Source organism: Tenrec ecaudatus, chromosome 1 (assembly GCF_050624435.1).
Source record: "Tenrec ecaudatus isolate mTenEca1 chromosome 1, mTenEca1.hap1, whole genome shotgun sequence".
NCBI classification, from domain to species: domain Eukaryota; kingdom Metazoa; phylum Chordata; class Mammalia; order Afrosoricida; family Tenrecidae; genus Tenrec; species Tenrec ecaudatus.
In genome coordinates, this window is record NC_134530.1 from 67,819,405 (window position 1) to 67,891,493 (window position 72,089).

Sequence of the window (72,089 nt, forward strand, 5' to 3'; positions counted from 1 at the left end):
CCCCTTTTGAAATTATGCCAGCATTATCACAGACAAATGTTTAATGTGCACACGTGTTATTTTACAGGGTGAAGAAATTTAGGGTGAAAACAACATAAGGATTGGGTAGATTATGCAACAATATGATTTTGCATGACTATCTGATATGCACTTATAAGCATTATCTAGCATTGCTCTTCACATTAATCTATAAAATCTGAGCTAGAATTTTTAAACATCTATGTAACAATATGGCTAATAATTGATCTAGTCTGGGCTCAGTTTATGACACTGCTTCTTATTTGCTTTTGTATTTTAAACTTCAATTTTATATTGAGAAAAATATGTAGGGATGACTGTTTATATCTTATAAGTCTAGATGCACATGTGTTTGTATGTGTACCCGAGATAAAGTGGAAGAGAGTGAAGCAAGAAATGCCCACACGTATTTCATCTCCCCCACATAAAAATAACTTCTTGTTAATATTTTAACCTATTTGGTTTGTTCCTTTTCTCTTTTTTTAAAAGATTAAATAATTAGAGATAAAATTGAAGTGTCCTTTGAATGCTATTCCCCTGATACAGCCACTATCATTAAATTGAAGTCAATTTATTCAGGCTATTTTTAAACTTTTACTTGCACATAACTATATCTAAAATTCACTGTGACCAGAGAGAACCTCCCCAGGCAATACCACTGGGTGCACTAACTCACAGCGAGTTGCTCGATCTGTTGTGAATTTGAGACTTTTAAGAGTGAAGTGGTGTTTAGCCTGTCAATCAGGTCGCAGCTTGATGACCTCATTTGGAGGTGCTAAGGAGATAAATAGCTCACTGGAGGCAGCACACATTCTCACATGCTGCGAGACATTCCTGTTGACAAGATACATGGAGCTACACTAGAGCCCTGGAGCTGGAGGAGCCACATGGAGACCCCTGCCAGTGCTGAGATGCCTCCACTGCCACCAGATCCACAAGATTTTCCACCCCTTGACCTGTGATCTTCCTGCATTCGGCATCATTGTATGTGTTGCGTGAGTCTGAAGGGCAATTTATAGATTGGTATCCGACATATGGGCTAATATCGGACTGATGGGCTCGATCTGGACTGGGCTGGGATGTTTCTCAATATACAATTGCTCTTTTATATAAAGCTCTTTCTTATACACATGGGTGTCTGTGAATTTGTATCTCTAGTCAGCCTGGACAAACACAGGGGGGTACCCCTGTATGTCCTTTGATTTCTTGACTGCTGCTTTGAGCATTGACTGTGGATCCAAGCAAGGTAAAGTCTTTGACAATTTTGATTTATCATTGTTGTTAGGTGCCTTCAAGTTGGTTCTGACTTGTAGTGATCCTACGTGAAGCAGAAGGAACCATTACCCGATCCTGTTATGTTTGAGCCCCCCTGTTGCAGCTACTGTATTAATGATCCATCTCCTTCCAGGTCTTCTTTTTATTCACTGCCCTTCCATGTTACCAAACACAATGTCCTTTTCCAAGGACCAGTCATACTTGACAACACGCCCGAAGTGCATGAGACAAAGTCTCAGCATACACACTTCCAAGAAGCCCTCTGGCTGTGCTTCTAACACACCTCTGTTTTCTTCTGAAAGTACACGGTATTTTCAATATTCTTTTGCAGTGTCATAATGCAAATGTATCAATTCTCCTGCGATCTTTCTTATTTGCTGCTCAATTTTCACATGCATATGAAGAAATTGAAAATACCTTTAATCCTCAAAATGACATCCTTGCTCTTCAACACTTTAAAGAGGATTTACCTAATGCAATATATCCTATGATTTCTTGACTACTACTTTCATAAGCATTGACTGTGGATCCAAGCAAGATAAAATCTTTGACTACCTTAATCTTTCGTGGTGTCTGGCAGTGAGATAGAAGAGTGTCTGGGATCTTAATGACATCTAAAAATAAGCATCCATCAAAGTGAGGTGTCAGCTAAGTCCACATGGAAGAAGCACACCAGCCTGTGTGATCCAAGGATTGTAAATAATAAAATCCAAGACCATAGGAGGGATATGCATTAGAGCTTAAATTTTGAGCAGCTAGTTTGCAGAAGGCTATGGATGACACTGAAAGCCCAAAACCCATTTGCAGGATCCCCTGGAAAATCTCCTCTGACCATTGACTGGGGATGTTAGTAGCCTGACCATCAGACAGAGTGCCTTGGAAATCACATTAATGCAGATGTAGTTAGGTTAAAATTTAACATAGTATAATCTGTTATCCCTTTTGACCCATTTAAAGTTTGTTCTGGTTCTTATTATCTTCTGTTTTATTTTGGAGTAAGCTTTTCTTTGTTTCATTTTATTAGTTGTGGGGTTTTGGGGAGGAGGAGGGGTGTGTTTAGTATGTTTTCTGTAGATGAAATCCAGGATAGGCAAATATATAGAGACAATCACTGGATTGATAATTCCTTAGGGTTACGACAGGGAAGGTTGGGGGAGATGAGGAGCTAATAAATATAAGTACAAGAATGAAGAAGATTGTTTCAAAATTGACCGTGGTGATGACTACATCACTTTTAAATATGTTTGAACCATTGAACTGTATGGTATGTGAATTATATGTCAATAAAACTGTTATAATAGAAGAAAACTAGTAATATGATAAGCTTTAAAAAAAAAACCTCAATCTTTTCTGTTTATCTATTTGTCCAGTTGCGAGGATTTTGGTTTTCTTTATACGTAATTGTTGCCCAATACTGAAGGCTAACGACCTCGAGCTCTGTCAGTAAGTTCTTCAAGTCTGCTCAGCTTTCAGCGAGCAAGGCTGTGCCATCCCCCTGCATATCACAGGAGATTAATGAGCCTGCTTTAATCCTCATGTCACACTCTCCCCCATATAGTCCAGCTTATTTGGTTGTTTCTTATAGTTCAAAGGGTTCATTAGTCCTTTGGACTAATCTTCTTCCCCCCCCCCCTATCTTCATTCTTTTTTTTAACTGTTTTATCTACATGTCTTACAATTCCATAATTCAATTATATCAATAATAGTTGTACAATTGTCATCATATTTGATTCTAGAACATTCTTTCTTCTCTTGTAGTCATTATTATTCATGTAATTATTCTTTTTCTAATTGTGGCAAAAATATACACAATAGGACAGTCCCCAAATCCCCAGCTTCTACTTGTACAATTCTGTGTCACTGGTTATGCTCTTCGTGTTACACAGCCATTATTGATGTTTTTCCAAATTATTCCACCACCATTGACACAGACTCAATGTCCCCTAAGCAACGACTCTTTCCCCTTTATCTGTGGTAACCAGTGGTCAAGTTATTTTTCTTGGTTTTCTTGATATTTTATTTACATATGATATACTTCCATGGTTGAATCCCTTTTAACATGCGTTGTGTATAGCAGGCGGACACTGAAGCAGCATAAAGAAGAATTTGTGATGTGGACAATGCTTACAATGAAATACTGACTGGAAAATACAGATACAAAATAGCATACATATTAAGATCTCAGTTGTCTCAATAACATATATACATAGAAAAAGATGGGAAAATACATTAAACACTTAAAATGTTTATCTGAATTATGAGATTGAAAGTTTTTCCTTTCTTCAAAAAATGTTTGAATTCACATTTTCTACAAAGGGAATATACCACCTTTCCAATGTGTTAAATGATTGAATATAAAAAGATTTGTTATTTTTTAAAATGCATTGTGTAATCACAATCAGGTACTACCTCCCCACCTCCCACAATCATTGTTTGTGCCCCAGATCCTCTCGCCCTCCCACCCTCACCCCCAAATCCCCTATCAACCATTGCCTCTGTTATTATCTCTCTGCATCGGCTTCTGAGCCTCACACTGGGAAACCCAACAGAAACCAAGAAAAACAAAATAAAGTGGAAAAATAATAATAATATAAAAATAATGAGTAAGAAAGAAAAGACCACCCTCAATATTTAAAAAAGCAGGGAAGAAATTGTTTTCATGGACCAAGTAAGAAATACTTGAGCCTAGAACAAATCCAGGTTGGGTCAAGATGAAGGTAAATTGACCAAGTATCAAATTCTATCCAGCAGAATCAAGTTTACAATGATATCTGTCTGATAATTAAGCTGTGGCCCTTGCCTTTGACTAGAGGGGATCTGCCAGCAGCTTAATCTGACTAGATACTCTGCAGATGGGTTTTGGGTTTCCACTGTCCTTCATAGTCTTCTACAAATTGGTGTTCACAATTTCAGCTCTGATACTTTTCCCTTTGTCATATTTGGATTTTGTCGTTGCCATCTTTGGATCACACAAGCTGGTGTGCTTCTTCCATGTGCAATGAGTTAACTCCTCCCTGACATGGCTGTTTGTCTGAATACAAGTCTCTAAGACCACGCACTCTTCTGATGGATAACCGGGCACCATCTTGCTTTCTTCACCACTTTTTTTTAAAGTTTAGACCAGCTTTTTGGCTTGTCTGCCACCATACAACTTTATGAAGTGTGGTAAAAGAATACAGTCCTATACACACCTTTCCTGATTTTAAACATTCAGAGTTCCTTTGCTACGTTCTAACAACTGGCCCTTGGTTCTTACACAGGTTCCACATGAGCACAATGAAAGGTTCTGGAATGCCCATTCTTCTTAAGGCTATCCATGATGTGTTGTGATGCACACAGCCAAATGCTTTTGCATAGTCAATGAACCACAAATAAATGTCTGTCACATCCTCTGCTTTCAGACAACATTCACCAGGAGCAATGATATCCCTTGTGCAAGTCCTCTTCTGAATTCACCTTGAACTTCCAGCAGCTCCTTGTCCATGTACTGCCGCAGCCATTGTTGAATGATCGTCAGCCAAGTTTATTTACATGCTATATTAATGAGATTGTTCGGCTGAGCAGCCTTTCTTTGGAATGGGCACAAATCCAGAGTTCTTCTGGTCAGTAGGACCCATAGCTGTCTTCCCAGTGTTTGGTATAGGAAAGTGAGGGCTCCAGTGCTCCATCAGCCTATTGAAATCTTTCCATTGGGATTCTGTCAAGTCCTGGAACCTTGTTTTTCCTCATGCTTTCAATGCAACTTGGATACCTTCCCTCAATACCATAGGTTCTTAGTCACATATCTCTTCAAATGGGTGAAGGTTGACCAGTTCTTTCTGCTCCAGTGACTTCATCTTCTTTTTTTTTCTTTTAATCATTTTATTATGGGCTCATACAACTCTTATCACAGTCCATACCTACATCAATTGTGTAAAGCACATTTGTGAATTCATTGCCCTCATCATTCACAAGACATTTGCTCTCCATGTAAGGACCTGGCATCAGCTCCTCATTTTTCCCCTCCCTCCTCTCTCGCCCCTCCCTCATGAACCCTTGATAATTTATAAATTATTATGTCATATCTTGCACTGCCCAACGTCTCCCTTCACTCACTTTTCTGTCGTCCATCCCCCAGGGAGGAGGTCACATGTAGATCCTTGTAATCAGTTCCTACTTTTGAGCCCATCCTCCCTCCACCCTCCTGGTATCCCCACTTACACCACTTGTCCTGAAGGGATCATCCACCCTGGATTCTCTGTGTTTCCAGTTCCTATCTGTACCAGTGTACTTCCTCTGGTCTAGCCAGATTTTTAAAGTAGAATTGGGATCATGATGTGGGGCGGGGTGGGGAAGTACCCAGAAACTAGAGGAAAGTTGTTTCATCATTGCTACATTGCACCCTGAGTGGCTCATCTCCTCCCAGAGACCCTTCTGTAAGTGGATGTCCAGTGGCCTAAAAATGGGCTTTGGCTCTCCATTCCACACTCCCCACCCCTCATTCACAATGATATGATTTTTTGTTCTGATGATACCTTATACCTGATCCCTTTGACACCTTGTGATCGCACAAGCTGGTGTGCTTCTTCCACATGGGCTTTGTTGCTTCTGAGCTACATGGCTACTTATTTACCTTCAAGCCTTTAAAACCCCAGATGCTATATCTTTTGATAGCCAGACACCATCAGCTTTCTTTGCCACATTTGCTTATGCACCCATTCGTCTTCAGCGATCATATCAGGGAGGCAAGCACACGATGACATGATTTTTCGTTCTTTGATGCCTGATAACTGACCCCCTTCGGCACCTCGTGATCACACAGACTGGTGAGCTTCTTCCATGTGGGCTTTGTTGCTTCTGAGCTAGATGGCCACTTGTTTACCTTCAATCCATTAAGACCTCAGACACTATGTCTTTTGATAGCCAGGCATCATCAGGTTTCTTCACCACATTTGCTTATGCATCTGCTTTGTCTTCAGTGATTGTGTCGGGAAGGTGAGCATCATAGAATGCTAGTTTAATAAAACAAAGTATTCTTGCATTGAGGGAGCACTTGAGTGGAGACTCAATGTCCATCTGCTACCTTAATACTAAACCTATACATATATACACATAGATCTACTTCCCCATCCTCATATATAAATATATTTACATATGTACATGCATTTATTTAGACCTTTATAATGCCCTTTGCCTCCTAGCTCTTTCCTCTATTTCCTTTGATTTTCCTCTTGTCCCACTATCATGCTCAGTCTCGCTTTGGGTTTCAGTAATTCCTCTTGGTTACATTACCCTTGATCATGCCCTACCAGGCCTCCTACACCCTCCTCACCACCGATTTGGATCACTTGTCCCTGGGTTTGTTAATACCACTTCCTTTCTCCCTATCTCCCCCTCTCCGGTGTCCCACCCCCCCCCCCCGAACTCTCGGTCCTGTTGTTTTCTCCTCCAGATTGTTGACTTCATCTCCTTTTGATGTTTTATTCATTGTCTAACATGACAACTCAAAGCTTGGGTTTTTCTTCAGTCCTTTCAGCTTGAGATACGGAGAACATGCTCTTCCTTTTTGCTAAGTTCAGGCCTTTGCATATTTCATTATAGCGCTTTACTTTGCCTTCCTACGCTCCCCTTTTCCTGCTCAGCCCTTTCACCTCTTCTTCTGTTTGTTTTTTTATGATTTATTAAGACAAAGTTTCAGAGTCTCATCTGGCATTCATTTTTTATGTTTTCTTTCATATATATGTTACTGGGGGCTCTTTATATCTCTTATCACAATCCATACATTCCTCCAATGTGTCAAGCACATTTACACACATCCCGTCATCATAATTTTCAAAGCATTCTCTTACCACTTGAGCCCATGACAGCAGCCCCCCATTTCTTTCCCCTCCCTCCCCCGCCCACCTTTCCTTACAAACCCTTGGCAAGTTATAGATTGTGTTTCCATATCTTACATCATCCTCCATCGCCCCTCACCCACTTTTCCATTATTCATCCCCCTGGGAGGGGGTTCTAGTTTGATCCTTGTGATGATTTCCCCTTTCTCCTCCCACCCTTCCCTAATCTTCATGATATCTCTACTCTTCTTGTTGGTCCTGAGGGGTTTATCTATCCTGGATTCCCTGTGTTGTGGGATCTTATCTGTAGCAGTGTACATGCTCTGGTCTAATCAAGACCCAGAATAAAACTATACCCAATGTGAATGAAGGGGGGCATGGAGTTGAAACCCAATTGGACAATTGGACATGCCCTCACAGAGTGGTCACAGGGAAGAGATGAACCAGTCAGGATGAAATATAGCACCAATGAAACACACAACTTTCCTCTAGCTTTTTGGTGCTTCCTTCACCCCACTATCATGACCTCAATTCTATCTCTCCTATATTTTCAATGAGCTTTTGTCTTCTACGTGTATGATGCTCTCTTTTTTACTTTTCCTGGTGAATTGGGCAAAGGTTTACCAAGCAGATCACCAGTTTACATTCAACAATTCATGAGCACTTTGTTTTATCACACTAATTGTCATTCCTTAATGTACCATCCCGTATCCCACTTCCTCCGAGTGTTTCCTGTTTCCATCCCTCCTTCCTTCCTAACTTGTCTGAACTTTGTCCTTGGTAAGTGATTGTCCTATAGTGCATCAATTCTTCTGTCACAGCTTGTCAAGTCTTCTGTCATGAGTCTTCAAATCTATTCTTGAGATCTTATCAAAATCGGGTAGTGTATCCATCAAGCTCAACCGGAAAACAACAACAACAAACAATAACAAGAAAAGCCTGTAAATAGTTCAAGGTCTGTTTCTTGACCTTTAGGAGTGTTTTCCGGTGATAAGAGTTGTATGAGCCCCCAATAAAATGATTTTCTTAATAAAAGATTTGCTACCAAGGCATAGATAGAAATGGTTATTAAACAAAAATATTTTTAAATCAGATAATGCATACTTAAGTTCATATTTGGATCATATGGATTTGTGTCAATTTTCTTCAGTTTCACCCTAAATTATATATGAGCAATTGATAGTTTGTTTCCCAGTCAGCCGTTGGCCTGATGTTGATTGCTCACCTTGAGCTTCTCCACTGTCTTTTCCTATAGATGTAGTCAACCTGATTCTTGCATATTCCATCTGGTGAAGTCCATGTGTACAGTTGCTGTTTATGTCGTTGAAAAACAACAACTCTTCTGTGTGTTGGTCATATTGCAATCAATGGTTTCCGTGTTGTCATGTGGAAGGTATGTCACCAGTATTTCAAATACCAGCAGCATTCCCCAAGGGGAAAGGGTTTCAGCAGAGCTTCCAGACTAAGACTAGACTACAAAGAATCAGCTGCACACTTCTGAGTGAATAGCCACTGAAGACCTGATGGATAGAACTGAAACGTGGTCAGGTATATTTAAGATTGTATGCATAGCAATGTAACACTGTCAGAGATGGTGTCAGAAGATGAGCCCTTCAGGTAGGCGGGCCCTCAAAATATGACGAGGAAGAGCTGCCTTCTCAAAGTAGAGCTGACCACAGTGACATGGCGGAGTAAAGCCCTCGGGACCTTCCTGGAAGCATGGCTCCAAATGAGAGAAAAGCAAGCAGCTGCAAACATCTATTAATAATCTGAACATGGAATAGACAAAGTACAGATGTAGGAAAACTGGAAGTTGTCAAAAATGAAATGAAGTACAGAAAGATTAATATCCTAGGCCTTAATGAGCTGAAATGGCGTGGTAGTGCTCATTCTGAATCAGCTCATCATATAGTTTACTGTGCTGAGAATGAAACCCTCAAGAGGAATAACACAGCATTCATCGTCAAAAACAGTATCTCAAGATCTACTTCGGATGACAGCGATAGGAGAATATCTCTCTGCACACAGCGAAATCCAGTTCATAAAACTATTATTCAGATGTGCATGCCAACAACTAAAGCCCGTGATAAAGAAATTGAAGAATTCTACCAACAGCGTCACTGGGAAGTTGATCCGATGTGCAGTCACGACGGGGTGATCATTACTGGTGATCTGTAATGTGAAAGTTGGAAACCAAAAAAACGGGACAGTATTTGGAAAATATGGCCTTGGAGATAGATATGAAGCATTTTGCAAAGCCAACAATTTCTTCATCCCCTATTCTTCCACACACCCTCCCCAACAAAGTAAGCAGCAACCCTAAAGCTTAGTGCCTTAAGACAGCAAACATTTATCATCACACAGTTACTGTGAGTCAGGAACCCTGGTGTGGGGGAGGTCAGATGCTGACAGGCATCCTTCCTGGGGGAGATCAGTGGCCAGACTGCAGTGGGCCCTGCTCCTTGCTGTTAAGGACAACGGACAGGCCTGCAGTCATTGATTTGGCTCCTGTAGATGGAGTTCACACCCTACTGATGATGGTTCCTATGGAGATCCAGAGAACAGGTCAAAGTTAAGCTGCCATCCTAATCTAGGATCCGCCCATCTTGTCACATGTATACCCTCAATCCCTCCTCTTCCTATTGCGTGTATGTCCCTAAACCACCCCCTCTCATTGCTGTGTAACCTGTAGTGCAACCCCTTCCTGTGAAGTATGACTTTATCTGTAATTAGTGGGCTTGGACATCCCAAAAGGTATATAGGCCTGGGTTAGCAATAGAAGTCTCTCTCTCTCGGCTCCTCCCCTCTCCTTGGTTCCATCTCCTCCCCGGTTCCCTTTCCCCTTGCCCTCTGTCCCTTCCCCCTCTCTCCATGTGGACCATCAAGCGGGGCTGAGGTGAGCATGCTACCATGAAATGTGTCTGACTCCATTATTGCAGTATCTCTTTTATCTCTCATGCTCTCGATGACTTTAATATAATATTTACATATCTCAACCATACAATTGTGCTTACTGAACTCGTGATTAGTGATGGGGGGCTGGCCCTCCCCAACTCAAACCACACCCTGGCACAAGTTAGTTGTGTCTTCTGGCTCCAGGTTTCTCACACTGCCACAATCAAAGTACCCAACAGGACCGTGGTCATCTCAAGATTCAACTAGAGAATAATTTGCTGCCAGTCTCGCTGTGTGATTCGTGGGCTGTTTGAGGATCTCACCTCCTTGTCTCTTGGTTAGAAGATGTTCCCAGTTCCTGTCAAAAGGCAGCTCAGCATATGACAGCTTGCTTTATCAGAGAAAGTAAGTAAGGAGAGCCAGAGTGTGTTGAAAGAAAACAAACTCGCCATCTTTTAAAACCTAATCGCAGAAGGGATATCTCATTACTTTTTCCTTATTCATTGCATGTGAAATGGCATGTCCAGTGTAGAGGGTGAGGATTACACAAAGGTGTGAATTATACAAAGGGATCATTGGGGACCTGCCTTAGAATGCCATACCACAGAGAAGGAAACTGAATGGCGATCAGAGAGGAAATGGTGAGCCGGTATTCATCGATGTATGTAGGCAATAGGTGAAACCATATAATCTGATGAAATTTCCCAACGAAAGCACACTCCCATCGGTCTCCACATTCATTATCTTGTAACTCAAAAACACACTGTATGGGAGCTTAAATTACCTTCTTTTTATAAATGAGACCCAGAGAGCTAAACCGACTTGTTCCACACCCAGAAATAGCAAAACAAGACACAGACTTGAGTGTCTAACTTCAACGTTTGTGTTTCATCCTCTGTACGGTGATGTCCTTATAAAACACCCTAGCTTTAGCCCTTCTGCACTACCACGTTCCTATGACAACCCCAATCCTCTCCTCTTCCAAAGCTTGATTTATTTTCTAGAACTAGTGGCAAGATCTTTCGCTGCATTGTCAGTTTCTTCATGTGTAAAACATAGACGAAGTTGTGCGCGTTCGAGAGAAAATAAATGTTAAAGGCACATTGTGGATATTCAATTGCTGTTGGTTCTACCACGTCAGACCTCCTATGGGGACAAGAACTATTTTATTTCAAGGTTTTCCAAGGCATTCCTGATTTAAGGTAATTTTATTTTGGGTAAATTTGTATTTCATTCTCCAGACAAGAGTTTAAAAGACTCTCGGAAAGACTTCAAGAGGTTTAGAAGATTTTGCCTGATTCCCCACTTTGAAAATCTGATCTCCTCTGGCTTCGTGGGGATGCAAACATTTCTGTTAGTAAACATGGTTTGATTTGTCGACCTGCTTTACTTTTAGTTCAGGCATTGAATGGATTACTTTGAGTAGATAAACATAAATATAAACTTAAATATGCATGTTGCTCTACATGACCTAGCGTCCAAACACTTAGAGTGTTTCGTTTGTCCTCCTTTTCCCTTCCCCACACTCCTTTGTTTCCTGTCTCTCTCTCTGCCCATCGCTTCTTATTAAAAGTCTCAGATTGCTTTTGTTCAAGGAAGTAATTACTAGGCTTTGCTGGGACATGTCCTTCCACAAAACGTTTTCTTTTTCTTTTTTTAAATCATTTTATTGAGGGCTCCCCGTACAACTCTTATCACATTCCATACATCGGTCCATTGTGTCCAAGCACAGTTCCCCAATACTTTTCAAAACCATTTCAACTCTATAAAATTAACCTGTCAGAATATGAATGTAAATGCATTTAACATCTTTAATATATATCTTATTAAATGCACTTTGGAATGAATTTAATTGGTATACTTTTGCAAAATGGTTCTTATTTTATTTATTTGTTCACACTGTTCTGTCTTCCAAAAAGGAGCTGAGGCGGTTGTTGTTCTGTTTTGTTTTTTTCATATAGGAAAATGTGCTGATCAGGAAAAATGGAAAATTCTCTGTCAAACCATTATCTGGGTTTACGGTTACTTAAGGCAATTATGCTTAAGACTTTTATGGGGATTTGGAAAGGTGCAGCCCTTGGAGAGCAAGTTGCAAGAGTGGTCTGGGAATGGGAAATGGACCACTGCCAAGAGCCAGCGCCTCACCCGAGGGTCACTGATCAGCTCTGGGGAGCTATCAAGGGCTACAGAGCGTGGAACCCCATGGCCTAGTCAAGCCTGTTCCCTCTACATCCCACCCTCCCCGGGGTGCTTTGCCCGATACAGAGCTTCTCTCGAGCTCTGTTCACCTTGGACTTCTTTCCTCCTCCAAACTTACCACTTATGTATTCCTCTTCTAAGTCAACCCCTGTGCCAGACACTAGACACGCAGAAGTGAATGAAGCTTTTACTGCCGCCTCATGACCTGAAGGAGGGCATTCCTGGCCAAGTTTCTTCCCTCTCTGCTCCATCTTCCATCTCCAAATATAAAGTGCCTATTCATCTTTGAGTCCCGATGGTGCTGTGTGTTGGGCTGCTACCAGGAAGATTGGCCGTTCAATTCTACTAGAGGCTTTATGGGAGAAAAGGAGGCTGTCTGCTCTGGTCAAGATTTACAGTCTTCAGCCCCATTATATACACCCATCGGAAAAGACATTCACTCTCTTAGTTCTGACATGGGACGAGAAGCCGCTGTGTTGGGGGTGGGGTAAGGGGGAGGAAAGGAGAGAGAGATTTACAATCATGGAAGCCCTATATTTGAGTTGCTATGAATTATAATCAACATGATAACAGTGGGTCGAGTGGGGTTATTCATCTTTTAAGACCCAACTCATATGTTGCCTTGTTTATGAAACGTTTCCCACAACCTCCAGAGAAAGCATCAGTTGAGTCCTCCTCTGTGTGGCCATGTCGGTACTCCTCTCCTTCCCATGCTTTTGTGGTGCGTATCTCCGTTCCCATCCCCTGGCCGCACGCGTCCCCAGTTTCATCATGAGTAAATCAGGAATTAAGACGTATTCATCTTTTTGCATCTGATCATTCTGCAACATCAGTACCTATGAATATCAGTAGCACAGATCAACCCGCGAAAGCATGGGCCAAACAGAAGACCAGGATGGGCAATCCTGGAAGATTCTCCTGAAGGAAGAACTGGGGGCACGGAGAAGGGGCCATGTGAGGACATGGGGCCAGATGACGGAAGACGGAGTCCCACGTTTGCAAGGGAAGACATCGACAGAAGGGGACTTTGGAGCTGAGTTTTGACGCATGTGTGGATGTTTTCACAAGCAGCAAGCTGTGGTTAGGCAGTCTAGGCTGAAGACACAGCATGAGCAAAGACCCAGGGCTGCGGCTTGTCCGTGCATGTGCAGGGTGTCCTGGCCGTCTGGAGAACACTGGGTGAGTCAAAGAAGAGAAGGCTGTAGAAGGAAGGAGGAGTCCGCTCAGGAAGAGACCCGGTTGCCACACAGAAGAGTTGAAGTGGAAGCCTTGAACGAAGGAGGGCCAAAGTCAGAGCTGCAGGTCTGGCAGTCACACCAAGTTATGACCTACAGAATGCAGACCTGGGTGTTGAATGCAGGCCCTAATACCTGGGAAAATGGAGTTCCTGAGTGCTCAAGACCAGACAGACAGACAGAAATGTTCCAGGCTGGACCAGGGAAACACTGGGGAACAGTAAGCATGAGGAGGGTCCTGGCATGGGAGCTTCCCTGTGGGTTAGTTCAAGGCCTCCAGCCCTCAGACATAGCTGGTTGAGGTCAGCACCAAATCCCGAGCGTCCCCCATTCTGCCCGATGCCATCAGAGCTGCAGTGACCGAATGCTGGGACCAGGGGTGCAGAGAGACCCTAAGGCTGAGGAGGAAGTGCCCGAATCTCAGTGTGGCCAGGGAACTTCATCCAAGGCCTGCAAGCATGGAGAGGCTCAGGGGCTCCCAGCGCTGGCTTCTCAGCACCCATTTGCCCAGGAGACAGGCTCCTAAGAGCCCTGGTAGCCCAGCCAGCCTCAAGAAGTGCCCTTTCCCGGAGCTGGCATTCTGGCTCAGCTCTCGTCTGCAGCTCCCCAGTGTCCATCAGGTCCCAGTTCTGGACTTCCTGCCCCAGCCCCAGTCCCGCTCCTACAAGGATGTGTGGTGTCCTGTTGCATTTGTGTGTCTGGTGTCCCCAGGAGGCAGGGTCCCCAGGAAATGAGTAAAAGGGCAGAGCCTGAATTGGTGTTGTTGTTCTCTAGGCAGGACTTGCTGCTGTATCCCCTGTTTGCCAAAGGTATTAAAAGTTTTAATATCTCCACTGTTTTTCCTGCTGCCTCACTCTGGGTCAAAGCGATCACAGGATACAGGTCTTTCGGATATTCATCTGGAATCCTTGGGGCTACAGCTCTGCCCCTTCTCTCCTGCTCTGCCCACTGGAAAAGGAATGAAAAGTGTCTCCCCAACAGTGTGAAGAGCCACCCGCGCGCCAACAGAGGGCTGAGTGTCCAGAGAGCGGCTGGACAGTTTAAGAGCTCCACAAACACTCCAACTTTCGGAGGCTTCACCCCACTGTATAATATACACATTAGATATAATCAGTGTCGCTTAGTACACAACTAAATAAGAGTCTAATGAGTCACAGTGGCATAGTGGGTCACACATTGGGCTGCTACCCACAAGGTCAGCGGTTTGAACCCACCAGCCGCTCTGCAGGAGGAAGATGAGGCTTTCTACTCCTGTAAAGATTTAGTCTCGGAAGCCACAGGGGCAGTTCCACTTCATTCAGGAAGGTCACTCTGAGCCAGAATGCACGCCCCGGCAGAGTTGTGAGTTGATTTGCAGTGTATTTGTCATCTATTTAAACATTGACCCATTTTTATGATGCAGTACTCCTGTGTATTTTCAAGCCAATAATTTTTTTTTCCTTTCGGGCCCCTGACATGTCTGTAGACCTCAGCACACTTTGCCTTCAGTGCCAGTGGATGAAGCAACCCTGGGGACGCCACCCGGCAGGCAGAGAGGACAATTTCATGGCCTTCATCATCTCCCAGAGTGCCTCATTTTTGTTTCCTGTGGAAGAACAAGCAACTGAGGAAAGACTTGCCCTCAGGGCCCTGTCTGGGCCCAGCACAGCCCTCCACAGCGTCCAAGTTCTCCCCCTGCCACCCCGCCAACAGCTGAGCCTGACTCTCCCTGTCCCAAACAGGGCCTCCAGGAGAGGGATCCTCTGAGTCTCCCTGGGGAGGGGATCCTTCAGAGACCCCTGCACTCCTCCTTGAGCCTGGAAGTGGGCTCTGGGAACTGTCCTGGCAAGGGACATGGGGCGGGCGGGCACCACACAGGAGTGGCCTCTTGAGTCTGAAGGACCCTGCCCACAACCCTCTTCCCGAAGGCTTATAAACTCAGGACGGCAGTGCCTCAATCATTTGGGGGTTCAAGTGAGGCAACTGGCTGCCCCTTGCCCCCAATCTTGCTGGGAGCTTGCGGAGTGGGAGCCAGGACTGATCTGCAGCCACACTCCCCAGCTGCCGGGCTCTCTCTGCCTCTGTCTCCTCCTCCATGTCGGTGTGAGTGTACCAGATGGGCTCACTTCCTCCCCTCTCTGTATCTAGCTACCTCTTTCTCGCTGTCTCCGCTGACTCCCTGCTCTGTCCCTCCCTCGGTCTAGTTCTCTCTGTGTCTGTACTTTACGTGCCCCCATCTGTCTCCGTATGCCTCTGTCGTGCTCGCTGGCTCTGTCTTTCACTGTCCCCAGCATTTCTGTCCCATCTCTCTCCTCCTCCTTCTCTGTCTCCCTTCTGTCTCTGGCTCAGTGTTCCTCTTGCCCTGCTTGCCTGTCTCTCTCTGGAGCCCCGTGTAGCCCCCTGCGTCTTGCCCTCTTGTCTCTTCCTGCCTGTGGCTTTGGCTCTCGTGGGGCTCCTCTCTCCATCCCTGACTCTGCTCTTCTGAACTTGTGGCTGTCTTTTCCACTTGCGAGCATTTCTCCCCCTTAGAACTCTCCTCGGAGCCCTCCCCTGGGTGAGCTTACCTCTCTGCCCACCCTCCTCCAAGCTGGGAAACCGTCTGTCCTCCTCGCAGTCTGGCTCCTCACCTCTACCCCTTGGGCCGGTTGTCCCAGTCCTTTGTGTTAGCTGATTCTTCTCCTCTTTGTCTGTCCTCTCCCAGAGCGTTGGCTCTGCTCAGTCACCGCTGTCTGTCTGCTCTCTGTTCCCCTTTCCCGGCTCAGCTGCCTGTCTTAGTCCCCCTTGTGCCCAGCATCTCAGGCATCATTTCTGCGTATTCTTTCATCTACTTGTTGCTCTTACTTTCACTCCTTCGTTGTTTTGTTCCTCTCTCCCGCTGGGGAGCTGTGGTTTACGCCCTTTTTTCTTTGAGTATTCTTCTTATGAAAAAAAAAAGGAGCGAATGAACATTTTTCCACTTTCTACCTCCTAAATCCACCCGTTCATCTCTTTCTGTTGCTAGCCATTGTCCTCTGGGCATCTGGGTTTCCGTCTCTCCCTGCCTGTCCCGCTCAGGTTCCGCATCCCGGCTTCTCTCAGGCTGTGCCCCTCTTTCCCTTCCTCAGCCTCAGCAGTTGTTGCTTTCTTGTTTTACCTGTTTCGCTGGGTCATTAGTCACCCCTGCAGGTTTAGTCTGGGGTGTGTGTGTGTGTGTGTGTGTGAGAGAGAGAGAGAGAGAGAGAGAATCATGTTCCTTCAGAACCTAACAGAACCAGGTTGTGTTTCATTAAGAGGAGCAGCGATGTGCCCAGGGTCATGGCCGCATGGCAAGCGTGAAGACTCAAAAGCTGTGTTCAGTCTTTCATCTCCTGGTTTGTGCCAATGAGAGGGAATGTGACAGAGGAGCACACTAAAGGGAACAAGCAAAGTATTTTCCTGTGATTCCCATCACATCCTGGCAAGGGACCAAGAGTGGCACCCTACACCCATGCCCTGGTCAGTTTAGGGACCAGGGACCCAGTTCTGCCTGGACTCTGCAGTCACCTGATCCACTTTGTCTTTTCATTTATAGCAGGTCGTCGTCCAACCTGGCTGTGACAGAGCGGGAACCTGAGGCTCAGAGAGGCCAAATCATTGGCCCTAAGACACACAGCAAACCTGGTAAAGAAAGTGAGGTTAGAAACCAATCTCCAGCCTCTGGTCTGGACCAGCAAACAAACTGTCTCCTGTGTCTCCTCTGCTTCTTCTGTGCTCAGCCTGAAGGCACCAGTTGGAGGTAAGGATGGGGCTGTGGTTAAGGATCTCAGCTCTCAAGAGCTGGGGGGAGAATGAGGCTTTCCGTTTCAGACTCCCTCTGGCCCGTGACTCCCTCTGAGAGCAGTATTCTGCAGCGAAAAGAGCCTTCTGCTAGGTTGGAACACTTGTCCATCCTCTGCTTCAGACAGTCCTTCTGTCTGAACTTGGGCTGCTCATCTCCCCTCCCTGGTGTTGGGAAATGAAAGAATTGTCCCCGTAGGCATCACATTGAGTTTGAAAGACCCTCGTGCTTGGGTACGAAGCATGTGAGTGGAGGGGTTACTGAACTTTGTGTTCGACAAAGAGGTTCACGAGGTTTTCCAAAGGCAGGGAATCGTATAGCTCTGACATTGCAGCTGAGGCTCAGAGAAGCCAAACAACTGGCCCTAAGCCACACAGCAAACCAGGTAAGAGAGTGAGGTTTGAAACCACACCCGGTGCCTATTTATTCCAATACCCACCCTCAGTTCTGCTGCCAAGGAACTGAGAGCCTTGAGGCTAGTTTCCCCTCAGCCTCCCCTGCTGCTCCCTTCTGTGCCATCCCTGAATATCCTCCTGTGGTTATCAACCCACATCGGGCGGAACACTAGCATGAGCGGGTCTGTGGGACTCGGGTGTCCTTTGCTTTATATGTATACCTCCCAGCTCCTGATTAACACCAAATGGAGGCATACCTGGGGGAAGGGGGATGTTTTGTGTCATTCTAGAGGAGCCATAGAGATTACCTATACCTTCATTTTATAGATGAGATTGTGAGGGTCAAGGAGCTTAAAGGACTTGCTCAAAGTCACACAGCAAATTAGTGATTCGGTGAGATATGTGCCATGACCCGGAAAGTTGTCTGGGTCCAAATAAAGGCCTTGTGTGCATGCAATTAGTAATAATCATAAAGGACCTTCCTGGCCCGGTAGAATGGCAGTGAGGATGAGAGGCTGTAGGTGGAAATAACGGACACTTTCCTCCTCATCGACTGCCCACCTGCAGCTGATGGTGGGGGGCCTTTTGTCATAGAATCTGTACACATACCAGTAGGGCCAAAGCTGGAGGGGATCAGCCTGAACTTGGCTTTGCCTTTCTCTGCCTGGAGTCCTTCCTTTTCAATGCCTTCTCCTCTTGTCCACTGGAGCACTCTCAGTTGACATTGGTAATTTAGGAGGCAAAGAGTGAAAATAGGAGACTCACAGCCATTGTGTCGATTCTAACTCATTGCAACCCCATAGGACAGGGAAGAACCACCCGTGTGGGGTCCTGAGGCTCTAACTCTACATGTTACTGAAATAGAAAGCCTCATCTTTCTCCTGTGGAGCAGCTGGTGGTTTCAAACTTCTGGCCTTATGGTTATCAGCCTAACGTATAACCACTAGGCCACCAGATCTCCTAGGAGGCAGAGAAGTGTCTCTGTGTTTTATGTTCCCACCTCCTGGTCATGTGGACAGACACATTAGCAGTTCCTCGTGTGTTCGTGGTATTTGTCCACTACCTACTTTGCTCAGGGAGGTGATTACAAGACTCTTTCTTGTCATTCAACCTCTCAAACAGATGAGGTTGTCAACATCCACAGAGGTGACGTCATTGCAGCAAGCCTGGAACCCAGCATGGCTTGACTCCAAATCCAGAGCTCTACCAGCCTCCCCATATTCCGTAATTCAACAAATACTCGGGCTCTAGCCCCTAGTTGTCCTTTGTTTCCCAGCCCCAGAGGTCTACTGGTGTCAGGAATCTAGACTCTATGAACTCACTCTCCTATCTGTGATCTGTGACAGCTTCCTCCTGGATCCAGCCATGCTAACTTAGATTCCCAATCTAACTTCCCTGTAAATGTAGAGTCAAGGTGGGCTTTCACCCTTGGTCTGTTTCCTCCAAAGTGGTCTCCTTTTGATATTAATTCTAAGATGTATGTTAAGCAATAATGCATTTACATTAGGCTGCATAATTCCCAAGTATGGCTCTGTGGAGGAGATAGAGTCGGATAATAGGAGAATCTGTCCATTCCATTCTTCTGAGTAATGCTCTTTCTTGGACTCTTCCTCTCTCATAGCCACACTCTTACCTAAATCTGAATGGAGACACCAAAGCTCTATACATTGCGTCTCCAGAATACCATTTGGGACATAATTCCATATTCTAAAATAGAACAAGACTGTCAAGTTCAGTCTGACTCGTGGTGAGCCCGTAAGTATCAGAGCAGAACCACACTCCAGAGAGTTCTCAGGGCTGACTTTTCAGAAGGCCATCAGACCCTTTTTCTAGATGGACTTGAACCTCCAGTCTTCCAATTACCAGCCAAGCACATTAACGACTTGCCTCACCCAGGGACAGCACTATCAAAGGAATTCGTGTTTAATATGGAAATTTCATAAAATTCAGACACCTCAGAAATATATCATCAAAATCCTGATCACCAGAAATAGCCATTGTCAACACTTTGGTATATTTCTTTCTTGCGTTTTTGTCTGTACAAACAAATCTTTATACAATTAAAGTTGGGTCATATGTAGTTTCATATACCGATTTGGCTTTTTTAATTTAGCAAAATTAAATAGTCTCCAAAATGTGGATTTTTAAAAGTCTTTGGCTATTTAATAGATCAGTATACCATAACTTATTTAAACAACCACCTGCTGAAACATTCAGGTTGTTTCCTGCTTTCCCTACTGTGAGCAACACTGCAATGAGCATGCTTGATCACAAGCTCTCCCTATCACTCTGATTCTTTTTTTCTTAGGCAAAATTCTTAAAAGTCAAATTGCATATTGCCAAATTTCCCTGCACAATATAGTCATTTATTTCCCATACCAATATATGAGAATTTCTACATTGCTGTAAATGGAACAGTCCTAGCAATAGCATTTTAAAGGAGTGTTGGCTGATTCTGAAACATCACTGGTGTTTTAATTTGTAATTCTTTAACTATAATTAAGGTAAACTTTTTGGTAGATTTATTGGCCATTTTAATTGCTTTATTTGTATATTTCTGATATATTTCATCTAATTTTTCTGAACTATCATCATTTTTTAGGGTTTTAGAAGAAATATTTACATGCTAATGGCACTAATCACTTGGTTTCCGTGTAGGCCACAAACATCATAATTTTTTTTCAGAGAGAAAATTTTTGCTTTAATATGTAGTACAAATGGCCAAGGAACTTTACAATCTCCAGTGTCCAATCTTCAATTGTCTTCTATTTTGAGATGAGTAAATCATTTCCAGTTTAGCTATTCCTTTGGAGGGCAGTATCTTACAAATGACAATTTTATGTCCATGAGATTTGGAGAAATAAAAAGTAAAAACAAAATTTTGTAGATAAATAAAAATCAGATTTTGTAAATAAAAACAAGATTAGTTCAAGGGTGGAATGAACTGCAGAAGAAAGACGCCAATAGCTAAACAGGAGAAGTAGCAAGAAGGAATCAGAACTGACTGACAGAGGAATTTACAGGGCCTGGAGACCTGACTTACACAAGGAAGTCTAAAAAATATTGGGTTCTCCAATATTTCAGGGCATTGGACTTTTCATAGCAGATCAGACAAGGGCCTCTGTTACTTTATTAGAAATATTAAAGGATAAGGGTTGAAATACTTAGGTACAAGATTCAGGTTGTACTTAAAAGCCCTTTCTCAGTCCCATTGTAAAATAGTCACCCACATTTTCATTTTTTTCTATTTAACTCTAATCAATTTAGAATTTACCTTGCTAAACAGAGTAAAATAAAACGTCCACTCAGATAGCGACCTCATTGCCCGAGCAACATTTGTTGAATAAGGCTCCCAATTCCTCTTGTTTGTAATAACATCTTTATTATATGATGTATTCTATGGTTATCCGTTACATCCCATTGGTCTGTTTCTGAGTCCAAACTACATTTTTAGTTCCATGGTATACTACTCTGTCTTGGGAGGGTGTCTCCCACTTATAGTTTCCAGATAAAATATAGATGCTCAGTTAAATTTTATTTTCAGATTATTTGTATTTACTAAATCCGATCATTTATTTTCAATTTATTGTTCTTAAACACCCTACTCGTACCCCCACACTATTTGCTTGGCTATTATTATCCACTTACTTTTTCGTAGACTTTTGAATGAAATTAGTAAGTGCCTCTCCAAACATCCTTCTGGGTTTAAGTTGAATTACATTAAACATATGAACAATTTTGTAGACAAATACCTTTTGTTTTCAATTGTTAGTCTTTCTTTCCATACTGCTATATTTCACCAAAGCTTCCCTTACGTTTCTTGTACAGTCCTGTAGAATATTTGGTGTGTTTTGCTTCATTTTTGTTTCTCATATAGGTCCACTCGGTTTCTTATTAAATTTATTCCTAAGAATGTGTGTCTTTTTATGTGCTGATTCTGTATCTCTGGATGCCTTTGCCTGCTGAGACAAAATTGACTGTAAGGAAGAATAAATCAAACGGTGCGTATGAAAACTCCTTACACACCCTCGGCACTCACACTCAATAAATGGCATGTCCTAACAACTCTTTAAACAGGCAAATCGTAATGCAGGAGCTCAACCAGTCAGCGGTGACAGAGTTCATTCTGTTGGGCTTTGCTCCCAACCCCAGGACCAATCCTCTGCTCTTCACCTTCTTTTTAGTCTTTTACCTGCTGATCCTCGTGAGCAATAGCCTCCTCATTACCATTATCCACCAGGACGCTCGCCTCCATACGCCCATGTACTTTTTCATTGGCGTCCTCTCCCTGTTGGATGTGTGTTACACCACCACTACTGTGCCCCAGATGCTTGTGCATATTCTCAGCAAAAAGAGGACCATCTCTTTTGCTAGATGTGTGGCTCAAATGTACATCTTCCTCCTCTTTGGGGTCACCGAGTCCTGGCTCTTCTCCATCATGTCCGTGGACAGGTACATGGCCATCTGCCACCCTCTCAGGTACAAGGTCATTATGAGTCACTGGATGTGTCTCCTCATGGTGGGTATCTGTGCAGCCTATGGCGTGGTGGGGGGCCTATGCTATACCTTTTTTGCTATGCGCCTGCCTTATTGTGGCCCGAATGAAATTGACCACTACTTTTGTGAAGTCCCTGCCGTCCTGAAGCTGGCCTGTGCAGACACTTCCCTTAATGACTTGGTGGACTTCATCACTGGCTTCAACGTCATTGTGGTTCCGCTCTCCCTCATCGTCATCGTCTATGCAAACATCTTTGCCGCCATCATGAAGATCCGCTCAGCCCAGGGGAGGATCAAGGCCTTCTCCACCTGTGCCTCCCACATCACCGTGGTCACCATGTTCGCCATTCCTTGCATCATCATGTACATGGGTCCTGGCTCGGGCTCGTTGTCCAATAATGGCAAGAAAATGGCCCTATTCTATAACATCGCCACAGCCTTCCTCAATCCTGTCATCTATAGTTTGAGGAACAAGGACGTGAAAAAGGCTTTCCTCAAATTGATGAGAAGGGGCAGGGCCTCAGAGTGAGGCTTTAAAGCAAAGACTTGGGGACCTGAACAAAATAGGACTCACCATCGCCGGCTCCCCAAAGACTCTTCCAGGAGACCTGGAAGAGCTATACACTAAAAGATTAATGCTTCACCTCGTCCATATGGGAGAGGTGGTCAGGCACTAGCATTGTCTATGGTGATGTCGTCTGGCACAGAAACAAATATGAAGCTACGACATGATGAAGAGCCTGGACATCAGTGCCAGGCAGACCGGGATGAAAGACTTGGTCGTACCAATTACTACATATGGGAGTCTTTGAAAATCACTTAACTATAATAAGGTGTGTATTTTTTCCTCATAAGCAAAGAATTAAATGAAATAATATATGTAAAACCTAGAACAAAGCTATATGTAATATATAGCTAAATGAGATAATATATGTAAAGCTTAGTACAGAGCCTGATATACAAGGGGGTACTAAAAAAATTAATAAAACCAGAATTATGGTGGGCGGGGAAGAACTCCCAGTACTCATTTTTCCCAGTAGGTGAGCACCAAGCAACTCGCTCTGAGTTAGTGCACCTAGTGGTGTCACCTGGGAAGTTTCTCTCTGGTCACAGTGAATTTTGTCATCAAAGCAATTTCACTCAAACCTCATTTTTTGTGATGGCCAATTTAAGAGGACAGCATGCACCTCTGAAATTTTGTTTCCTGCTCAGGAAAAGTGCCGCAAAACTGTTGTGATGTTGAACACAGTTTACCGGGACAGCGCGATAGGAAAAACTCAAGTGTACAAGTGGTTTTCTCGTTTCAAAAAAGGTGAAATGTGGATTGACTACAAACCTTGTTCTGGACATCTAGCAACTTCCCAAACAGATGAAAATGTTGACTTATAGTGCATTTTGAGTTCTTTTCACCAGGTCAGACTGTTAATCAAGATTCCTATCGGAGGTTCTGAAAAGATGTGTGACAGTGGGGGACTGGTTTTGCCACCAGGACAATGCACCTGCTCGTGCAGCCATCTCAGTGCACCACTTTGGGGCAAAAACAGCATGCCTCTCTTGCCCCACACACCTTACTCACCTGATCTCGTTCCATGCATGTTTCCTCAAATTCAGAGGGACATGAAAGGACAGCGAGTTGATGACTTAGAAGAAGTGAAGCAAAAAAAATGAGCCATCCAAACAGATGAGTTTGAAAAATGTTTCCAAGAATAGAATCACAGATTTGATAAATGTATTAAGTGTAATGGAGAGTATTTTGAAGGTGATAAGGTTGTTTTATATTAAAAAAATTAAATACATAGCTTTGGGGAAAAAGTCCAGTTTTGGTAGGTTATCCCTCATATAGTAACATTTCAACAAATGTCAGTTATAATAGTTTTCATTTATTATCCAGGAATTAACCATTAAACAATAATAAGCAACAATCCTCTTGGGTTATGGAAGTGACTGGAGCCCTAGAGGGGTAAGCAGAGTGTGAAAGAAGTAGAATCTTAAAAACTGAAAAGTGAATAATCTTAGGATGAGAAGGTAGAGATGAACCTGTATCTGCCTACCTACAAACTGCCACGAGAGTATCCAGAGTCAGTTGAAATCATCTTTGGAGGGGAAAAAACAAAAGCTATGCTTTCTAACCACTTGATTCTGTGATTTTATATTTTTATACTTCTTGATTTTCCTTTTCCCTTTGTCTCTAATAAAGTCCATTTTGGAAAACTTCAGCCTGCCTTGAGTGGTCTCACCAAAAAGGGACTCTGCCTGCGTAAGGCTAAGTCAAGCTGGTGGTGGATGGAGCAGGAAGTGGACATAGTGTCCTGAGAAAAAATTTAGAGTCTGGAAAGAAGTAAAAAGTCAATTATCTGGTTTTGCTCTATTCTTTCTACCTTAAGGGATCGCCCCAAACTCTTCTCATCTCTCCTATAATTTTGACAGTTGTAAAAAAATTTTCCCCGTCTTCACCAAGCTTTAGGGTCTATTACCCGGCATCATATCTATTTACTAGCTTTTCCTCAACCCGTTGCTGCAGGACTACAGCACATCATTTACGGAACGTAGCCCACCAGCTACATGTGGTCATCACAGTTCTTCCTCAGCCGCTGGGCAGTGATGAATTACTTTGCATAGCCTTTCTAGTTATGATCGTGTAGCTCTTACGCAATGATTGGGTGGGATTGTGCAAATATGGCCTCTATGTTTTTAGTTGGAATTTAATACCTATGTCAGTCCATATTTCAATCACGTCAAGTCGAATCGCTACCACAAATCATTTCCAACCATTCTCTTTCTACATGGGCTACTTGAGATGATCTCCCATTTATACCCCCACCACCACCACTGTACCCCCAAATATGGTCTCTGGTGGCCCACCAAGGGGATTGGATAATTTTGCTAAAGCAAATAAGGTGTGTGGAACCCTTATGGACATGGGACTATGCAAATAAATCGCATGGCACCCTTGTCAGGAATGGTCGGTTTGATCATCCTGTGAGGCTGAAAGGCAGCCAATCTCATAGGTTGGTCGGGGACTTTTCTACTACCACACAGCAACACTGGGAGTGAAGCATGTCCTTTGGATTCAGGGTTCTTGTCCTAAAAACGTCGCAGACCGGGAACTAGAGAGGGCTGTGACACTGAAGACGGCACAAGAGGGTGAGGAGTGGTGGCAAGCACAGCAGAGCCCAGTGGCAATAGACTCAGGAGACTGGCATGAGACAGGACAGTGGACTGCCCAGCCCATAGGCAAGGTTGCTACAGCGTATATGCCCACCTACGGCGTGAGAGAGCCTGAGCACCTTACACAGCGGGCTGGTGAACACAGCCATGACACAAACTGGAGAAATGAAGATGTAGAAGGAAACATTAGAAGGCCAGAGTAGAGTAAGTATTCATCCTGAAGCATGGATCCAGGTGTACAAGGCACAATCTTTGGAAAAATCTGAGAAGCCAAGCAGATCCAGCCACTGAAATGGGGCTGCAATCAGGGAGTTTAAGGGGAGGTCTTTGAAAAGCGATTTCCATGATATCGCTACTTCTCTATGTGTCCACCGCCAAGCACGTAGTTGTGGGTGTGGTGTTCCTGTTGCTCTGCGGAGCCAACATTGTGTAAGAGAGCTACACATGTAGTAGAGACAACAAAGATCAGATAGACACCCCAGTGTCTGACACAACTCTATCGCACCATGAAGACCTTCACTTCTTCTACAGGCCAAATCCCACGACCTACAGAAGGAGGGGATTCTGGAAAACAAGTTCCCATTTAACTAATCGGGGACCGTTTAATGATTAGAGGGTTTGTTTTAGGAATTAGACTTTCCAGCATTGTGGAAGAAGCTGCCAACGGGGTTGACCTGCCACGATGCAGCTATGTGTTGGTTATCTCAGTATAACGTTGTCTTTAACCAATGCATTATGGAGAATGAGTTTTTTAAGTTGCAACCATGCAGAGGACATCTGGTTCTGGTCAGGTACTGGCCTGCCCTCAGACTCAAAAGTAACAACAGTCAAGCCTGCACTAAAAGGGGACCTCTCAGCGGAAGAACACTCAAATGTGTTCTCACTAATCAAGAGCTATAAAAAAGTGGTGAGCCTGCAACCTGTAAAAGGCAGTGTGGTAATTAGATATCGCGTCAACTAGACGCTCCAGGCTAGGAGTTCAGCCTGTCCATTAAGTGGGAGCTTGATGACACCTCCCTGGGTGTGGCCTGATGTATAAAAGCAGATCAAACAGGCATGATTCATTCCTGTCACTCCACCTTCCTCCTCCTTAGGACATCATTGGGACTCTGTCAGCCTCTGGGGCGGCCCCACAAGGGACCCTGCCACGCTTCCACCGACCTTGGACTCCATTGACTCTGTGCTCAGTGGCCATGATCTCCCTGCTCGGCCTGGAACTGCTTGAGTCTCAAGAGGGCCTTAGCTAGCACTGGAGCAATGGACTTGAGTCGAACTGGACTAGAGTGGCTTCTTGGTGTAAAGTTGCTTCTTGACATACACTTCTTTCTTATACATAGATGAGTGTTACTGGTCTTTTTCTCTAGACAATCCTGCCTAACACCGGTAGAACACTTGTGTAATGCAGAAAAACAAGATAGTCCATCAAGTTCCAGATTGTACAGATGTCACTGTTACCAACTCCAAACTCACTGCCGTTGAGTCAATGCTGACCCAGAGCAAACCTACAGGACAGGGTAGAACTTCCGCTGTGTGGAGGTTAGATAATTGTTGATTTCAGGATTAAGCGTGTAGAGGTGGAGTCTAGCCTCTCAATCAGGTCATAGTCAGTGAGGTTTCTGTGTGGGCATAGCCTTCCTCTAAGGATTCTGGGAATTCTGGTATGTCCTCCTTGGAGGTGGGAGACTCTCTGCTCACACCCTGGGAAACACAGCAGCTGACAAGACACATGGACCCACCCTGATGCCGCCTTGGGTGCTGGAGAAGCCATGCAGAGACCCCCTTCCAGCACTGAGATGTTTCCAATGCCACTGGACCCAAAGACTTTCTACCCACTAGCCTGTGATCTTCTACCTTCGGTGTGATTGCATGTGTTTTGTGAGTCTGACGAAGACTTTATAGATTGGTATCAGACATATGAGCTAATATCAGACTTAAGGGCTTGATCTGGACTAGGCTGGGGTGTTTTCTCAATGTTCAATTGCTCTTGTATGTAAAGCTCTTTCTTATACACATATGGTTGTCCATGGATTTGTTTCTCTAGTCTACCCGGAGTAGCACATGCTGTAAGTATCTGAGACTATACATGTTTTCAGGAGTAAAAAGTCCTGTTTTTCTCCCTCAGAGCTGCTGGTAGTTTCAAACTGGTGACTTTTTGGATTAGAGCCCAATTCATAACCACTAGACCACCAGGGTGGTGTCACTGTATAAAGCAGAACAAAATATAAATTATATATATATATAAATCAATTCTCTATAGGTACTGAGCAACAAACCATGTAAAGTGTCAATCAGTAGCTTCCAAGAGTTGTTGCTGTGGTTGTTGAGGACCATCAGTCTGGGCTCACAGTGACAGGGTTTCCCCACCGAAAGGAGCACTGCCTGTGCGGACACCGTCCCCACAATCACTGGTGGGTGAACCACTGTTGCACCCACGGCGTCACTCTGGGTGCCTCCCAGCTTGAGGCGCTCAGTGTGTAGCCTCATATCACACTGCGACTTATTAACTTCTCACTCGCCAAATTCTGCAGCAGACTTCCAGGGCCTTCTTCCAAGGCTGACTTAGTCTGGAAGCACCTCTGAAACCTGTTCACCGGGATCCCGGGTGACATATCCTCTTCAAAAGCTATTTCGAGAGGAATTGCTGATACCCAAATGAAGGCTGGACATGACAGTGAGACAAGAGGAAAGTAAAAGGAAATAGAGGAAAGAAGTAGGAGGCAAAGGGCATTCATAGAGGTCTAAATACTGGCATGTACATATGTAACTATATTGATGTATGATGATGGGGAAATAGATCTATGTGCATATATTAATATATTTAGTATTAAGGTAGCAGATGGACATTGGGCCTCCACTCAAGTACTCCCTCAATGCAAGAACACTTTTTTCTATTAAAATGGCATTCCATGATGCTCATCTTCCCGACATGATTGCTGAAGACAAACCAGATGCATAAGCAAATGTAGGGAAGAAAGCTGATGGTGTCCAGCTATCAAAAGAGATAGTGTCTGGGGTCTTAAAAGCTTGAAGATAAACAAGTGGCCATCTAGCTTAGAAGGAACAAAGCCCACATGGAAGAAGCACACCAGCCTGTGTGATCATGAAGTATCGATAAGATCAGGTATCAGGCATCAAAGAGCAAAAAAAAATCGTATCATTGTGAATGAGGGGGAGTGTTGTGGAGGAAAAGGCCATCCCCCCACAATTAATTGTGGATTCAATAGGCACAATTGTACCGTAGATTTATATATATATATATATATATATATATATATATATATATGTAATAAAGTCATTGAGAGCATGAGAGATATAAGAGATTGAAATAATGGAGTCAGCACATTTCATGGTGGCATGCTCACCTCAGCCTTGCTTGGTGGTCCCCGTGGAGATGGAAGACCAGAGGACAGGAGAGAGGGGGAGGGGAAGAAGGACAAGGAGAAAAGGAACAGGGGAGAGAGGACCAGAGAGGAAGGGAGCTGACGAGAGGCCAAAGATGGATCGTTCTTGCTCACCGAGGCTTATACCTTTGGGAGGCATGCAAGTCTGCTAAGTACAGGTACAGACATCCGTCACAGGAAGGGGTTGCACTGTAGATTACACAGCAATGAGAGCGGGACAATCTAGGGACATACATGCAATAGGAAGGGGAGGGATTAGGGGCACACATGTGGTAAGGGCGGATCCTAGATTCAGGATGGCAAGCCTAACTTTGGATGTCACTGAGCAGGTTTGGCCCGTTCTCTGGATCTCCATAGAAATCATTATCAGTAGGGTGGAAACCCCACTTACAGGGACCAGACTAATGGTCACAAGCCTGTAGGGAGAAGTAGCCCATTGTCCTTAACACCAGGGAGCAGGCACTATCTGTGGTGGGCCCACAGAGTAGTCTGACAACAGGCTACCTTCAGGGAGGATGTCTCTAAGCACCTGACCTCGCGCCATATGCTGGCAAAAAGCCTCTAATGTTTGGCATGTCTTTGAGGGGAGACAAAGCTGGGGAAAAGTCTCTTTATAACTTCATAGAAGGTGGAGTGGAGACCCAAAGCCCATCTGTAGGCAACTGGACATCCCCTTAGAGAAGGGTCAAGGAGAGGAGATGAACCAGTCAGGGTGCAATATAGCACCAATGAAACATACAACTTTCCTCTAGTTCTTTAATGCTTCCTTCCCCGCCACTATCATGATCCCAATTCTATCTTACAAATCCAGTTAGACCAGAGGATGTACACTGGTACAGATAAGAGCTGGAAACACAGGGAATCCGGGACAGATCAGGACCAGTAATGAGAGTAGCAATACCAGGAGGGAAAGGGAAAGTGGGGGAGAAAGGGAGAGCCTCTGGGGGAAAGAAAACAGAAAAGTGGGTGAAGGGAGACATTGGACACTGTAAGACATTAAAAAATAATAATTTATAAATTATCAAGGGTGAGGACGGTAGGAAGGGTGGGGGAAGGAGGGGGAAATGAGGAGCTGATACTAAGGGCACACATAGAAAGCAAATGTTTTGAGAATGATGATGTCAACAAATATACAAATGTGCTTAACACAATGACTGGATGTATGGATTGTAATAAGGGTTATATGAGCCCCCCAAAATAATTTTTTTATTTTTAAAGCTATTTCAACAGTGCATATCTGCCAGAAATTCAAGTTGAGCTCAGGAAAAAACGGGGAACAAAAGATATCACTGCTGATGTAAGATGAACGTTGGCTGGAAACAGAGAATAGCAGAAAGAGGTCTACCTATGTGTTCTTGATATTTCGAGTCTTACAGGTATGTGAAGCTAACAAACTATGGATAACATTGTGAAGAATGTGAACTCAAGACAACTCTGTTGTGCTCATGTGGAATGTGCACGTAGAACAAGAGGCAGGTGTTTGAACATAACAAGGGATACAAGTGGTCTTAAATTAGGAAAAATGTGTTACTGGGTTGTATCTTTTCACCATAATTATTAAATCCACGTGCGAAGTAAAAAATCCAAGAAGTTAGACTCCGGGAAGAAGAGGGTAGCATCGGGGTCAGAGAAAGGCTCAATAACCACCTGCGCCATGCAGGCAGCACCTCCTTGCTTGCTAAAGGGGACCAGGCGTGAGCATATTGACGAACAACAAAGAATGCCATTTCCATGAAAAGAAAACAAAAACTTCACAACCGTACCAATAAACAATATAAGCAGGGAAAACATTGACTCTTTGGGGATTTTATTTGTTGGATTCACAACAAACACACATATAATCAGTGTCAAAAAAATCAAAAGACATATTGGGTTGAGAAAATCTATTGTAAAAGACTTCTAAATGTTAAAGAGCAAAGATGTCATTTTAAGGACTAAAGTGGGCTGACTCAAGCCATGGCATAGTCAATCGGTTTATATGCATGTGAAAGTTAGATAATAAATAAGGAAGACCAAAGAAGAATCCAAGTTGAAGTTCAAGAGTTGAACTTGTCAAGGTTTTTGTCTTACTTGGATCCACAATCAAAGCTCATGGAAGCAGCAGTCAAGAGATCAAAAAACATATTGCATTAGATAAATCTGCTTCACAAGCCCTTTTTAGAGTATTGAAGAGCCAGGATGTTACTTTGAGGACTGAGGTGTGCCTGACCCAAGCCATGGAATTCTCTTGCAGCATATGCATGTGAAAGTTGCACATTGAATAGAGAAGACCGAAGAAGAATAGATGCATTTTAATTTGGCACTGGAGAAGAATATTCAAAGTGCCATGGTCTTCTAAAAGGATAAATATGATCTGTTTTGGAAGAAGTAAACCATGACAAGACTTGGTTTTCCATACTTTGGACATATTGTCAGTCCCTGGAGAAGGATGCACCGTTTGGTAAAGTGGAAGGGCAGCAAGGAAAAAGAAGGACTGACACAGTGCCTGCGTCAATGGGCTCAGGCACAGGAACAACTGTGAGGCTGGTGCAGGAACGGGCAGTGTTTCGTTCCATTGCACATTGTGTTGCTTTGGCTTAGAACCAGCTCAATGGCACCTAACAATAAAGAAGAATCAGTGCCTTTGAATTATGTTGTCAACAGAGAATATCAATTAAGCCATGGACTGCAGAGGAACAAAGACATCTATGTTGGAAGAAGTATATTCCAAATGCTCCCTAAAAGTGAAGATGTTGAAAGTTTGTCTCACCGCCTTGGCCTTGTTATCAGGTGCAGTTCCTGGAGAAGGAAAAACAGGAAGACGTCCACTAAGCTGGACTGACGCAGTATCTGCAACAGTCAGGTTAAATATAAGAACAACTGTCGGGACAGCACAGAATCAAGTCAGTGCTTCGTTTTGTTGTGTCATGTTTTGCTATGAGTTAGAAAATGCTCAATGACACCTAAGGATAGATACATGATAGATAGATAGATAGATAGATAGATAGATAGATAGATAGATAGATAGATAGATAGATAGATAGAGATGCCCTGGAGGCAGAACAGTAGGCTCAAGATTGGATTACTCAGCAAAAGGATGACACTTTGAATCCACCAGCTGTTCCACAGAAGAACGTGCCCTGTTTCTGTAAAGATCACAACCTAGGAAACCTGATGGAGTGGTTCTACTCTGCTTTATAGTGTTGCTGTGAGTTGAAATCAGCTCAACAGTGGATTTTTAAAATATATATGTGTATGTCCATTGAGAGAATGATATGTAAAGTACACTCGAGTTGAATATATATGTTGTTGTTGTTGTTGTTGTTGCTAGGTGCCATAGAGTTAGTTCTGCCTCATAGTGACCCTATGCACAACAGAGTGAAACACTGCCCGGTCTTGCATCATCCTCACAATTGTTCCTGTGCTTGAGCGCATTGTTGAACCACCGCGCCAACCCATCTCGTTGAGTCTCTCCTTCATTCCACTGTCCCTCTACTTCACCACTCATGATGTGCTTCTCCAGGGACTGGTCTCTCCTGACAACATGTCCAAAGTCTGTAAGACAAATCCCCGCCATCCTGGCCTCCAGGGAGCACTCTGATGGTGCTTCTGGCCAGCTTGTTTCCATCCACTTGCATTTTTCAATGGTGGATGAACGTGAATGTGCTTAAATCTGTGCTGTGTTCTTAATTTCTTTAGAGCATTTATCAGTAGAAGGATTGTTGGGTCATGTGTTATTTCTATTCCCAAATGAAAAAGGAAGTGTTTTGAAATTGATGATGGCAGCATCGATATAAGTTCGCTTGATATAATTGATTTATGGAGTGTTATTGGTAAGAGCCCCCAATAACATGATGAATAAAAAATAACAAAATATAACTTCCCCCTTTAAAAAATAGTTCAAATGGATTGATTTTTCTTCAGTCTTTCTTATTAGATGTCCAACTTTCACATGCAACTGAAATTGGGTCAGGCAGACCTTAGCTCTGAAGGTAGCATCTTTGCTTCCCAATATTCTAACAAAGTCTCTTGCAGTCGATTTACCCCGTGCAATTCATCTTTTGAGCTCTTGACTGCTGCTTCCCTGAGCATTGACTGGTGGTCCAAGCAAGATGGAATTCTTGACAACTGCAATATTTTCTCCATTTATCATGTTGCTACGTATTGGTTCAGTTATGAGGATGTTGGTTTTCTTCATATTCATTTGTAATCCATGCTGATGGCTGCAATCCATGATCTTGATTAGCAAGTTCAAGTCCTCCTCACTTTCGGCAAGCAAGGTTGTGTCGTCTGCGTATCTCAGGCTGTTAATAAACTTTCCTCCAACCCTGAGGCCAGGTTGTTCTTCATATAATTCAACTTCTCTGGTTATTTGTTTAGCATGCAAATTAAATAAGCATGGTGAGATACTACCTCACCCACGCCTTTCCTGATTTTAAATTGTGCGGCATTCCCTTGTTCTGTTCACACAAGTGTCTCATGATCCATGTACATGTTCCGCATGAGCACAAGGTAGGGTTGTGGGATCCCCATTCTTCTCAAGGCTACCCATAATTGTTATGATCCACAGGGTCAAATGTCTCTGCATAGTCAGTGAAATAGGAGTGAGCATCTTTCTGGTGTTCTCTGCTTTGAGCCAAGAGCCATCTGACACCAGCAATGATATCCCTTGATCCATGTCCTCTCTGAATCGAGCCTGAACTTCTGGCGGTTCTCTGTCAATGTACTGCCGCAACTGTTATTGGGTGATATTCATCAAAATTTTATTTTCATATGATATCAGTGATGTTGTTCTAGAATTTGAGCATTCTGTCTGGCCACATTCCTTTGGAATGGGTACAAATATAGATCTCTTCCACTCAGTAGGCCAAGTATCTGTCTTCCAAATGTCCTGGCATAGACCAGTAAGTGCTTCCAGTGTTTCATCAGCTTGTTGAAACATTTCAACTGGTGTTCCATAATTCCTGGAGCCTTGTTTTTGGCTAATGCTTTCTGTGACTCTTGGGCTTCTTACTTTAGTAGCATTGGTTCTTGGTCATATGCTACCTCTTGAAATGGTTGAATGTTAATTAGTTCTTTTTTAATTAACATTTTATTAGGGACTCATACAACTCTTATCACAATTCATACATACATCAATTGTGTAAAGCACATCTGTACATTCATTGCCCTCATCGTTCTTAAAACATTTGCTTCTCCACTTAAGCCCTTGGCATCAGGTCCTCATTTTTCCCCTCCCTCCTCCTCCCCCTCCCTCATAAGCCCTTGATAATTTATAAATTATTATTTTGTCATATCTTGCCCTATCCGGCATCTCCCTTCACCTCCTTTTCTGTTGTCCGTCCCCCAGGAGGAGGTCACATGTAGATCCTTGTAATTGGTTCCCTCTTTCCAACCCACTCACCCTCTACCATCCCAGTATCGCCCCCTCACACCCCTGTTCCTGAAGGTATCATCCACCCTGGATTCCCTGTGCCTCCAGCTCCTATGTGCACCAGTGTACATCCTCTGCCCTATCCAGACTTGCAAGGTAGAATTCGGATCATGGTAGTGGGGGTGGGGTGGGGTGGAGGAAGCATTTAGGAACTAGAGGAAAACTGTATTCTTCATCAGTGTTACATCGCACACTGACTGACTCATCTCCTCTAGATCCCTCTGTGAGGGGATCTCCAGTGGCCGACAAATGGGCTTTGGGTCTCCACTCTGCACTTCCCCCCTTCATCCACTATGGTAAGATGTTTTATTTTTGATGATGCCTTATACCTGATCCCTTCAACACCTCGTGATCATACAAGCTGGTGTGCTTCTTCCATGTGGGCTTTGTTGCTTCTGAGCTAGATGGCCGCTTGTTCACCTTCAAGCCTTTAAGACCCCAGACACTATCTCTTTTGATAGTCGGGCACCATCAGCTTTCTTCGCCACATTTGCTTATGCACCTGTTTGTCCTCAGCGATCGTATCATGGAGGTGTGCACCCAATGATATGATTTTTTGTTCTTTGATGCCTGATAACGGATCCCTTCGGAACCACGTGACCACATAGGCTGGTGTGTTCTTCCATGTGGGCTTTTTGTTGATTCTGAGCTAGATGGCCGCTTGCTTATCTTCAAGCCTTTAAGACCCCAGATGCTATCTCTTTTGCTAGCCGGGCACCATCAGCTTTCTTCACCACATATGCTTGTTTACCTGCTTTGGCTTCAGCGGTTGTGTCGGGAGGGTGAGCATCATAGAATACCAATTTAATAGAAGAAAGTATTCATGCATTGAGGGAGCGCTTGAGTAGAGGCCCAAGGTCCTTCTGCCACCTTAGTACTAAACCTATAAATATAGGCACATAGAACTATTTCCCCATCCTCATATATATATTTGCATGTACATGTCTTTGTCTAGACCTCTATAAATGCTCTTTGCCTCCTAGATCTTTCCTCTTTTTCCCTTGACTTTCCTCCTGCCCCGCTATCATGCTCCGTCCCCACCTGGGTTACAGCTATACCTCTTCGTTACCTTACCCTTGATCATTCCCTACCAGGCCTGCCACTCCCACCTCACCACCAATTTGGATCCCATGCTGTTCCCTTGTCCCTGGGTTTGTTAACATCACTTCCTTACCCCTCATCTACCCCTATCCCAAGTCCCCCCGGAACTGTCGATCCCATTGTTTTTTCCTCCAGATAGTTCATCCAGCCTATCTTATTTAGACAGACCTGTGGAGATAATAACATGAAAAAAAAAAGGCAGAGGAAAATAAAGCAACAGTATACAACCAGACAACAAAACAACAACAAACCACTGACAAAGAACAAAACAAAACACATCAAGAAAGAAAAACTTGTAGTTAGTTCAAGGATCGTTTGTTGGCCTTTAGGAGTGCTTTCCAGTCCAATCTGTTGGGGCACCACGCCCTGCCCCAAAGTCCACCTTCAGCATTCCCTGGGGACCTTGACGCTCCATTCCAGTGCTGTTCCGCTGCACTCCCCAGGGCTTTGCCTCTATGTGGTGGGATCAGGTCAGATGCAATTCCCACACTGTGTCTCCAGGGCTTTGCCTCCGTGTGGGAGATCAGTTCTTTTTGGTGCAGTGACTCTGCATATTCTTTTCATGTTTCCTGAATATTCATTATTTTGCTCATAGAATCTTTCAAGTTTGTAACTTGAGACTTGAATTTTTCTTCAGTCCTTTGTTTCAAATATACTGAGCATGTTTTTCCTTCAGGAGTTACTCTTCTTATAGATTGGTATTGAGAGATTGGTCTTCACATTTACTAATTCAGCCTTGCATTGCTTCGATTTTACTGCTTTGATCTTCCAATGTTTTTTCTATTTCTAATATCTAAGTATTAATCTTCTGTATTTTTATATGTTGTTTTATATGATCTCTCTCTCTCTCTCTCTCTCTCTCTCTCTCTCTCTCTCTCTCTCTCTCTCTCTCTCTTTTTACCAAAATACCTTCCTGAGGAATAAAAGACATGGGAACTACTGGAAAAGGAATTTAGAAGAAGAATGATTTTTAGGTATTTTCAACTTGTGGAGAAAAAGATCAAGAGAGCTACAGAAAAAACAACAACAACAACGAAGAATTCAGGAAAACATTACAGGAGCAATCTGTCGAGACAAATGGAAAAATCACATAAAAACAACAACAAAGACCGAGGCCTAAACTGACACTGCTTTTTTTCAAGACCCCATCTTGCAGCTGACATCTGTGGACTTCGAGTTGGTTCCACTGTTGGTTTATCAAAACAAAAGGAAGAAGAGGAAAGGAAAAAGAAAAAGTCCCAGTCAGGCTTCGCAACTGGTTTATACACAGGCCACTCCAGGACATCAGGGTCTCCACTAGAGGTGACAGCTGGGACTCGGGGGAAGATCCCAGCCTCTACCTCTCGGATTCACAAGTGGATCGCCCAACATCCCCTGCAGACACCAGGGAGCTGTGGGGAACCTGGGATTATTCAGCTCCCCACGTCACTAGCCTGCCTAACTGTGCCGATTCCTGTCGGATCCACCGAAGTTCCAGACTGCACTTGCAGCCCGGGAATGTGGCGAGAGCAGTACAACCAGAAGTTGGGTGCACCAGGCTTGGTGCTATTCGCTCCTCCATTCACCTGGGGAAGGTGGGGAGCTAAGGAAGAGCCCACTTTTCTCACTGTCAGGCATCAGAGATTTCCCTAGACTGTGAGAAAGCAGTTAAGCTCATCACCAGCCAGAGGAGAATTCACGAGCTTGCTCGGTGCCTATGTGTGGATTTTCTCCCTTGTTTTTCCCATTGGTGTGTTTGGTTCACTCAGTCACCCTTTCTTCAGAGATCCAGGCTTGTAGTCTCTCTTTCACATACTCTTTCAGACATCTGAGTTGTAATTGTCAAAGAAAATCCGCCCTTAGTCATTCTCTTAAAAGAAGCTCTCACTGTGTACTATCAATGCAACTTCCTGTGAATCTTAAAGTATTTCCAAATGAAAATCTTTTGTTTTTCAAAATAGCTTGTGTCTTTACAGAATTACCATGTTGCTATGAAATAAAACTTACCATCATAAAATTGAGCATTCAGACAACTCCATTAAGAAATGGAAATCGTTTATGAGTCCAGGTCTAGATCATAGACTTCATAAGCAATGGCTAAGACTGCCATGCATATTTCTGGCTCCTGTTATCTTGCTGCCTATGCCTCAACACATAGAGGAATTTGCCATAACTAGTTATAGGATAGGATTATACCTATCTTCCTTCAAAGAAATTCAATCAGTACAACTATTATTACAATTTATACACCAACAATGAAAACTGGTGAAGAAACTGAAGAATTCTACCAGCATTTTCAGGTGAAAATTGATCAAACATACAATCAAGATGCATTGATAATTATTGACAATTGGAATGCAAAAGTTGGAAACAAAGAGGAAGGAACAGTAGTTGGAAAATGTCTTGGTAAAAAAAAACAACAGACCACAGGATAGCATTTTGCAAGAACAAAGACGTTCATAGGAAATACAACTTTTCAACAACACAAATGGTGACTATATATATGGCTTCTCCAGATGAAATACCCGTACATCTAATTGACTACATCTGTGGGAAGAGATGATGGAGGAGCTCATTATCAGCAGCTAAGACTAGGTTGGTGGCTGACTGGAGAGCAGACCATCAATTGCTCATATGTAAGTTCAAGTTAAAGCTGAAGAAAACCCAAACAAGTCCAAAGGAGCCAAAATATTACCTTGAGTCTATCCCATCTGAATTTCAAGGATATCTTGAGAACAGGTTTGCTGTATTGAATACCAAATGACAGAATACCTGATAAGCTTTTGGAGGACATCAAAAACATCATTCATGAAGAAAGCAAAAGGTCATTAAAAAAAAGAAGATGAGAAAGAAAACATCAAGGTGATGTCAGGAGAGACTCTGAAACTTGATCTTAAGTGTAGAGTAACTGAGGCAGATGGAAGGAATGATGGAGTCAAAGAGCTGCATAGAATATTCTAAAGGGCAACTCAAGAAGACAGAGAGAAATATCATAATTAGATTTGCAAAGATGTAAAGTTAGATAAACAAAAGGAAAGAACATGCTAAGCATGTCTTAAACTAAAAGAAAACAAGAAAAATTTCAAGCCTCGAGTTGCAGTCTTGATTCTATGAACAAAATATTGAATGATGCAGGAAGCATCAAAAGAAAATGGAAAGAATACAGAGTCACTGCACCAAAAAGAGCTAATTGGCACTCAACCATTTTAGGAGGTAGCACATGAGCAAGAACCAATATTACTACAGTAAGAAGTCCAAGCTGCACTGAAAGCAAAAACCAAAAACAAAGCTCCAAGAACTGATGGGATGCCAATTGAAATGTTTCAACAAGCTGATGAAGCACTGGAAGCACTTGCTGGTCTGTGCCAGGGCATTTAGAAGACAGCTACTTGGCCAAGTGACTGGAAGAGATCCATATTTGCACCCACTCCAAAAAAAAATGTGACCCAACACAATGATCAAATTCTAGAACAATATCATTGATATCACATGCAAGTTAAAGTTTGCTGAAGACCATCCAAATGCAGCTGCAGCAGTATATTGATAAGGAGCTGCCAGAGATCCAGGCAGGACTCAGAAGAGGATGTGAAGGGAAGGATAGCATCGATGTCAGGGGTTCTCTTGTGTTTCATTGACTATGCAGAGGCATTTGACTGTGTGGATCATAACAAACTATGGATACACTTGAGAAGAATTCCAGAACCCTTCATTTTGCTCACGTGGAATGTTTACATGGATCAAGAAACTGTTGTGTAAACAAAACAAGGGAATTCTGCACAATCTAAAATCAAGAAAGGTGTGCTTCAGGGTTATGTCCTCTCAACATACTTATTCAATCTGTATGCAGAGCAAATCATCAGAGAAGCTGGGTTATATGAGGAGGAGTGTGGCATCAGGATTGGAGGAAAGCTTATTCACAACTTGTGATACGCAGATGAAGCAAACTTGCTTGCTGACAGTGAGGATGACTAGAAGCACTGATGAAGATCATGGACTGCAGCCTTCAGAATAGATTACAACTCAATGTCAAGAAGACCAAAATCCTCACAGATGGACCAACAGGTACCATCATGATCAATGGAGAGGAGGTGGCCGTTGCCAAGGATTTCCTCTTCCTTGGATCCAGAATCAATGCTCATGGAAGCCGCAGTCCAGAGATCAAACAATAGGTTGCGTCAGGGAAATCTGCTCCACGAGACCTCTTTGGAGTATTCAAAGTCAAGGATGCTACTTTGAGGAATATGGTATACTTGGCCCAAGTCGTGCTACGTTCAATAGTCTTATATGCATGTGAAAGTTGTACATTTATCTCCCGCAATGCAAGAACACTTTGTTCTAATAACCCAGCATTCTGTGATGCTCACCTTTCCGACACAATCCCTGAAGACATAATGGGTGCGGAAACTAATGTGGTGAAGAAAGCTGATGGTGCCCGGCTATTATTAGATATAGCATCTGGGGTCTTCAATGCTTGGAGGTACACACGTGGACATCTAGCAGGGAAGCAACAAAGCCCACATGGAAGAAGCACACAGCCTGTGTGATCAGGAGGTGTTGAGGAATTCAGGGATCAGGCATCAGAAGACCCAAAACAAACAACCATTTCAATGCAAACAAGGGGGTTTGGGATGGAGACCCAAAGCCCATCTGTAGACAATTGGATATCCCCTTGCAGAAGGGTCACTAGGAAGGGGCGAAACAGCCAGGGTGCAGCATAGCACCAAGTAAACACACAGCACTTCTCAAGTTCATTCATGCTCCCTCCCCTTCCCCCTCACCCCATCCCCACTGTTATGACCCCAGTTCTACCTCACAAATCCGGCTAGACCAGAGTATGTACACCGATACAGATAAGAGCTCTCAACACACGGAATCCAAGACAGATAAAACCCTCGGGACCAATAATGAGAGTAGTGATACTGTGAGGGTAGGGGGAAGGTGGTGAGAGAAAGGGGAAACTGATAGAAATGATCAATGTACAACACCCCTCCCCCAAGGGGGACAAGCAGCAGAAACATAAGTAAAGGGATACAGCGGATGGTGTAAAATATGAAAATAAAAATAATTTATAAATAATAAAGGGTTTATGGAAGGGGGAGAGGAGCTGGTAGCAAGGGCTCAAGTAGAAAGAAAATGTTTTGGAAATGATAATGGCAACATATGTACAAATGTGCTTGCTACAATTGATGTATGGGTTGTTATAAGAGCTATAAGAGCCCCATTAAAATGATTTATTAAAATAAAATAATTTTTTAAGTTGGACATTGAACAAGAAGACCAAAGGAAAATGGATGTGTTTCAACTGTGGTGCTGGAGAAGAATTTTGAAAGTACCGTGGATGGCTGAAAGGACAAAGCAATCTGTCTCGGAAGAAGTGCATACTGAGTGTTCCTGGGGAGAAAGGATGGCAACACTTCCTCTTACACACTTTGGACATGTTGTCAGGAGAGACTAGTCCCTGGAGAAGGACTTCATGCTTGGTAAAGTAGAGGGACAGCAAAAGACAGGGAGACCCTTGACAAGACGGATTGGCACGGCGGCTGCAACAGTGAGATCAAGCATAAGAACTACTGTGATGATGGTGCAGGACACGCAGTGTTCCACTCGGTTGTACAGAGGGTCACTCTTTTCAGAAATGACCACTGCCCCCTAGCAACAGTAGCAACCGCAGTTAACCAAGTAGAGGACATCACAAGGACGCTGATGCAATCCTGCGTGCAGTGCACTGAGTGTGATGAAGGGCAATCATTCCTGTGATTTAAATAGTCAGTATATCCAACTGGACACTTTCCATGGAATAAGAGACACGCCGATGTGTGAATACGCTTTTTTTCATAGGCAACACTGTTCAGGGCCTAGGTCAGCAGAAAAATTAAAGATTAGTTACAAGAAGAAGTCTCAGTGAGTATGCAAAGATGCCCTTCAAGGAACAGACGACAGAACGTACCAATAATCTCGTCCTATAGAGACACAGGCATGGATCCCTGTTGGCACAGTGGGTTATGCATTGGACTGCTAGTCACAACGTCGTCAGTTTGAGACCACCAGCTGCTTCTCAGGAGAAAGATGAGGCTTTCTGCTCTTGTAAAGATTTACAGCCTCAGAAACCCACAGGAGCAGTTCTCTTCCATCCTGTAGGGTCACCACGAGTCAGAAGAGTCTCGATGGCAGTGAGGGGGTTCTGCTTGTTTGATAAATGCCCACAAGGGAGGACCCATGGTGGGCACGTCTCCTGCTCAAGTGGACAAGACCGCTCACTTGTCTCTTTCATCGAGTCCCTTTTCTTACCCGCACCAGTGCTTGTCCCGCCTCTGATGAAGTCAGTTGCTGTGAAAGGAGCGGCTCTGCGGTGAGGTCAGGAACTGAAGAATGCTCTAAATTATAGTCATAACGCAAAGGAAGGTCAACAGCCTACCAAGAAACAACAAAGTGCCTACCTGGAAACAACAAAGTGAGCTTGGGAATAGCTTCTTCCCCAGTGGAGCCTCTGGAGTGCTGCAGCCCTGGTATCTTGATTTTGACCTTGTGAGAGCCCCAAGCCAGAGGACTCAGCTAAGAGTTTCCCAAATTATTTGAACCATAGAAATTGATATATTTACATATATCGTATGTGTGCATAAATATACATTTATTCTTAAGTCACTAAATATTTGGGTAATTTGTGACTCAGCAATAGATAATTAATACAAAGAGATTGCAAATGGTAACAAGGAAATTTGTGGGGGTGATAAGAATACAATCTTGATTGGGGTAATGATTTCATAAGTATACAATATGTAAGAATTCATCAACTTGCACACTGTAAGTATCTCTAATTCACTATGCTATTGTACGTCAATAAAATTGAAAATGCATTATAAAAACTATCTGGTTGACTAAATGCACAAATCCCCGGGGCGAGGTCTAGGCACTATGGCAGGGGTCAGACCCAACCCAGAGATGTATATGGAAGCCAGCTAAAAAGGAGGGGGAAAGAAAAAAATAAAGTGGATATAAATGGTGGGACACAGGGCACTAACTCACCCACGGGGAGGGTATTGTTTGTGTCTCCACAGGAAAGGGAGGGAGGAACCAGACCTCAACCTGGTAGCCAAGTCTTGAGGACAACATACTGACATGAAGCTGTGAATTAAGAGAGAGGACTCCAGGGCTGGCCTCAACCCCAGCTACAGAGACCCCTCCCCAGAAGATTGCAATACCGAGAACAGCACTGAAGGTACACCCTGGGGAGAGAGGCGGGTCTGCCCAGACCACACAGGAGCAAACTGAGAGAGAGAGACCACATCCTGGCCCACCAAGCTCCAAGGACGATACTCCTGCTCAGAGCAGCCAAGGCACAGAGAGGGCTGGGCCCACCATGAGACACAACGTCCCCTCACTGACTCACAACGCTGCAGGGGACAGCACTGGAGACACAGTGGGGGAATTATGCCTGGTCTCTCTCTCTCTCTCTCTCTCTCTCTCTCTCTCTCTCTCTCTCTCTCTCTCTCTCTCTCTCTCTCTCTCACACACACACACACACACACACACACACACCAGGGCGAAACATGAAGTGTGTGCAACTGAGCAGCAAGGGGAGCAAAGGAACCCAGTCCCTGAAGAATCCCTTCAGACTCAGAGGGCAGGGCTTGGCCCCTCATCAGACTCGACTGGAAAACATATCTAAGGTTCAGCAGACAGACCTGGAACTATTTGTAAACCCTTTACTTTTCTTCTTCTTCCTTCTTTTTCATGTCTATCTATATCAGATAGGCAAGATGAACAATCTCTAGGAGAAAACAACAGAACCAATGGTTCTGGGGGCATAGGGGAGAGGGGGGCGTGAGGGAAAGGGAGGGGAAGACAACAAACCCAGAGACGGAGGAACAAGAGATTTAAAGTCAATGGTGATGAAGGTGTAGAACGCCTGATGGGGTTTGCGCAAGTGCAAAGTACCTGAGAGGAATTACTGAGAGCAGAATGAAGGTGGAGCATGATCGTGGGACAGGAGGAAAGTAAAAGAAAATAGAGGAAAGACTAGGAGACAAAAGACATTTATAGAGGTATAAATATAGGCATGTATATATGTAAATATATTAATAAATAACAATAGGGATATAGGTCTATGTACATATATTTATGTATTAAGTATCAAGGTAGCAGATGGACATTAGGCCTCTACGCGAGTACTCCCTCAATGCAAGAACACTTTGTTCTAATAATCTGGCATTCTGTGATGCTCACCTTTACGAAATGACGGCTGAAGTAAAAATGGGTGCATAAGCTAATGTGGTGAAGAAAGCTGATGGTGCCCAGCTATCAAAAGATTTAGCATCCAGGGCCTTAAAGGTTTGAAATTAAACAAGCAGACATCTAGCTGAGAAGCAACAAAGTTCACATCGAAGAAGCACACCAGCCTGTGTGATCACAAGGTGTTGACAGGTTCATGTATCAGGCATCAGAAGACCAAAAACAAACAATTATATCAATGCAAACAAGAGGGTTGGAATGGAGACCAAAAGCCCATCTGTAGAAAATTGGATATCCCTCACAGAAGGGTCACAAGCCAGCCAGGGTGCAGTAGAGCACTGATGAAATATACAACATTCCTCAAGTTCTTTAATGGTTCCTCTTCCCCACCTTTCCCCCCTACCCGCCCACCACCACCACTATCATGACTCCAGTTCTACCTTACAAATCTGGCTAGAGACCAGAGCATGTAACACAAGGAATCCAGTACAGATAAGCCCCCCAAGAACAGTAATGGGAGTAGGGATACCATGAGGGTAGGGGGAAGGGGCGGGGGGAGAAAGGAGGAACTGATTGCAATGATCAATGTATTAACCCCCTTTGAGGGCAATGAACAACAGGAATGTGGGTGAAAGGAGATAGCAAACAGTGTAAGATAAAAAATAACAATAATTTATCATATTTATTGAGAGTTCACAAGGGTGAGAGGGTGGGGGGTGGAGGGATAAAAAGAGGAGCTGATACCAAGGGTTCAAGTAGAAAGAAAATATTTTGGATATGATGATGGCAACATGTACAAATGTGCTTGATACAATTGATGTATAGATTGTGATAAGAGCTGTAAGAGTCCCCAATAAAATTATTTATTAAAATAATTTTTTAAATCATTTTAGTGAGGGCTCTTACAACTCTTATCACAATCTATACATATATCCATTGTGTCAAGCACATTTGTACATATGTTGTCTTCATAATTTTCACATTTTCTTTCTACTTGAATCCTTGGTATCGGCTCATTTTCATCCTCCCCCACACTCCCTCATGAACCCTTGATAATTTATAATTTTTTCATGTCTTACACTGACCGATGTCTCCCTTCACCCACTTTTCTGTTGTTTGTCCCCCTAGAAGGGGGTGATATGTAGATCATTGTGATTGGCTCCCCTCTTCTTCCCCCACCTTACCTTTACCCTCCTGGTATCACTACTCTCATTATTAGCCCTGAGGGGTTTATCTGTCCTGGATTCCCTGTGCTGTGAGCTCTTATCTGCAGCACTGTGCATGCTCTGGGGTCTAGCCAGATTTGTAAAGTAGAATTGGGGTCATGATTGTGTAGGAAGGAAGCATTAAAGAACTAGAGGAAAGTCGTATGTTTCATTGGTTTCATCAATTGTCTACAGAGGGGCTTTGGGTCTCCACTCTGCTCTCCCCTTCATTCACATTGATATGATTTTTCATTCGTGGTCTTTGATACCTGATACCTGATCCCATTGATACTTCATGATCACACAGGCTGGTGTGCTTCTTCCATGTGGGCTTTGTTGCTTCTGAGCTAGATGGCCACTTGTTTATCTTCAAGCCTTTAAGACCCCAGATGCTATATCTTTTGATAGCTGGGTACCATCAGCTTTCTTCACCACATTAGCTTATGCACCCATTTTGTTTTCAGCAATTGTGTTGGGAAGGTGAGCATCACAGAATGCCAGATTATTAGAACAAAGTGTTCTTGCATTGAGGGAGTGCTTGAGTAGAGGCCCAATGTCTGTCTGCTGCCTTAATACTTAACATATACATATATGTACATAGATCTATTTCCCTATCCTTATATATAAATATATTTACATATGTACATGCCTGTATTTAGACCTCTATAAATGACTTTTGTCTCCTAGGTCTTTCCTCTATTTTCTTTTACTTTCCTCTTAATCCCACTATCATGTTCTACCTCCATTCAGGTTTCAATAATTCCTCTCAGCTACATTGCCCTTGATCAAGCCCCACCTGGTATCCTACACACTCCTCGCCATCAATTTTAGATCACTTGTTCCCTTGAAAAATAATTTTTTTAAAAAGCTGTATGAGCCTCCCCACCCCCATAAAATTATTTATTAAAAGCAAAAAAAAGTAGCTGGCTGAGAGATTTTTTTTAAGCCAAAGCTTTATTTAGCAAAACTATCAGAGGATTTCAATTCCATGTATATAGGGGTTATGAGAGGTCTCCCTCAATTTTTGGTTTTCAGTTAAAATGTATTGTGTTTTTAGCTGATTAGGTTTCATTTAGCTTTTTCTATATAACCTGTGCAGTGACATTGATTACATTTTCTTCATTCCAAAAGAAAGCAGGGGAAAAACATCCCAGCCCAGTCCAGCTGAAGTCCATGTGTCTGATGCTAATTGGAGCCCTCTTTAGACTCTCAAAGGTGCAGGCCAATGACACAAGAAGGTGAAGCGGGATGCAGAAAGATCACAGACTGGTGGATACAGAGTCCTGGGGATCCAAAGTCAGTGTAAACATGACGGGGCACGAACAGCTCTCCTCCAGGGGGAACCATAAAAACAATGTCAAGCATTTTCCCCAAGAGTAAGCTGTCCACTTGGGTGGGAGATTTTTATTTAAGAACTAAAAAATTCTACCCAGCCCTGTAAACATCACTTTTCTAAAAGAGCGTTTCTCTCTTCGGTGATATGAAGGCCAAGATCCGTATTCTAATAATAGCTAGATGAAAATTAGCATACATTTCTTCTCTGAATTCTATTTTTTATGTTCATCCTTGAATTATCTTAAACTGTTCTTTCATTTGACCTGGTCAGAGCCCTGATTGGGCACCATGTTGAGACCACCAATTTGAACTTACTGCATAAGACCAAAGCTCATGGAAACTGAATTACAAGTTAATTTATTAATTAAATGGATGAATATTGTTGCCAAGACTTTTCCAGGTCCTATAAACTGATGATACAGGGACAAATCAGATATGGGCTCCCTCTCTCTGCAGTCCACAGCCTGGTGCCTTCCTGCCTGAGAGACGCACTCACTGCCATCACCTTCCACGTGCTCTCCTTCAGAATCTTATTTAATGTGTCCATTGAGCTTTTATGCGTGCCCATGAGGTGTTAGAAGGACTTTGGAAGGAGAGGCCATGTAGACCTGCACTAGGTTTGGTTGCTGCTCCCCATGCTGCCATGACTTCATTCTGTCACTTTTCCCCAGCCTGTGACCTTGAGGAAGGCCCTCTTCACATCCTTGTTCCGGAGGCTGTAGATGATGGGGTTGAGAAAGGCAGAGATGACGTTGTAGAACAGAGCCAGCTTCTTGTCCTCTTCTGGAGAGGCCTCGGAGCCAGGTCTCATGTACATGACCATGCATGGGATGGAGAACATGGTGACCACGGTGATGTGGGAGGCACAGGTGGAGAAGGCCTTGATCCTCCCCTGGGTCGAGCGGATCCTCATGATGGCGGCAAAGATATTGATGTAGACAATGATGATGAGGGAGAGTGGGACCAACAGAAGGATGAAGCCCAGGATGAAGTCTACTTGATCATTGAGAGATGTGTCTGCACAAGCCAACTTTAAGACAGCTGGTACTTCACAGAAGAAGTGGTTTATCTCATTGGGACCACAATAGGGAAGGATCATCGCAGTGACCGTGTATATCAAGGCACAAGTGACACCCCAGAATCCACAGAAGGCCACCATTGACCCACATAGCAAAGGATTCATAATGACCTTATATCTGAGGGGATGGCAAATGGCCACATACCTATCATAAGCCATGATGGCAAACAGCCAAGACTCAGTGATACCCAGCATCAGGAAGATGTACATCTGGGCTACACATCCAATGTAGGAGATGGTCTTTTTCTGGGAAACCATATGCACCAGCATCTGGGGCACTGTAGTGGTGACATATCCCATGTCCAGGATGGAAAGGACAGTGAGGAAAAAATACATGGGTGTGTGGAGGCGAGAGTCCATTCGTATCAAAGTGATAATGAGCCCATTGCCTAAAAGGGTGATGAGGTAGAGGAAGAAGAATGCGCTGAAGAGGATAATGTTGATCTGTGTGTTGCTAGAGAATCCTAGAAGAATAAACTCATTCAGAAAGCTGTGGTTTCTCCAGAGGAAGTCCTGCATCCTTCTTCTGTAGAGAAATAACAGAGACATCGCATATGAAGGTGACTTTTTTGATTCTAACAAAACTGTTGTTTGTGTATTTAGGAGTGTCAGATACAAACAGCAGAGTAGTGCATATTAAGGTACCCACAACATCGATATTCTCAAAGAACTTCTATTTTATATGAAATGGCATATTAATATTGTATCCTTTTAAACTGTTTATTCTGAAACCCTAAATAATAAATTCCACATTCCAAATTGTAGGACCTGCAGAAGAATGGTCTAAATCTGTGCGTTGCACTTACTCTTCATGCATTGTCATAAAAGAGTTCAAGATCACGAAAAGAACTGGGAACTTGAGAGCGTGGCGTTGTCTGTGAGATATGCAGACCACGGGGGGGGGGGATGAGGATGTCTTCATCTCTTTGAAGCTCCTCCCAAATTGGACTTCGGTAGGAGTCCTTCAAAAGCATGACGGGTACGCTGGGACATTGGAGATAATCGTTATTTGGTGTCTGGATCAAGATCTATACTACCAGAAAAGCAAACTACTATTTGAAAATAAATTGTACTCTTTGTGAAAAATTAAAGCCATGTGTTTCTATGATCCACAAGTGGGTCCTGTGGTTAAGGAGTGAGTTTCAAATTCAGATTCTAAGTTTGTATTTAATATCTGGTACTTATCAGATTTTACCTTGGGAAAATAATTTAATCTCTCTGTGTCTCACCTGAAAAATGAAGGAAATAATATTAACAAAGTACCTCTTAAATGTTGTGAGGATTAAATAAATAAATACAAGAAAAACAACAAAAATAATAGCTGTTTGGCATAGAGAAGCATTCAATAATGGTAGGCATTATGACTACTATTGTCATTAACATTTTCCAAGAAAGTCACCAGTTGGGTATCTTAAAAGATGGAAGGGGAAAATGTTCCTCTCGATGCTTAGAAGATGAGAAATAATTTTTAAGAGCCGCATTCTCTCTTATCAAAGAAACTACAATTGAAAGACTTTCCAAGATTAAAAGTTTCAGAAAACAAAGGCAGGGATTTTCCAAAGCTTGCATGATTCAGTAAGTAGGGGTGGTTGTTAGCCATGCTGTACAAAAATTGATATTATCATCACTTCAGCAATAAGATGAACTATAAAATTACAGAGTCAATGAACCAAAATTAGAGGGTTTTTTTTTAAGATTGTATGTTTCTATGTAAATTTAATGAAGGCTGAAGTTTACAGTTCTAATATTCTTTTTCCACCCATTGGCACATAAGTTAGATATCATAAAATTCAATATGTTTTTTTAAAGCTTAACTTTTCAAAATAAGATGACATCATAAGTCTAGAAAACTATTCAAACTAAGGAATCCAGGACAGATAAATTCCTCAGGACCAATTATGAGAGTAACAATACCAGGAGGGTAAAGGGAAGGTGGGGGAAGAAACGGGGAACTGATTATAATGATCTACATATAACCCCCTCCCAGGACGATGGACAACAGAAAAGTGGGTGAAGGGAGGCATCGATCAGTGTAAGACATGAAAACAAATTATAAAATATCAAGGATTCATGAGGGAGGATGGGTGGGGGAGTGAGAAAATAAGCTGATACCAAGAGCTCAAGTAGAAAGAAAATGTTTTGAGAATGATGGCAACATTTGTACAAATGTGCTTGACACAATGGATGTATGTGTGGATTGTGATAAGAGCTGTAGGAGCCCCCAATAAAATATTTTTAAAGAGCTCTATGAGCCCCCAATAAAATGACTTTAACATAAATGAATAAAATAAACCCTCCCCCCACCAAAAAAAACATTCAAACTAAATCTCAGAATAAAGCTTACCTTTAAAAATGAACAGGAAAAAAAAACTATAGAAGACAAATGGGGCAAGTCACTTAAATGTATGTATAATTGGGTATGCAAATGGAAAGGAGGTAAACAAGGGCAATAATTAAGAGACAATGGCCAACAACTTTCCTAAATGAAGGAAAGACATCAACAGAATAAAGATGTTCAATAAACCCCAAGAAGAATATCCCCCCACCCAAAAAAAAAACAGGATACAGTCTTAAAAGCAGCGAGAGGGAAAAGAGATTCCTTTCCAATGATAAGACAGAGAGCAGACCTTTCAACAGAAACTACAGAAGCCAGAAGAAAATTGGATGCCATCTCTACTACGAAGGAGAAAGAAAGGCTAAAAGAGAGGGGAAATATTATCACAGCATTCCTGTGACATAGTTGCTATCGTGATCTCAGAAAACGCAAGTTTAGATATACATTCAGATACACACACACACACACACACACACACACACACACACATACCTACCTACCAAGATCACACCGTCTGTAAATGCAAGAGTCAGATTCAAGCCTAGGTCTCACACTCATCACTATGAGAGGATTTCTAGGATGTAGATAGAATATGAGTTTCACTCAATTTATTGGATGTGGACTTACTCAAAAGCCAAGGAGACCTTTGAAGGATGACCAGCTGTTAGCTACTGGGGAAGATGCAGAGGAAGCTTGGCGAATGGTGCCTTGAAGCATGGAATAAGCCAAGGGATGTAAGGTCAGACTGCAGAGGTAGACAAAGACAGCCTGTGGAGGCCCTTTCATTCTATGAAACACAGCCTACGGAGAGTGGATTTTATAAAGAGGGCTCAGTCGGGGTGAGAAGGGTGTATTAAAGAGATATGACATCAGATTTCTATTTGGGAAGGACGACTCTCAGAAACGCTCTGATGTGGAGACTAAATTGGAGAATGTTAATGGCAGCTGCTGAAGTTTGTTCAGTCAGGAAAGGATGAGTCAGAACCAAGAAGCAATTGTTGACATGAGAGGCGCATATTACACCAAATTCTTTAGTAGGTGGTATCTGTGGGTCACGGTAAGTGATGAGAGAGTGGGAAGGAAGAATAAGGATGAATTCCAAATTTGGGTAATTGCACGGGTCATGTGCTTTGTGTTGAAATGGATAACATGGGGGTGGAAATGTTGAGAAGGAAGCAGAGAGGAGAGATGATGAGTTTAATTTAGGACTCAGGGAGCCGGTGGAACGCTGGGTCTTTTGGATGCATGGTCTAGCGGGAATGAGATAACTCCGAGGATCGTTGTAGAAGGATAAGTCGTTAAAACAGAACCCAGAAATCCACACTTACGGGTTTGTCTTAAGGACAGAACATAGAGAAGAGGGTGGTATTATGAGTTCACGGAGCGGGAGAGAAACTTAAAGATAATAAGAAAAGAGTTGTGGAAAGAGGGGTGGCCTTCATGATGAAGTGTGCAAACACCTTAAATACGACTAAGACCAGAAAGGGACTGACTACTTCTTTGGAGACTAGGAGGACTTTGGGAGAGTAGTTGGTGCGGATGTGAACATGCTGCGGCATAACCGAAGGGAATGTGGCTGGATTAGCAAGAGATTAGGACTGGGTGTAGCGGCGGCACAGGTCAGCAGCTGGAGAGTGAAGACAAAACATACATTTTTGAGATATAAGAATTATGGGTAGCTTATTTGATAAATTATCAAGTAATAGGGTGCAAATATATGAAGGAGAGAGACAAAATCATGGATCAGGTTTAATGAAGCAGGAGAAGGTGGGATACAAACTATAAGAGAAAGTTAGGCTCAAATAAAAAGAAGAGCTGTGTTCCACTATAGATGAAGTCAGAATTAATATGAACACAAAATATTTGAAATCTCTGTACATAGCAAAAATTCAGAACTATAACTATATTGTTTTATATCAAATATATAGATATCCACATATTTGACATGAACATACCAATTAGATATCAAATCTATAGGTGACTGAGTTTTTGTTCTTTGTTTTATTTTTGTTTTTCATTTTTAACGTTCTTTATACCTACTGTGGATGATTTCTGGTGGCACGGTGGATTAAGCTTTCAGTTGCTAACTACAAGGTAGGTGGTTCCAACCCTTCAGCTGTGCCAGGGGAGAAAGATGAGGCTGCCTGCTCCCATCAAGATTCACAGTCTCAGAAACTCTAAGGAGCAATTCTATTCTGCCCAATAAGGTCACTGTGAGTCAGAAGCATTTGGATGACAGTGAGTACCATGAGAAAATTATTAATACAATGAGCATCCAAATCAAGATTAAGATACAAAACCATTTCACCAAAACACAACACTCTGAAACTAGCCAGTCTCGTGGCTTTAAATACATCTCCCTATCACATCACCTGCCAAGACCCTTTCTATGAACTCCATGTGTACAACTGTCTACTTGAAATCTGTCCTTGGACGATTATAAGAATCTCCAACTTATAATAAAAACTAAAATCCTTATTTTTTTGACACAATCCTACATGATCTAACTCTTGAACCTCATCTTGGACTACTGTCCCCTTTGTTCACATTACAAGAACACACTAATATTTTCCACTCTTTCAATTATTATAAGAGCTGGAAGAGCCCCCAATAAAATGATTTATAAAATAAATAAGGATTTAATGTATATTTTCACCTAAAGACCTTTGCCACACTATCTACTATTAACAGTTTTATTGGCACATAGTTCACATATCACACAATTAAATAGTTATATCATATTAAGAAGGGTTGTACAATCATCACCAAATCAATTTTAAAGCATTGTACTCTTTCTTATATTCGTTGTTGTTATAACTCCCCAGTTCACCGATAAGAAAACATTAATCCAGTTTCTGTCTCTTTAGATTTCCCTATCCTGGATTTCATCTACAGAAAAATCTACCCAAAAAAACCCACAAACAGTAACAAAGTAAAACTGGAAAAAGTTCAGTTGAAAAGGAAGAAAATATTAAAAAACTAAAGCAACTTTAAAATGGGTCCAAAAGTAGATCAGATCACAAGGTCTTAAATTTTAACCTAATGGCATGTGAATTCATCTCCTTTCCCATGCCCTGCGCGGAAGCAAGGCTGGTCACACCCCTGGTCCGTGTTGGAGAGAGTTCTCCAGAGGCCTAGCCCACCTGTATTTCCACTACACTTTTTTTTTCACACTGAAGCAACTTTAAAATGGATCAAAACTGGAGATCAAATGGTAAGATATTCCATTTTAGCCTAACTACATCTGTCAGAATTGACTTCCCAATGCTCTCCATTTGCTAACAAGGCGATTCGAGTCCCTCACTATGGTCAGAGGGGGTTATCAGAGGCTTCATCCATGTGTGGGCCCTGCAAGTTGATTTCGGCTTCCGGCGTAATCCACAGCCTTCTGAAAACTGCATGTTCACAATTTAAGCTCTTATACCCTCCTTTGGATTCAGATGACATTATTTACAATCCTTGGATCACACAGCTGCTGTGCTTCTTCCACGTGGACTTAGTTGAAACCTCACTTAGACGGCTAGATGACTGCTTGCCTTAAGACAGACTGCAGTCTTTCTGATAGCCGGGCACCGTCTAGTTTCTTTGCCATACTTGGCTATAGCACCCATCTCCAATGATGTCTTCATCAGGGCAAGCATCCGTGTGATTTCTTTCATCTTATCTCTCTGGGCAAATTATTCCACTTTATTTGAATGTCTACCAAAGTGTCACTGTTTTAAAATTTTTTTTTCTCTCACTGTATTTTCTGAAATACAGTCATCTTTCCCTGTCTCTTTGCCCGGCTTTTTGGGGGGTTTGGGAGCTTTGGGGTATGGAGGATGTATGCATTGCTTTAAAAATTCTGTCGATGATGCCTGTCACTACAAGCGCTGAACTACGAAGTGCAAAGTTCAAACCCAGCAGCAGCTCCGTGGGAGGAGCAGGGGGCCATCTACTCCCATAAAGATGTGCGGCCTTGGACACCCTCTACAGGCACAGAGTGAGTGGAATCAACTCGACGGCAATGGTCCGGGGTTGGACTTTTTCCTTTTTTGGCGGCTGTGGCAGGGTAGGGGTGAGGGTGGGGGTGTCACTCCACCCAGTTTGTTAAGGCAGGAACTCTGTTTTGTTTTCGGATGAATTTCCAATGTCAAGCATCATGGCTGGCCTGTAGCAGGAACTCAATAAATATTGGCTAAACTATGAAAGTAGGCGAGGAAGCCTTAAAATCTGCCCTAGAAAGTATGCTGGCAGAATCACAAAAGGTTATTGACAAATTACCTTTTAATTAAACAGTTAAAACAAAAGGTTCCTCCCCAGTGATATAAGCATATTTAGATTATAAAATTTACTATTGAGAAGCATATCTTAGGGGTGTCTGTGTACATGTTGTAGCATGCAGGGAGATATATTGCAATGGTGAAAGAATAAATTAAAGCAACACAAGAAATAGTCTCTGAATTAATTTAAGTCAAAGACCCAGGGGCAGGTGAGATGGAAGGAGAGAGTTGGCGTCTACCTGCAGTGGTATTTGAAGAGCTGTGTCTAGGAAAATAGATAAGACCCCAAATTTATAATTAAGTGTTATTTTACCAAGGAGACAAGCTATAGATTGACTTTTAAACTGTTCTGACACCTATCATAGATCCGAACTTTCCTGAGAAGTAGTGACAGGTTCAAGGAAGAATCCAGCTGGCCTTATGTCAGAAATAGTTACATCAAGGAGGCATCAGGACCAGTACAAGACAGCACAGGGAGATCTCGGCAGTGCAGTCCTCCGCGAAGTCCTCCGTCCTCCAACTGCATTGCCAGCCAGTGCTGCAGCATTGAGCAATCACACACTTATAACTCACATCCTCCAGTTCCAAATGGTTCCGGTCCTCTAGCTCACTCATGTTACAGCATTGGCTAAGTGCAGGCTGAAGAAAGAGCCTTCCCCTGACCTGTGTCTGCTCCAGTGCCCATCAGAAAGTGTAGGGTGTACAGCTTGCCAACAGGACTCTGTCTCCTTTCCCCTCCCCAGGAGGAGACCCTTAGAGCAATTCTCAATTCCAAGGCGATCCTCCAAATCCCTGCAGCCCCTGAACATTCCTTGCAGGGCTCTTCTAGCTACTGTTACGCTATCAACCCTTTTTCCCACTCCCCGTCAGCCTTCCCCTTGTCTTACCAACCGCCAAGGACTGCACATGATTAGACTGGGGACATGGGAAAGCCACAGGGCCTCAGTCCCTGACATCATCTCTTCCTCCTTATCAGTGTTTTTAGACAGTAGAGAACCCTCGCTGCCATTGATTCTGAACCAGAGACAGGCAAAATAAGGGCATCCCCAGAGGGGAGGCTCCCATGCCTGCCCTTATCACTCCTTACCTGCTATTGGGTCCCGTGTGAAGGATAGACCAAGAGTCTGCTAAGCTGTCCTTTGAAACTCAACTCCTGGGAGCCCTGATTCCCAGGAGGATAAATCCAACAACTTTTTAATGGGTTTCCTACGGATTTGAATTCCCCAAGTGTTTTTTTTTAATCAGTTCACTCATACAACTCTTAACACAATCCATACATACATCAATTGTGTAAAGCACATTAGTACATTCATTTCCCTCATCATTCTCAAAACATTTGCTCTCCACTTAAGCCCCTGGCATCAGCTCCTCATTTTCCCCCTCCCTCCCCACTCCTCCATCCCTCATGAACCCTTGATAATTTATAAATTATTATTTTGTCATATCTTGCACTGGCCAAAATCTCCCTTCACCCACTTTTCTGTTGTTCCTCCCCCAGAGAGGAGGTTATATGTAGATCCTTATAATCGGTTCCCCCTTTCCACTCCACCTTCCCCCTCTACCCTCCCGGATATCGCCACTCACACCACTGGTCCCGAAGGGATCATTTGCCCTAGATTCCCTGTGTTTCCAGTTGCTATCTGTACCAGTGTACATCCTCTGGACTTGCCAGATTTGTAAGGTAGAACTGGGATCATGATAGTGTGGGGAGGGGGAACATTTAGGAACTAGAGGAAAGTTGTCTGTTTCATCGTTGCTACACTGCACCCTGACTAGATCTTCTCCCCACGACCCTTCCGTAAGGGGATGTCCAATTGTCTACAGATGGGCTTTGGGTCTCTACTCCACACTCCCCCTCATTCACAATGATATGATTTTTTGTTCTGATGATGCCTGATACCTGATCCCTTCAACGATTCGTGATCGCACAGGCTGGTGTGCTTCTTCCTTGTGGGTTTTGTTGCTTCTGAGCTAGATGGCCGCTTTTTTACCTTCAAGCCTTTAAGACCTCAGGTGCTATATCTTGATAGCTGGGCAGCATCAGCTTTCTTCACCACATTTGCTCATGTACCCACTTTGTCTTCAGCAATTGTGTGGAGAAGGTGAGTATCATGAAATGCCAGTTTAATAGAACAAAGTATTCTTGCATTGAGGGAGTACTTGACTGGGAGCCCGATGTCCATCTACTACCTTAATACTAAATCTATACATATATGCACATAGATCTATTTGCCCAACATCATATATAAATATATTTACATATGTACATGCCTGTATTTAGACCTCTATAAATGCCCTTTACCTCCTAGCTCTTTCTTCTATTTCTGTTGACTTTCCTCTTGTCCCACTATCATGTTCAGCCTTATTACATTCCCTTGATTAATCCCTACCAGCCCTCCTACACCCTCCTTATCACCGATTTGGATCACTTGTTGTTCCCTTGTCCCTGGGTTTGTTAACACCACTACCTTTCCCCCCACTTCCCCATCTCCAATGTCCCCCCAGAACTGTCGGCCCCATTGTTTGCTCCTCCAGATTGCTCATGCAGCCTATCTTATTTAGACAGACCTGCGAAGATAATAACATGCACAAAAACAAGACAGAGAAAAAACAAGCAACAAAATAAAACAAAACAACAATAGCAACAACAAGCCAATGACAAAAAAATACAACAACAAGAAATTAAAGCTTGTTGTAAGTTCAAGGACTGTTTGCTGGCCTTTAGGAGTGTTTTCCAGTTGAGTCTGTTGGGGTGCCAAGCCCTGGCCCCAAAGTCTATTTTTGGCATTCCCTGGGGACTTTGTTACTCTGTTCCCCTTGCTGTTCTGTTCCACACTCTTAGTGTTTTGTATAAGTGTGGTGGGATCATATCGGGCGGAATTTCTACACTATGTCTCCAGTGTTGTCCCCTGTAGGGCTATGGGTCAGTGAGGGATGTCATGTCTCATAGTGGGCACCAGCCATGTGGTCTTCTCTGTAGATTGGCTGCTCTGAGCAGGAATATCATCCTCAGGGGTTGATGGGCCAGGATGTGGTCCAGTCTCTCTTCCTACCCCTTCATTTGCTCCCGTGTACTCTGATCAGACATGTCCCTCTCCGGGAGCTGCAGATCCAGTGCTGTCTTCTGAAATAAACTCTTCTTGCGGGAGGGGCAGGAGTACACGTAGTTGACATTAGGGCTGTCCCCTCAGACCTCTCCACTGGTTCCCTACTCCATGCTGGCATGTTGCATTCACATTTTGGATCACTGGGTTGAAGTCTGGTCCCTGTGGAAATATAATCAATACACTCCCTTGGGTGGGTTAGTGCCCTGTGCCCCCACTACCCATGTCTTTTTTTTCCTTTCCCCACCTCTTTTTTAGTTGGCTACCATATGTATCCCTGAATTTCCCAAGTTTGAGCACTATCTGTGACTCAAGGTTGTGTATGGCCAGATCCCCTGACCCACCTACTCCAAGCCCTAACTGCTCCCCATGGGTCCTCCCTGGTCTGGTCAAGTCAGTCTTCAGTCTGTCCAAGGCAGGCCAGGCCATGTTTCATGTTTCCTCCAGGCTAATAACCGATTGTTTGGCGTTGACTCCTAATTTAGGCATATTTATCAGGTATCTGACCTTGAGTAAGTGCCCAAAGTTCTCTTTTTCTTATCAGTACAAGAATGGTAATAATAGAATCTGACTCATAGGGTGGCTGTGAAGATAAAATGAGTTCCTAAACATAAAGCTTTTAGGACAGTGTCAGTGGATGACCTGCGGATTTATCATTTTCCTCATTCACCCACTCTGCGCTCCCCACCACGGAGCTCCAGTGCCCTGCCAGATAAGCACTGGATTGTCAACCACAAGGTCAATTCAAGGCCCCCAGCTGCTCTATGGAATGAAGTTATTGGCTCCTGTAGATCGACAGCCTTGGGAAACCCTAGAGTTGGAATCACCATGATGGAAGTGGATTTGGCTGGGTTTGGGGTACTCCCCACTTCTCCCTCTGTCACCAACTTCAAGCCCGGCTCCCACAGAGAAGAGTGCCATAACCATAGGTCCCCCTCTATTCTCTTACAACTCTCACTCTTTGTCACTGTTCTGGAAGTTTCTGGGTGAGAGTTCTCAGGAGCCCATCTCTCTAATCCACCTGCAGCCACCAACTAACACACCGTGTTACTTCTTTCTCCCCAAAGGACAGGTAGCAGCTCCCCCTGGGCACCTCTACTTCCCGTCTTCCAACAAACGCTTCTCTATCACCAGTTCCGCATCAGGCCTTGTGCTGTGTAACAAAACTGGAGAGAAAGGAGGGGAAAATGTCCTTACAAATAAACATGGATAAGTCAATGTCTTCAGGCCTTTAAATAAAGATTGCACCAAGGGCCAGAATTCTAAAAAGGTAGCAGCTGAGTTTACCCAAGGAAATTACATTGAAATTGCATCTTTCAGGAGGCAATGGGATATTCCACATGGAAAGAGATCCAAATATATGACACAAGCTACCAAACTTTAAGTGATGGCAAAATGCGCAGATGTGTAGGGAACAGCAAATAGTTTGGTGAGTTGATCTGGCTATGTATGTCTAAGTCGTATTAAGGAAAGAAACTGGAGAGAGAGAAACAGAATTCAGTTACAAATGGCTGCTTAAACCAGAAGAGCCTGGAAAATGTGCAGCATTTAATGTGGGGAAATGATAAGGTCAACTTTGAGTTTCAGAAATACCACTGGGACAACTGGTAAAAGAAAAGAACTATGGAGGAAACCTGAACTGGAGTCCTTTCGGTGGTCACAACTGGTAGAGGATCTAGGCATTGCTAGTGGCCTCTGGCGAGGAGAGAACAGGGATGCACCCACAACAAATAAGTATCTGACCCAACATGTCAACAGTGCTGAGGTTGAAAAACACAAGACAATGTTACACTTGAACTAACAAGGAACATTAGTTCAAGTATAGCACATGGGTACTGACCTGTCTATGGATCTGCTTGGGATTTCTGAGGTATGCTTAAAATGGGAAGAGGTCTGTCTGCCTGGGAGGTCAGAGGCAGAGATTAATGTCCTGATCACACTACATACAATCTGGGACCGCCTTGACCTATCTAAGAGACAATTATTTATAAATGAAGCCACATTAACTTTATAGAGATGTATCTTAGCCTGCCCAGAGGGTCTGCTATCTGAAGATCAGAAGAATAAGACAAAATACCAGCTCACAAGAGATTAACATGTAAATCACAATATGCTTCGTTATCATGGTTTAAAGAGTTTTACGTTCATAGCCATAAAACTCAAAATTCATAAACAATCAACCAAAGAGGTCAAAAGCAATTCAAAAACTTATAATGAGACCACATCAAACACACACACACACACACACAAAAAATGAATGAAATGTTTCCAGAGCTTGTAGAGCTCTGCAAGCTCTGGAAACAAGGGGAAGAACAAAAATTAAACGACCATAAAAATGATGGTCATATTGTGTATAAAACAAAGAAGGCCAAACATTGCTAAAAGCACGTATTAAAAAAAAAAAAGGAGTCTTTCCAACTTAAAGGAAAATGAATGAGGACGGCAAAAGAACCAGAAAACACAAATAAGGCAAGCAGATAAAATCAATTTGTCTTTTAAAACCGAACAGAGTTAATATAAAAGAAATTAATATTCATAACACAAGACAGAAAAACGTTTCATCGTCTTTGACCCGACAGATTGGAGGATGACACGTGCGACATGGGAGAAGCTCCGTTGAAACCACCAGCTGCTCCATGGAAGAGCGATTCAGCTTTCTACTCCCAAAGAGTCTCAGAGCACACGGGGCTTTCTACTCTGGCCTCCGGGGGCTATCAGCTGGAACCCAGTCTGCGGCACTGAGTTTGCTTTAAAAGAATGCATACCCTGCTGGATTAAAAGCAAAGATATTATTGATGTGTCAAAGCAGACAGTTTTGGGTTGGCTGGTTGGTTGGCTGTTTGGTTTTCAATCATTGTCATTGTCATGGAGTCAATTCTGACCTATAGCGACCCTACGGGGTTCCCAAGACTCTTCTAAAGCTTGATCACAGGCATCCTTCTCTTTGTGCAGGGGAGCAACTGGTGGGTTTGAACGCTGGCCTTACCCTTGGCAGTCCCACCCCTATTCATGAGGCAACTCAAGGACTAAAGGTTTAGCAATCTGACTGGAAGTTGCAAGATTGGGAATCCCAGCTATGGAAATGCTCAGGGCAAGTGGGGAGAAAGCTCTTTAGTGGGTGATAGATTGATGGGAAACACAAATGTGGGCTCTTCCAGTGGGCTCATTTAAGTGCATTACTAAAGTAGGCTTTGCTCGAGGCATTTGCTCAGGACGCTCAAGGATTGCAGGCTTCAGTATGGATTGGCGCTCAATGTAAAGAAAATGAAAATCGTCCCAGCTGAACCGTTAGGTGTTGTTGTTAATAGGCGCCATTGAGTCGGTTAGACCCGGTATGCACCACAGAACAAGACACTGCCCGGTCCGGTGCCGTCCTCATGGTTGTTCCTAACGCGAGCCCCTTGGGGCAGCCATGTGGCCAGTCCATCTCTTTGGGGGCCTTCCTCTTCTTTGCTGCCTCTAACAAAGAGGCTGTTCTTCTCCGGGGACGGGCCTCTCTTGACAATATGTCCAAAGTACGTGAGACACCGTCTCCGCGTCCTATAAGGAGCAGCCTGGCCATACTTCTTCCAAGACAGATTGGTTTCTTCTTCCGGAATTCACAGTACTTTCATTAACCTTCACCAGCGCCACAATCAAATGCATAGATTCTTCTTCAGTCTTCCATGTTCAAGGTCCAACTTTCACATGCCTATGAGGTGGCTGAAAATATAATGGCTTGGATCCGGAACACCTTAGTCCTCAAAGTAACCTCCCTGCTTTTCAACATTAACCTTCTAAAGAGGCCTTGTACAGTAGATTCTCCCAGTGAAATGCATCTTTTTGATCTCTTGACTGCTGCTTCCGTGAGGATTGATTGTGGATTCATGCAAGACCAAGTCCTTGACAACTTCAACTTTTTGAATGATCCAGTTGTGGGAAATTTTATCTTTTTCACATTAAGTTATTATCCATACTAAAGTTGCAATCCTTGATCTTTATTAACAAGTGCTTCAAATCCTCCTCACTCTCAGCAAGCGAAGTTGTGCCATCTACATATGACAGGTTGTTAATAAGCCTTCGTCCAATCCTGATGTCACATTTTACTTCAGATAGGCCAGCTTCTCTGGTTATTTGCTCAGCATACAGAGTGAGTAAGTATGGTGAGAGGACACAACCCTGCCACACGCCTTGCCTGCTTTTAAAATATGTGGTATATCCCCATTCTATTGCCACAACTGCCTCTTAATGTACATACAAGCTGCTCACGAGCACAATGAAGGGCTCTGGAATTCCCATTCTTCTTAGGGTTCCCACAGTCTTTCTCTGATCCAAACACAAGTTGAATGCCTTCACATCCTCAATAGAACACAAGGAAACATCTTTCTGGTGTTCTCCGCTTTCAGTCACGTTCTGTCTGACATCAGCAACGGTGTCCCCTGTTCCACATCCTCTTCTGAATCCGGCCTGAACCTCTAGCAGCTCCCTGTCAGTATTCTACTGCGACCGTTGTTTGATGATTATATTTACCGTCATGACAAATGGAGAAATGACTGTAGTTGTCCAATCTAATTAAACAATTAGATGTTAATTCACCCATCAAGTTGGTCAAGAATGAGAAACTAAAGTAATTATTTTCTTTTTTTAAGTAATTATTTTCTATCTAAAATAATTACTGGATAGCTTCTCGGTCATTTGGCTATGATCAAGTGTAAAATAAATTACTGGACTACCCTTTTGGAAGTATCTGTAAAAAGTAACAGCAATAAAACAATATATGATTTATGTTTAGAAAAAGAAACAGAACAAAATTCTATACTTCTATGTTCATAATGTTAAAGAATAGTTTTAAAGTCTAGAAGCTGACTTAAACTCTGGTGGGGACTTCTATTTATCAGTAGCCTGGTGGCGTAGTGGTTATTCGGACTTCAAGGCTCTAAACCACCAGGTGCTCCATGGAGAAAGAGGAAGCTTTCTACTCCTAGAAAGAGTTAGGATCTCAGAAGCCCACTGGGGCAATTCTATCCTGCCCTGTAGCCTCACTGTGAGCTGGAATTGACTTGATGGCAGTGTTTGGATTTTTTAGTTTGGACTGTTTGTTAATGAGTGTATTGATATTTACTTATATTAAAGATAAATTAAGAGAAGTTTAAAATAGCAAAACTTTTCAGTGGCTTACGATGTATCCAGACTATGACTGGCCCTTTTATTATCATTTAAGAACTTCCAAAGGCAGCCTATCAAGCTCCTCGTAGATCTGATCATTGGTGACTGACTTGTGTGTCAAAGTTAGACTAACATAAGGCAGAGAAATCTTATCTGACAGAAGCTTATGCCCCCTGAATTCAAGTGCCCATATTGGAATTGTGTGTGGCTTCCCAAGCACAACCATGGACGCGCTGACTTGTGCTACTAAGAATCCTCCATAAGCTCCGCATTCGCCTACACTTCCCAGGAGGATAGAAGATCTGACTATCATAATGAGAATTGTGATGTCTTGCTCTTCACCCTTCCTCTTACCCCTCTGCTACGAGCCTCCAAGTTTACTCCCCAGTTGCTGAGATTCACTCCTGGGTCCCCTACCCCAGGGGTCTTCCTTCTGGGCTATGGCCCAATTAAGCCACAACTGAGGTGCTCTGAAGTGAGAAATCCTGGGAGGCTTGTTAAGTTCGGTGCTGAAGAAAAATCGAAAGAACATCATTAGGAACCTCAGATTATTAGGCAGCTGGGACACCACCTTCTGCTGAGCAGGAAGAGCAGAAGCGACTCTGTCCTCTAGAGGCCTTGGAGAAAACTTGCTTTAACTTTCCCTAACTTTATCCCAAGTGTGTACACAGCACTGAGGGTATACACAAGGAACCTCTGCTTTCACCCCTGCCATCATCACCGCATTATTTTCATCATGCACGCATCCTAACAGCCTCTTCATCCTGTTACATCATTGTATTCGCATCATCGCCTCACCTGCCATCACCACAAGCCACCCCCAGTCACTATTGCATCACTGTTCTTAACATTAATGCTCTCCAGTAGCATCCGCGGCATCAGTGCCCTCACTGTTCTCGTTCGGCTGCACTAATTGGTCCTAACGATCCCTTCCACGACATCGCTATAAAGAGTTGTGCAGCCCGTAGGAAAGAGCGTGCCCTACAGGTGCAGGGACAAAGAGGAAAGACACAGAGTTACAAAATCTGTCTGCAGATATCAACCCACCATCAGTGGGTAATAGACTGAAATCTTTTTAAAGTACATTAAGTAAAATAAAATAAAATTGGGTACCATCGTCAGAATGACCACTGAACTTGAAAAATAAATGGAATTCTTGGTCTTCCTGCAACCCTGAAGTATTACCAGAGTGCAGAGTTGAGCACAATGATGATGATTAAAGAATGGACGGTGACGTACAGAACGGAAGAAGGGAACATGGAGTGAATCAGAGTCAACATCCAAAGATTAACATACGCAAACTTTCTGAATATAGAAATGATCTGTGGATCTTCTGTTTCTGGGGAAATTAATCAAATAATAAGAATTAATAAACTCCTACTCTGCAGGTAGAATGAGCTATTCAAATTTCAAGCCTTAGCACATCACCCCCAGCTATAAATACTTCAATGCCTTTCGTGGGCCACAAGGCACCTGGTTTGCGCCTGCACATCTCCACATGCTTCTCTCCTGCCGTCTGCCCCACGGGCCGTCTTTCTGTTGCCTGCACATGCCACGCTCCTCCCGAAAACCCTGTGCAGCACGGTTTTACTTGGACACACATGGGGTCGCCATGAACTGGAATCCACTCGGCAGCAACTGGTTGAATCTCTGAAGAGTTCTCTTGGAGCCTTCTGCACTCGATGGTCAGAGCAGCGCGTCCGTCTTCTCCCTCCTTGGGAGAGAAGGAGCTGCCACCACCCCGGCCCTTAGAACAAAGCCAACACCAAGTACCTTTTCATAGGCTGCAGTGAGGGGTGGGTGAGTGGGCTTATGATCACAGGACTGCTCTGTGTCTTTGCCCTTTCAGGATGATCTCATTAGAAAGAAGACCTTCGACTTAACTTCTGAGACCACAGGAAAAAATCAAGTGAGCAGTGTAACAACTGGTTTCCTGAAAGCCTGGAAGACACAATCTCACTTCTCTAAGATTAAGGACAGGTCCTTTCTACTGTCTTTTCTCTGGCTATTTTACCACATACATGTTGTTTGTGTATACTCATAGTCATATTATTGGGATCACTTTGAAGACTGCGTATTCTACTTTGTGTTGCTTTATTGGCATTCTCTCTCTCTCTCTCTCTCTCTCATACACACCATATGTATATACAATCTTAAATGGGTTCCTTGGAGGCAAAGATGGAGAGATTTCACCTTACATACTTTGGACATGTAATAAGAAGAGACCAGTCCCTGGAGAAGGACATCATGCTTGGGAAAGTAGAGGGGCAGCAAAAGAGAGGAAGGGCCTCGAAAGACGGATCAACACACGGGCTGCAACAATGGGCTCGAGCAGAGGAACAATTGTGAGGTGGCGCAAGACCAGGCAGGGTTTCTGTTCTGTTGTGCATCGGGTCACTATGGGTCCGAACTGACTCAGTGGTACCTAACAACACCAGCAACATCTTAAATAGTCGAATAGTAACGGTATCATTTTTTAAAGTTTTCTTCAGGAAAGAATACTGAAACTGACATCTTTAGCGATACATGATTCTCCACTTGAGGCCGACTTTCCTTGGGAGTGCAACATGTTCCATTCCCACTGCCTCCGGGAATGGTATCCTAAAGTTTTCTCCATCAAATCTTGGAGAAGCCCAGAAGTTTCCACCCACTGACTGCTAAACTACATCTGAAATCCAGGAGCAGAACAAACCCCCTTGGTCAGATTATACGTTCTGATGATGACATTGACTATAGCCAAGCCCAGGGAGTGGAGCAAGGCCTAAAGGGGTGCCTGTAAATTGAGACTCTTGTTTGTGATTGGTGGACTGAGTAAGGTGGAGGGAGACAACCAGTGACTGAGCCAAAGGCCATACAACATAAATGGATAAGAGATCCAAGTCTTCTGGAGCCATGATTCCCATTTGGCCCATCAAGACCCATCCACAGCATGCCAGAAGTTCATGTACAGGGTTTTTGTTGTTGCTAGGGGCCCCTAGGTGGTTGATCTACTTTGTTGATGTACTTGGCTGCTAAGAGAAAGCTGGAGGGTCAAGTTCACCCATAGCCACTATGGGAAAAGGCCTAGAGATGTATAGCCAATGAAAACTGTGAAGCACAATTCTACTCTGACACACATGATGTCATGAGTCAGAGGCCACTTGACGGTAACTGATCTGGGGCATGGGGTGTTGGTGATGGTCATGGTTGGGTTAATTGCACTTGACGGTAACTGATCTGGGGTATGGGGTGTTGGTGATGGTCATGGTTGGGTTAATTGCACTTGACGGTAACTGATCTGGGGCATGGGCATGGTTGGGTTAGTTGCCATCAAGTCAGCTCTAACTCAGAACGACCATGTGTGTAACATAACAAAATGCTGCTGGCCCATTGCCATTTCTGTGATCATTTCTATGCTTGAGTCCACTGCATTCATCCATCTCCTGGGGGGTCTCTCTCATCTCGTCTGGCCCTTTACCTTACCAAGCATGATGTCTTTCTAATGACTGGCCTTTCCTGGTGACATGTCCAAAGTAAGTCATTAACATCTCACCACTCTCTCATTGATAAGGGACATTCTGCTTGTATTTCTTCTATGAATGATAATTTCAAGAGTAAATTATTGAAGTTGGTTCATTTTAAAAACTTCTCACTGCCATCAACTTCATGCCGACTCATCATGATCCTATGGTAGAACTGGCCCTTGGGGTTTCAAGACAGTTACTCTTTACGTGAGTAGAAAACATCCCCTGTTTCCTGCGGGCCAGTTGGTAGTTTTGAACTGCTAACCCTGTGGTTAGCAGCCCAACACATAACCCACTATGCCATCAGGGGTCTAATTCACTAATTAGCCACTGGGAATGCAATCGCCAATGATTCCTGTGGGAATTATCATGCCCGTAATAAAAACTTCCTTGAATGGGAATGCAAAGGCTGCAGTTTAGCCAGAAAGCTTGGAATTATATAAACCTGAAAAACCTACAAACCAGGCAAACCCACTAGCTCCACATCCCCTTGTGAATCTAGTGTCCTATATCTTAGATCCAACATTGTCTTTTTTCTGCTACCTGATCAACCAGACTACATTTGTAACTGGCCTCTCCATGGTCTGTGACCAAAGAGCAAGCAGCAGAACCAGGTCCAGACCAGGGGAGAGGAATGAGCAGTGGGAAGCCTCTGATAGGCTTCTCTAGGGTGGTAAGTCTTATGGATCTGTCATGGGTCAAAGTGAGTGTAAGAGCCCTGAGAATCTCCAGAGAGAGCAAAGGACCGCTACTGTATGTAGGTGGACTGGGAGTTAAGATTTCTATCTGACTCGGTCCAGATGGCAGGTTTGTATATCCCAGGATGCTGGACCCCTGCTCTGGCTTTCTGTCCCTGATGAGTGCCTCCCCCTGCAAGGAGAGGAAGGAGGGTCTTCCAGTATGTTCTCCTCCAAACTCTGAAGACCCAGCATCTCTCGTGTGTCCTGACTACACCCCAGAATGCAGAAGCCAGCAAAGTCCCCATTTTATCCAGGGATGGCAACAGATGAGTGCATATATAAAAAACATGCTCCCCTCAAACTGATGTATAGATTTCATGCAAGCTCAGTAAAAGTCCAACAACTGTATGGGGGAACTTGACAAGCTGAATGCAAGTTCTACGAAAAGGGAAAGGGCCAAGAATCGCCAAGACTCTTCTAAGGAGAACTGGTAGCGAAGAGCCGCTCTACCAACTATCAGGAATTATTACAAAATTTGTAATCCCTAAGATAGCATAGAGGAGCACTGGGGGTGTCGTGCTCATGTGTTGGACTACTAACCACAAGGTCAGCATTTCAAAACCACCAGCTGCTTCATGAAAGAACGACGAGGTCTTCTGCTCCTGTAAAGAGGTGTAATCTCGAAAACCCAGCGGGGCAGTTCTACCTTGTCCTTTATGAGTTGGAATCAACTCAGTGGTCATGGAAAGATAGGATAGCATAGGAATCATGTATAAACAGACAAAGGGAATAGACTCACACTCATGTAACACTTGCATTTAGCCAAGAGTAGCATGGCAAGACAGCGGGGACTTGTTATTATTAGGTGCCATCGAGTCAGTTCTGACTGATAGCAGCCTTATGTACAACAGAATGAAACACGGCCCGGTCCCATGCCATCCTCACCATTGTGCTTATGCCTGAGCCCAGTGTCGCAGCCTCCCTGTCGATCCATCCATGTCAGTCCATCCTGTCGATCCATCCATGTCAGTCCATCCTGTCGATCCATCCATGTCAGTCCATCCTGTCGATCCATCCATGTCAGTCCATCCTGTCGATCCATCCATGTCAGTCCATCCTGTCGATCCATCCATGTCAGTCCATCCTGTCGATCCATCCATGTCAGTCCATCCTGTCGAGGGCCCTTTCTCTGTTTCACCGCCTTTCCACTTTACCAAGTGGGTAGGACAGGGTTCTCTAGAGAGACAAACCAGACTGCTAGTAATTATATATATATTTATTTATAGAGATAGATATATAATACAAGAAATGAACCGTTAAATTATATACAGATAGATAATACAAGAAATTAACAGTTAAATTATATAGCAGTGAGACACTAGCAGTCCTTTAAGGCTTGAGAGCTGCCCCTTCTATAGAGAGAGCTGGGCTGTATATACCCAGGCAGCAAACTGCAAGGCAGGTCCCCAACTGTCATCAACTCTCAGTCCCCAGCTCTAGAGATGAACATTCCAATCGTGTGGGCTTAAAGGGACCTCAACTTACAGCGACACAGTCCACAGGCTAGGCATCCCACAGGTAGTGTACCCCTTTAAACTGAGGCACAGAACAAGCAAGGCGAGGCTCACCGAGCCATTTATCCCTCTGCCCTTCAGTTAATCCTACTTGTGTTTATCGGCCAGGCTGGCACAATAAACTATCGCACCAAGCATGATGACCTTCGCCAGGGACTGGTCTTTCTTGATAACATGTGCAAAGTACATGGGACAAGTGTCACCATTCCTGTCTCTGAGGAGCCTTCTGGCTGCACTTCCTCCGAGATAGATGTGTTTTTTCCACTGACCGTCTGTGGTACTTTCGATATTCTTTGCCAACACCATAGTTTAAATGCATCGTTGTTTCTTAGATCTTCCTCATTCAATGGCCAACCTGCAAATGCATACGGGGAACTGGAAATACTGTGACTTAATACTTACCCGGTGGGGGAAATGCCATAATTATAACAGTGGTTTTCCTAAGGCGAGGCTTACCCATTGCACTCTGGGTGTGCTGACCCCTGCAATTTCCCCAAATGTGGGAATGCAGCTGCACAATTGTGATAGCGGGGGACTGTGTTCACACTCTCCCCTAACAGTTCAAAGAGAGAGAGAGGGAGAAGGCCATGACTTGTGTCAGGCCCACGTCAGTCCTCAAAGTACCAGCCTCGCTTTTTAACCCTTAAAGAGGTCTGTGGAGCAGCTTTACCCAATGCAAGGAGTCCTTCGATCTTCTTTGATCTCTTGAGCATTGACTGTGGATCCAAGCAAGAGGAAATCCTTGGATCCACCATCAATGCTCCTGGATTTGACTCGATGACAATGAACACATATGATAAACCTGGTGCAACCAAATGCAAGTGACAAAGGAAACCTGGAAGCCCTGCTCAACGAACTGCACCCGGCCCCGAAGCTGCCAGCACCCTTGGACTGAGGGCTGGGGTACTTGGATGGGAGAGAAAACAGAGTGGTCACCCCAGAAATGTGGAAGTGGCGGTCATTGGACCGTGGGGAGAACCCCGGCTCGGTGGGTGTCCAATGAAAGGGACCAGGAAGCCCACAGGACAGGTTGTGCTCCACTGAGGAGGGATCTGCACTTGGAAGAACTGAGCCAGGAAGTGCCCTGGCATCAATCCCCATACTTTGGGTGAACAGCGTCCAATTGAATGAGAGCTGGAACTGTGTGGGCTAAAACCTCGTGGGTTGCAGCTCAAGGTGGAACTGGGCTCGCATAGACTCCTCATACCGACAGTGTCTGCAGTGCTGGGTCACTGGGGAAAGTGATGATGATCATAATTCATGATAGTGCAATTGACTTATACCCCCGGGGTGGGAGTGGGGCGGGATTGACAATGCTGTACTTCTTTATTTATATGGGTTTTTGCTTTCCCGCTTGTAGCTTGTTTTATAACTCTCTTTCTTTTTGGGTGTGTATGTGTTCTGTTTGTTTGGCTGCTGGATGGTGTATGACTGCTATTAATGTAGCTGATATTATAGGACTGTGATTTGACCAACAAAGTAAACCTGAGACATGCAAACCCCATGCATGTAGTCTGGGCTCCGACTTAACTCTAGCCCCAATTCAAGAATGGTTAGTTCTGATAACATAGCCCTGCTCGATACTCACCTTCATGAATGATCACTGAAGATAGGGTGCTACAGCAAAATGTGGTGAGAAAGTAGATAGTGCCCGGCTATCAATTGGAGTAGTGTCTGGGGTCTTAAAGGCTTGTGTGTCTGGAGTCCTAAAGGCTTGAATTCAAACAAGCAACCATCTAAGCAAGGAGCCAACTAAGTCCAAACCGATGAAACACACCAGCTTGTGCGATCCAAACACAACAATTACTAAATTCTAATGTGGCAAAGGGAAAAGTATTAGAGCTGAAATTATGAACACGCAATTTGTAGAAGGCTAAGGAGGACAGTGGGAGCCCAAAACCCAACTGCAGAGCATCTATCAGACTGAGCCCCTGGCAGATCTGCTCTGGCCCCGGGCAAGAGTCCTGAACAGCCTGACTATCAGGCAGAGACCGTGGAAACCTTGCTCATGCTGGATGGAACTCAATCCTTGGACAGTTGCCCTCCCTATAGATGCCACCTGAATGTGTTCTGGGTGGAAGTGTCTCTTAATGGTTCCATGACAGACATTTCTTCCCTGGCTTCTTGAATGTTGATGGCGGTCTTCTCTTTCTTACTCGTTATTTGTATTTTTGTCTTTATATTATTTTAATGCTATCCTTACCACCTTACTTCGATTTTGTTTGTTTGTTTCTGTTGGGTTTCCAATCTGTGAAACGCAGGAGGAGTGGATGCATAGTGATAGTAACTGATAGGGGATTCCGGGGTTGGGAGTGGGTGATAGGGGAGGAAAGGGGATTCCAGGAACAAAACAATGAAGGCGGAGTGCGGAGGGAGCACTAGAACTGAGAGTGATTGCGCGACTCAGGTAGAAGGTGAGTTAACAGGGAAGGCGGGAGTGTTCTAAAACTGATGTGGTGGTGCTTGTACAATTCTCTACATGATTGAATGATTGAACTATTGGATTGTACGATATGCAACTTATGTTCCAATAAAGTGACTGGGGGGAAAGTAGACAAATGAAATAGACTCATATATTTGACCACTGGCTTTCCCCGTCCCTCACCCCGCCCTGAGTAGGCAAACAATGGCTTTTATACAAGCGTAGCATGGCCAGTAAATTGGTGCTGAATGAAACTAGGCTCCTAGTTTATGCAAAAATCAATTACAGGTAGAGTGAAGAGCTAAGTGGAAAAAAGCAACAATTCTACCACTGCTCTACCCACATGTAGCAACTGAGCATTCGAGATATGCTGTCAAGCATAAATTTAGTAAAGAAAAAGATTCCGTACAATGAATCCTATGACAGCCTGACTTGACAAGGCTTGTTTTTCCAGGTCTCACAGGTTCTCTGCCGTTGCTGGGGGGCAGTCTTACCACTTCTCTATCACTGTTAGTGGAAAATAGGTGAGTTGTCCTCTGATAGGTGTCTGCCTCACATCGTGTCATGGATAGAATTGTATCTCACAAAAATCTGTCAACTAGACCATGATTCTCAGTGATTCGGCAGTTATGTAAAGACGTAATCATCTCCCATGATGTGATCAGCTAATCAATTGTGAGGGGATTCAGGTAGGATTCAATACCCTCCCTCACTCAGATCATAGCATTGATCCGATGTCAGGGAGCTTCTCTGGGGCATGGCATTCATCATGGCATATATCTCACAAGACATAAAAGCAGGAACAAAAGAGTCGGGAAGGAGGGATCTCAGTATACAAACAAAGAGCAAAGCACGTTCTTTGGACCTGAGGTCCCTGTGCTGAGATAATAGGAAGATGTCTTAAGAACACCAGGCACAGAGTTTCTAAAAAGAGATGGGCCCATTCCCCAGAGGCGACAACAATTCCACCACTGCTCTGCCCAGTTGAGCATTCGAGATGTGTGCCCTGGAGCTAGTGCCTTGAATTCACACTGCTGGTGTCCTAAGCTGCGGTACAGCTTAAAGCCACCCACTCATGGTATTTATGTTCTAGCAGCGCTAAGTCACTGCTACGTCACACATATTCCTATTTCACAAGTTTTGTGGCAAAATAGTTTACTTTTACGTTAAAATAATAATAATTTGTGTATATTGAGTTGAAAAACATATTGCTAAGGTGAATTTTATCTGCTGCACTTGGCTCTTTTAAAGTGGCTACTGGAAATATTTGAAATCGTACATGTGGCTCACTCCATTTCCTTTGGACATCACTGATATTAGATAGCACCCCCACAGGGCAGAGTAAAATTGCCCGATTGGGGTTTACAAAGCTGTCCAATTCAATGGAGCAGACCTCCCTCCGAGTGGCTGGTGGCTTTGCATCCACAGAGCTGGTGGTTGGCAGACGGGCGCTCATCTCACAGGGCCACCCGGGCTCCGACAGTGAGGAGCTCACACTGTCGCTGCAGCCACCGTGTCAGCCCATCCCTTTAAGGGTCCTTCTGCTTTTTGCTGCCCCTCACTTTACCAAGCATGATTTCTTTGCCAAGGTGACAAGTTGAACTACCGCCGTGGGTTCCCAAGGCTGTAGATCTCTATGGGGCAGAAGGCTTCATCTTCTTCCTCCCTTGGAATGGCGGTGGTTACAAACTGCTGTCCTTGCAGTGAGCAGCCTCAGTCATAATCCACTATACCACTAGGGCTCCTGAAGTAGGAAATCAGATCTTAAGTAATATGAAGGCCACTGTGGCTCTAAATGGAAAGATTGACTTGTTTGCCTATTTTTAAGTTTTCAAAGATTCCATTTTGGCTTTCAAAAAATACACCATGAAGAGATTCAAAGGGGAAGCTGTCCGGCAGGAAAATAAATTAGCTTCACACACAACCCTCAAATGGCTTATATAAATAAGAATTCCAATGTATCAGTAACAAAAATACATACATTTCAAAATAAATATAGGAAAGGATTTAGCACAAGCACGTCATCAAAAATCATATATCCTATTGAAAA

General features: G+C 43.6%; 2 protein-coding genes and 1 non-coding gene across 3 annotated transcripts; 2 read left to right on the forward strand and 1 right to left on the reverse strand.

Moving 5' to 3' along the window:
* Positions 1-21,695: 21,695 nt before the first annotated feature.
* Positions 21,696-22,634, forward strand: LOC142434933 (olfactory receptor 2G3-like). Its single transcript, XM_075539515.1, has one exon. It carries the CDS (start codon positions 21,696-21,698, stop codon positions 22,632-22,634), a length of 939 nt encoding a protein of 312 aa, XP_075395630.1.
* Positions 22,635-46,585: 23,951 nt separating this feature from the next.
* Positions 46,586-47,533, reverse strand: LOC142434942 (olfactory receptor 2A12-like). Its single transcript, XM_075539523.1, has one exon. The coding sequence runs from the start codon at positions 47,531-47,533 to the stop codon at positions 46,586-46,588; it is 948 nt and encodes a 315-aa protein (XP_075395638.1).
* Positions 47,534-68,011: 20,478 nt separating this feature from the next.
* On the forward strand, positions 68,012-68,173 carry LOC142438012 (U1 spliceosomal RNA). The gene has a single exon (XR_012782499.1). It is a non-coding gene; the product is annotated as a U1 spliceosomal RNA (small nuclear RNA).
* Positions 68,174-72,089: the final 3,916 nt, after the last annotated feature.

Excerpts from the sequence above, each read along its gene's own strand:
- LOC142434933 (XM_075539515.1), top strand. The coding sequence starts at position 21,696 with ATGCAGGAGCTCAACCAGTCAGCGGTGACAGAGTTCATTCTGTTGGGC.
- LOC142434942 (XM_075539523.1), bottom strand. The coding sequence starts at position 47,533 with ATGCAGGACTTCCTCTGGAGAAACCACAGCTTTCTGAATGAGTTTATT.